The sequence below is a fragment of the Plecotus auritus genome (genome assembly GCF_963455305.1).
Source record: "Plecotus auritus genome assembly, chromosome: 10".
NCBI lineage: Eukaryota > Metazoa > Chordata > Mammalia > Chiroptera > Vespertilionidae > Plecotus > Plecotus auritus.
This window is the reverse complement of record NC_137785.1, coordinates 13,014,695-13,081,998: the sequence shown is the minus strand read 5'-3', so window position 1 is coordinate 13,081,998 and position 67,304 is coordinate 13,014,695. Positions and strand designations below refer to the sequence as shown.

General features: G+C 51.2%; 2 protein-coding genes across 5 annotated transcripts; both read left to right on the top strand.

Moving 5' to 3' along the window:
* Window positions 1-17,503: 17,503 nt before the first annotated feature.
* On the top strand, window positions 17,504-18,526 carry C5AR2 (complement C5a receptor 2; the record flags this gene model as incomplete). Its single annotated transcript, XM_080643999.1, has 1 exon — window positions 17,504-18,526. Exon 1 carries the CDS (start codon window positions 17,510-17,512, stop codon window positions 18,524-18,526), a length of 1,017 nt encoding a protein of 338 aa, XP_080500125.1. The 5' UTR covers window positions 17,504-17,509.
* Window positions 18,527-31,985: 13,459 nt separating this feature from the next.
* Window positions 31,986-66,659, top strand: DHX34 (DExH-box helicase 34). Of its 4 annotated transcripts, none has more exons than XM_080645392.1 (17): window positions 31,986-32,093; window positions 36,686-37,670; window positions 40,463-40,774; window positions 44,211-44,465; window positions 46,622-46,724; window positions 48,086-48,303; window positions 54,039-54,213; window positions 56,184-56,377; window positions 56,964-57,065; window positions 57,753-57,992; window positions 58,121-58,294; window positions 58,642-58,759; window positions 59,976-60,082; window positions 63,453-63,746; window positions 65,431-65,607; window positions 65,801-65,939; window positions 66,379-66,659. In XM_080645392.1, the coding sequence occupies exons 2-17, from the start codon at window positions 36,966-36,968 to the stop codon at window positions 66,504-66,506; spliced, it is 3,441 nt and encodes a 1,146-aa protein (XP_080501518.1). In that variant the 5' UTR covers window positions 31,986-32,093; window positions 36,686-36,965; the 3' UTR covers window positions 66,507-66,659. The 4 variants fall into 4 exon arrangements, 3 of the variants coding, with proteins under 3 accessions (XP_080501518.1, XP_080501517.1, XP_080501519.1); XR_013959236.1 differs by lacking the exon at window positions 31,986-32,093 and adding an exon at window positions 64,840-64,909 and having other exon boundaries at window positions 36,821-37,670; window positions 66,143-66,649; XM_080645391.1 differs by lacking the exons at window positions 31,986-32,093; window positions 66,379-66,659 and adding an exon at window positions 66,143-66,356 and having other exon boundaries at window positions 36,821-37,670.
* Window positions 66,660-67,304: the final 645 nt, after the last annotated feature.

Sequence of the window (67,304 nt, the reverse complement as noted above, 5' to 3'; positions counted from 1 at the left end):
TAATTATTTTGCTTAACTCAAAATATCCAAAATACTTTTAAAAATATGTTTTTATTGATTTCAGAGAGAGGGAGAGATAGAAACATCAATGATGAGAGAGAATCATTGATCAGCTGCCTCCTGCAGGCCCCCTACTGAGGATCCAGCCTGAAACCTGGGCATGTGCCTAGACTGGGAATGGAACCGTGACCTCCTGGTTCATGGGTGGATGCTTAACCACTGAGCCACACTAGCCAGGCCAAAATATTTTTATTTCAACATGTAATCAGTGTAAGAAATTGTTAACGAGATCTTTTACTTTTTTTGCTTTGTTTGTTTTGTTTCTTTTTGGACCAAGTCTTCAAAATCCTGTGTGTGTATGTTATACTCACAGCACGTCTCGGTTCAGACTGGCCCGTTTCAAGTGCCCAGGAGCCCCCAGGACTGGTGGCCACGCGGTTGGATGGCATAGGGATGACTCCCCTTCCCTGTTTGCAAGAGCAGGTGGAGTGCAGGGGACACCCTTCGTCATGAGGCGCTGGCCCGGGATCTTGCGGATTCCATGCAGCCATGTCTGCTTGGGGACAGCCTTTATTTAAAGGTGCCGTCTGAGCCCCTAGGAGGACAGGTGCCCCGCCGGCCTTCCCGAAGAGGCCGTGAGTGGCTTTTGATAGGAAGTGTTGGCTGCTGTGCAGCAAGGTTGTTGAGGGGAAGACCTGAGCCCAGCCATCTGGGTGGGGGGCCCCTGGGCCCCTGAAGGAAGATCCTGGATGTCCCTTCTACCTCGACTGCCAACATCCCTCCTCTGCCCTCCGCCCAGGCTGGCTCCAGGCCTGGCTAGCTCTCTCTCTCTGTCTCTCTATCTCTCTGTCTCCTCCTTCTGTCTCTCTCTCTCTCTCTCTGCGTGGTCCTTCCCTGCTTCCCCTGCCGTTTCTCCCTCTGTCCTCACATGTTGGCCTTCTGGAGTTATCTCTTTTTTTTTTTTAAAGTCTTTGTATTTTTTTTTTTAATATTTTATTGATTTTTTACAGAGAGGAAGGGAGAGGGATAGAGAGTTAGAAACATCGATGAGAGAGAAACATCTATCAGCTGCCTCCTGCACACTCCCCACTGGGGATGTGCCCGCAACCAAGGTACATGCCCTTGACCGGAATCGAACTTGGGACCTTTCAGTCCCAAGGCCGATGCTCTATCCACTGAGCCAAACCGGTTAGGGCTGGAGTTGTCTCTTGAACACGCTTCTCACCTTTTCGATTTCACCATGAACAGCATTCTTCAGGGTGTGGACGCCATACCCACTGACCTCACCCACGCTGACTTGACATCTTCTCCTAAACCTCCCCCTCCCCTTGCATCCCTAGGCCGGACGCCCCCCTTTCCCCACCCCCACACCCTGCCTGGTCTAAGTCCTCCATCCTCTCCCACTGTGTCCCTGCCTCTCCTCCTGCTGCCCGGACTGTGTATAAAAGACCATCTTGGTCCCTATTCTACCTTCCTTCAGGATGCAGCCTCCTCCAGGAAGTCCTCCCTGACTTCTTCCTCTGCCTCCCCACTCTCATGCCCCATCTCTGTTCCTGGCCATCCTCCAGCTTTCCTAGTTGGGGGAGTGAGCTGTAGTGAGATCTAAGTTGCTGTCCCAAGAGCTGTGCCCCACAGCAGTTTTCTAGAAACACTTGGAAGCCAATGGGTGAGATTTAGGTGGCTTCTCGTCAGCCGCTGCCTGGTGCTGACCAGCCCTGCCCAGGAGGGAAGTGGGTTGAAGTAGAGGCAATTGCCAAACTTGGGGTTTAGGAAACTGCTGGCTCAACAAGTTGGAAGAAGAAGTGGTGGGGGAAGGAAGCGGATGAGGGTTTTGGCTGAATCAGCTGTGTTTCCTCCACCAAGACCCTTGCCACCCACCCACCCACGGTTAGGTCTGATCAAATAATGGAATCGATACCCCTTCCCCTGGGAACTGGCCTTTAGGCCGTGTCACAATGCACATTCCACTTGCTGAGACCACATTCCACTTGCTGAGACCATCATGTCTCCCCTCGGGAGTTTCCCAGGATCCGGACCTGCACAGAGAATTCTACGCCCAGAAAAAGCCCGCCCGGAGTCCTTTAAAACCTCCGACTCCCCGTCTTTGGGTGCTGGTGCCATATGGGGGCTCAGCCCATCTGGGTATCCAGATGACCTAATAAATTCATAAATCCTTCACCCCTTTTGGCCTCGTGCATTCTTCCTTCGGCGGCCCTAACGCCCACCTGTCCCCAGGCCTGCTCAGGGCCTTCTTCCTGCCTCTGTGCCACGCCTCGCACCTCCGGGGGCATCACTCCAGATGAGCGCTGTGTGGCAGAATGTCACGTGAGCCACACACACGCTTTCGCATTTTCCAACAGCCAGGCAAGAGACGAGCAACGAGGAACGGAAAAAAGGAGGTAAAATTAATTTTGGCGATATATTTTATTGACTCAAATATCATCTAAATATGGGATCCATCTAAAATAACTTTATTGAGAGACGTCACATTCTCTCTCTCTTTTTGTACCGAGTCTTGGGAATCTGGTGTGTATTTTACATACACAGCGGCTCTCACTGAGATCTAGCACATCTGGAATGCCCAGCACCTCTGGAGCCCTATCCTTCTACGATGCTGAGCTTCTGGTGTGACATTCTAGAATCCTGTGATTCCGATAGCCTCTGACTAACATTGCAGGATCCTTTGGGTCAAATGACCTAGGATTCCGACGTTCTAAGAGTCTGCGATTCTAACACCCTAGCCTTCAGAGACAGAGTCCTTGACCTAGGTGAGGGGTCAGCAAACTCCAGCCAGGAAGCTGTTTGCTTTTATAAATAAAGTTTTATTAGAACACAGCCATGCCCCATTCCCTCTGTGGCTGCTTTATTCTACTGGGAAGATTGAGTAGTTGCGATGGAGACCAGGCGTGACCTCCTGACCAGGAAATACGAAAACATTTACTCTCTGTCCCTTTACTGAAAAAATGGACTGACCCCTGATCTGCATAGTCAAAGGTTCTAAGATGATTCTAAGAAAGATGGTACTTTACAGATATTTACTGAATTGATGTGCTTTATAACTTACACATAGGTTCCATACATTCCTTCCCACGCATCGAACATCACTTAATAATATAAATGTTCAGAAGACACTGGTTTCGCCCTGGCCGGTTTGGCTCAGTGGGTAGAGTGTTGGCCCGTGGACTGAAGGGTCTCAGGTTCGATTCTGGTCAAAGGGCACACACCTCCGTTGCAGGCTCGATTCCAGGCCCTGGTCTGGGCTCATGTGGGAGGCAACCAATCGATGTGTCTCTCACATCGATGTTTCTCTCTCTCGGTCTCTCCTCTCCCTTCCACTCTCTCTAAAAAAAAAAAAAAAATCAATAGAAAATATCCTTGGGTGAGGATTAACAAAAACCAAAAAAAGAGACTGTTTTCTCCATTTTAGCCATTCACCCTTTCAGGCTTCTAGAATTCCATTAAATCGCCGAACTTCATCCTATTTTGGTGAGGGGGTGTAGTTTCATTTATTTATCACTTTAAAACATTGTAAAATAGCCCTGGCTGGGTGGCTTAGTTAGTTGGGTCATCAAAAGGTTGCAGGTTTGATCTCTGGCCCCAGTTGGGGCAAATTCGGGAGGTAGCCAATCCATGTGTCTCTCTCACATTGATACTTTTCTCTCTCTCTCTCTCTCTCTCTCTCTCTCTCTCTCTCTCTCTCTCTCTCCCTCCCTCACTTCCATTCTCTCTAAAAGTCAATGGAAAAAAAATATTCTCAGGCGAGGAGTAACAAAAATAAATAAGTATTTGTAAAACAGGCACAACATAAAATTCGCCAGTAGTGGCAGGTAGTGCATTCACAATGCCGTGTAGCTGTCACCACTATCTAGTTCCAGATCCATATTCCTCACCCCTGAAGGCACCCCCCCCCCCGCGCCCCCAATACCTATCAAGTCGTCAGTCCCCGGCCACCATCAGTCTGCTTTCTGTTGCTACAGATTTGTTGTGGGAATTCAGCCTGTTTTGACTGTCAGACGTGTCAATTTCCTGGGGGTCAATTTCATGACTGCCTAGGTGTTCTCTCAGCCTAAGTTTGCCCCTGTGTCCACGTGTAGAGACCCTGTCCTCGGCCCACAGCACCCCCCAGACACCAGGTAAGGCCCAGCTTCAGGGATCCCAGCATCTGAGAAACGGATGCCCCGAGACTCAATGGCTGAGGAGTTTATTAAGATCCTGTGATCTGAGAAATGTCTTGTAAACTTATCAGATCTAACCAAGTCTGAGCGAATCGAGTTCCCACAGCCCCCACCCGCAGCTCTTTCCTTTGAGAATCTATTTCTGACCAGAGAGGGTTCCCCCAGAAGAGGCCTTCAGAACGTGGGGGGAGGGGGCAGAGGGAGCGTCTGTCTTCTTGGAGGATGGATGTCTGGGGCCCGACGCAGACATCCATCCTCCATGACCCCTCTCAGGGTCACCCCAACCCCAAGAGAGGCCTGGAGACGCCCGAGGTCACATGGCAGCTTCCAGTCTCTTGTGTCAGAGACAACTTCCTCTAACAACAGGATCTTGTTCTCTAAACAGCCATGAAATAAATATATAAACATACGCTCTCCACGTCTGACGCATGTGGATGGGAAAGGAGCCACATAAACCCGACAGGCTCAGGGGAGGCCTGCGTGGCGGCTAGGCGCTCGGAGGCTGAGGGTAACCACGTGGGATGGTCTGAACGTGACTGTTCCTAACTAAAAGCGAGTCCCGGCTGCTGGTCACGCCCAGGGCCCATGGGCTTCCTGACAAAGGTCGCTCTTTACCTTAAGTGAGGCCTTCTATTGTCTTTTTGCATCTAAGATAACATACCTTTTGTGTGTGTGTGTGTGTGTGTGTGTGTGTGTGTGTGTGTGTGTGTGTGTTAGTCCTCGCCGGAGGATATCCTCCCATTAGTTTTTAGGGAGCGTGGAAGAGAGAGGGAAATTCCGAGAGAAACATCATCGATTGGTTGCCTCCTGCACATGCCCAGACCAGGGTCCAGGGAGGAGCCTGCAACCAAGGTACGTGCCCGTGACTGGAGTCGAACCCGAGACCCTTTGGTCCACAGGCTGATGCTCTATCCACTGAGCCAAACCGACTCGGGCTGAGATAACAGACCTTTGAAATGTCAGAGTGATCTCCTTTTCCAAACCCCTCAGGGCGCACCCACCCACCAGGGCAGAGGCCCGAGAACCCTTGGGTAACCTGTGCCCTGAATACCATCTCCATGTGCTGTACATGCCGACGATCTACTGCCCTGGGCCCACCAATGCTAAGAAGCACGTGTCTCCCCGTTTTACTTTTTACCCAATCCCAGAGCTTTCCCTTCTTTGCTTTCTCCCGCCCACGTCATCTACCACCAGTGGGTTTCATGTAACCCTCCTTCTGCCTCCTCCGTGGATTGTAAGGTACAAACGTAAGCTGCAAAGCTGCCACGCTCCGGAGCATTCTTTCAGTTTGTTGAGATTTTGCTCCCAGGCCATTGTCATCATTTTGGCTCAAACTTATACAAATTCTCTACAGGTTTGGATGCTTCTAACAGCGACACAGCACACAAGGAGAGACACGCAAACACACACACACACACACACAAAAACGCTGAACAGCCCTGGCCGGGTGGCTCAGTTGGTTGGAGCATCATCTTGTGCACCAAAAGGTCACGGGTTCGACTCCCAGTCAGGGCACATAGCTAGGCTGTTGGCTCGATCCCCTATCGGGGCTCGTATGGGAGGCAACTGACTGATGTTTCCCTCTCTTTCCCACTTCCTCTCTCTCTCTCTCTCTCTCTCTCTCAAATAAATAAATAAGTTGCTGAACAAACAGTTCCAAAGTTGGAGTGAAAGCCCTTTCCTCTTGCTAAACCTGCCTTCTTCTTTTTTAAAAAAAATATTTTATTGATTTTTTTACAGAGAGGAAGGGAGAGGGATAGAGAGTTAGAAACATTGATGAGAGAGAATCATTGATCGGCTGCCTCCCGCACACCCCTCACTGGGGACCGAGCCCGCAACCCAGGCATGTGCCCTTGACCAGAATCGAACCTAGGACCCTTCAGTCCCCAGGCGACGCTCTATCCACTGAGCTAAACCCGGGGCTTTATCTTCACCCATTTTTTAAAATCAGTTTTAGATTTACAATATGACTCTTCTGATCACTTTTTTAAAAATTGATTTTATTTATTTATTTTTTTAAATATATTTTATTGATTTTTTACAGAGAGGAAGGAAGAGGGATAGTCAGAAACATCGATGAGAGAGAAACATCGACCAGCTGCCTCCCGCACACCCCCTACTGGGGATGTGCCCGCAACCAAGGTACATGCCCTTGACCGGAATGGAACCCGGGACCCTTCAGTCTGCAGGCCGATGCTCTATCCACTGAGCCAAACAGGTTAGGGCTAAACCTGCCTTCTTAAAATGTAAATTTTAAGAATTTATATTCTTTCTGTGGTTATTTTAACAGACATATATGTAGCGTATTCTGTGAACCAGGCACCATTGTGTGTTTTAAATCACTTCACCCGTTTTTTAAAAAATATTTTTTATTGATTTCAGAGAGGGAGAGAGAGATAGAAACATCAATGATGAGAGAGAATCATTGATCGGCTGCCTCCCGCACACCCCTCACTGGGGACCGAGCCCGCAACCCAGGCATGTGCCCTTGACCAGAATCGAACCTAGGACCCTTCAGTCCCCAGGCGACGCTCTATCCACTGAGCTAAACCCGGGGCTTTATCTTCACCCATTTTTTAAAATCAGTTTTAGATTTACAATATGACTCTTCTGATCACTTTTTTTAAAATTGATTTTATTTATTTATTTTTTTAAATATATTTTATTGATTTTTTACAGAGAGGAAGGAAGAGGGATAGTCAGAAACATCGATGAGAGAGAAACATCGACCAGCTGCCTCCCGCACACCTCCTACTGGGGATGTGCCCGCAACCAAGGTACATGCCCTTGACCGGAACCGAACCCGGGACCCCCCAGTCTGCAGGCTAACGCTCTATCCACTGAGCCAAACCGGTTTTGGCTTAAAATTGATTTTAGACAGAGAGGAAGGGAGAGGGGGAGAGAGAGAAACATCGATCGGTTGCCTGCAGCCTGGGCATGACCCTGTCCGAAACCTGAGACCTTCCCGTGTACCGGACAACGCTCCAACCAACTGAGCCATAGGGGCCAGGGCACATTTTTCACTCATTTAATGCTCGGAGCAAAAGGTACACGTTACAGGTGAGGGAGTTGAGGTTCAGGGGGACTGAGGCCCCATAAGTCATCCCCGGTGGACCTGGAATCAGAATCTCATCGTTCTGGCTCTGGAGTCCGTGTTCTCAGCCTCCGTGCTGTGCTGGGAAGGGAACTTGAGAACCACTATGGTCAACATTTTCCCTTTTCAAAGTTGGACAACTGAGGCCCACAGTGGAGATAGTGTCACTGGACAGGGACCAGGCCCGGGGCAGGTCTGCCTCCAGCCGGTCTGTAGTGTGTGGGTCTTGACTTCGTGCAGGAAAGATTTCATAACGTGAGTCCAGGTGGCTGTGAGAGTACGTTCATTAAAGCAGGGACAGCGACACAGGAAGGGCTTAGGGCCGAAGGAGCTACAGGAGATTCTAGGCGGGCGGGCTGCTGTCAGCTCACTGGGAAGTCAGCGAAAAGGGGGCCTGGGGACAGGATAGGGGGTGAGCTACCCATTGCTCCCCTGGTTGCAATCTCGTGGGGACCTTTAGAGTTTTTAGGAGGAAGTAAAAGTTCATGCCGGAGAAGGGGCATGGGCGTGCTCTAGAGAGAGCCACTGCTGGCATCCTCTGTCTTGAGGGTTTTATCTCCCTTCTGCAGGCAAGAATCTTAGGGGAGGGTTTCGGCAGAATATTCATCAGTTTTCCAGGTTGTTGTTTTTTTTGTTTTTTTTTTGAATGTAGGATATTTTCTTTTTAATTTTTTAAAAAATTGTTTGAAGTATTACAAATAGTAGTACATATGTCTCCTTTTTTTTCCCCCATTGACCTCCCCCCAGCCGCCCCTTCCCCCCAGTACATGCCTTTACCTGCCCCCCCCCCGCAGTGTCTTGTATCCATTGGTTATGCTTATATGCATGCGTACAAGTCCTTCGGTTGATCTCTTACAGCCCCCCCGCTCCCCGATCCAGGTTGTTTTTTAAAAAATATATATTTTTATTGATTTTAGAGAGGAAGAGAGAGGGAGAGATAGAAACATCAATGATGAGAGAGAATCATTGATGGGCTGCCTCCTGCACGCCCCCTACTGGGGATCGAGCCAGCAAGCCTGGCCTGTGCCCCGCCCGGGAATTGAACCATGACCTCCAGGTTCATAGGTCGACGCTCAACCGCTGAGTCACGCCGGCCGGGCTCCAGGTGTTTTTAATATGCTGAGGCATCCAAATGAGCGTAGAGTGGGGTTTGGGATTATTCTTTGGTCGGCTTTGCTGTTTTAGTTTTCTCTTGGGTCTGTCTGGCTCTAGTGGGTTTTATGAGCTCCCCTGACTTCATCTGTCCTTGGGTTCAGCGGGCACCAGCGGCATTACCTGGGGGCCTCTGTTCTCTCCCCCCGACCAGGGGGATTAGCTCTGTGTTCTCTGGTTGGGGAGGAGAGATGTAAACCGTTGCTCTCAAGTGTCCTTGGTGAGGGGAGCGAAGTCTCGCGATTCACCAGCTGGCTGCACTTTGTTCTAATGGTTTGGCCCAGGGGTCCTCAAACTACGGCCCGCGGGCCACATGCCGCCCGCCCAGGACATTTATCCGGCCCGCCGGGTGCCGCTGCCTGTCCTGCTTAGCAGCCGACTCGTCCCGGGCCCGCAGTGCACATAGGAATTTGTTCATAGTTTTTTTTTTTTTTTTTAAACTATAGTCCGGCCCTCCAACGGTCTGAGGGACAGTGAACTGGCCCCCTGTTTAAAAAGTTTGAGGACCCCTGGTTGGCCTATGTAGCTGTGCTGTCTGGTTTCCCCATTCCACCCGCCCAGGAGTTTTCCCAGCTTCTCGCTGTCCTGCCTCAGTCAGACTTGTCTGTGTTCTGTCTGCCTCTGGGGCCCCAGGCTCTGTGGTCATCGCTGTGGTCTTTTTGAGGAGGACTCGGCCCTGAGCTGTCTCCCTTGGGACACGAAAGGCAGGAGCAATACTGGCCAGTCCTCAGGGCTCTGCCCGGCAGACCGGAGGGCTGGGCACACCCTTGGAGGCTGGGAGGGGGTGGCAGGCTGTGGGTGCAAGGCCTCCCAGGGCCCTGTGGGGACAGCAAGACACCCCCACCCCCCTGCCCTCCAAGGCCACACCACACGCTGCAGGTCTGGCTTCCAGGAAGCTGGTGACACTGAGACTGCGGGTGGGGACCCGGCCAGCTCTCCACCGACCACGCCATCCTGACCTCATCTGCTGCCCAGTAATTTGGGATGTGAGTCATGGGAAGAATACAGGACAAACACACCTCGGGAGGAGGAAAAGGCCACTCCTGCTTCCCCCGGGGAGGGTGATGGGCGCGGGCCGCGAGGTGGCAGTGCCCAGCAACTGGGCAAACAGGACGAACTTCCAGGGACCCACGAGGTGCCAGACGCTCGGGAGAGACCCCAGACCGCCAGGGTCCCGGCTCAGGGCCCGGATCGTGCTCCCAGGTGGCATTTGGCCAAATCGGGGGCCCTCTTGCAAGAGACGGTAAGGATGGAGGGGAGAGGGATGGAGGAAGGTGATGAGGTGGGGGCGGGGAGGAGGGTTCATAATCTTGGCCCAGGAGTCTCCTTCTTTTCCGAATCTGGGCATCAGAACCCGAATGTGAGGAATGGGCTCTTAATCACCGTCACGTTGGAATCCACATCAGAACCCCAGGCTCTTGGACGGTGCGGGGCAGCCCGACGGAAGGCTGCCCCAAAGATCCAAACATATCACCACCCTCAGGTGTCCAGGAAGCTCTCGAACCTGCACCTTCCCGGAAATCCACCAGATGGTCACGTGGCCCAGGAACAAGCCCTTGAACCCGGCGACTCCACTTCTTAGGCAAGGCCCTCGGATTCCCTTTCCCGTGTAACTTCCGCACCGAGAGGCGCGCACGGGTCCGACAGTGCGGGGTGTCTCCGGGAGCCGAGCACTCAGGTAACTGGCACCCACGGGGCTCAGTCCCAGCGTCCCCGTGGCCCCCCCCCAGTCCCCCCCTCCCCCATAGGATCCTCTGGGCTGGGTTTAACGTTCTGTGAAGGTGTCATCCAGTAGATCCTCCTGGGTGCCTGGCTCTCTCTCCTCACATGGACCCGCCCAGTTCACGCTCTGCTCCTAGGATCTTCCACGGCCTTACCAGCGCGAGGAGGGTATTTGCACGTTTCCCCTCTCGGGCTGCTGCGAACAGGCCCTGCGTGGCTTTTGGTTCAGTCTCCACTGCGCCCCACGGTTTCCCCGAGCAGCGGTCCCAGCCAGACTGGCTGACGCGCGCGCACACACACACACACACACACACACACACACACACACACGGGTGACCCTGTAGCTTCTCTGCGCCTCAGTTTCCCTCTTTATTATTATTACCATTATTTTTTCTTAAAAAATATATTTTAAAAATATATTCTTATTGATTTCAGAGAGGAAGGGAGAGGGAGAGACAGACACATCAATGATGAGAGAGAATCATTGATCAGCTGCTTCTTGTACGCCCCGCCCCCTATTGGGGATCGAGCACGCAACTCGGGCACATGCCCTGGACTGGAATTGAACCTGGGACCCTTCAGTCCGAAGGCTGATGATGCTCTATCCACTGAGCCAAACCAGCTAGGGCTTAAAAAATATTTTTATTGAGTTCAAAGAGGAAGGGAGAGGAAGAGGGAGATGGAAATATCAGTGACGAGAGGGAATCATTGATCCGCTGCCTTCTGCACGCCCCACACTGGGGTGTCGAGCCTGCAACCCGGGCATCGAACCGGGAGTCTATTCCTGACCGGGAATCGAACCGTGACCTCCTGGTTCACAGGTTGATACTCAAACACTGAGCCACGCTGGCCGGGCCCTCTTTATTACTGTATCCGTTAAATATTAATAAGGCACACGCTGTGTGCCTGACGCCTTGCGGGATGCCGGACACGGCAGGGAAGAGCGGACACTCCGGGAAATGGGGATAATGATAATAATCCTGATATTCTGGGAAATGGAGATAATAATAACTTATTTCATAGGGTTACGCCTCGTCTATTATTTGAATGATTATAAAGTTATTATGGTAAATATGTTTTATATGTAGATAGGGACATACAAATAGACTGTATTATATAAAACTAGAGGCCCAGTGCACAAATTTCGTGCACTGGTAGGGTCCCTAGCAGCTGCTGGTAGCTGGCTGCCACCAGCTACCTCCCTGGCCGGCCCTGCCCCCTGGTTGAACTCCTGCACGACCTCCCAGTCCGGGGGACAATTTGCATGCTATGCTTTTATTATACTGTATAGGATAATAATGCTGCTCATGGATTATCATGAAATGTCCTTTAGTATGAGGCTGGCTAAGAAGCATGACACCCCCAGACAGTGGTGTGACTCTGAAGCCATGATGGAGATAGGAGGGTATGTGTGTGCAGATAGGGAAACAGACCAAAGACACATGAAGTGGACAAGATTAAGCGATGACTCAGTGGATGTTGAATGTTTCCATTTCTGTTTAATATATTAAAAGGGAAACAACATACACAGACTGACTTGAGTTGCTTACACGCAGAGAACTTTCCGGATTTTAATCGGTAAGAGCGGGGGAGGGTGGGAGGTCTCAGGACGGGGGAGAGGGTGGGCCTAGATGGCAGATAGCGGTGCCTGCCAGGCGCACACGTCCAAGGCCACCGAGGACCAGGTGCTGCGCTCAGCTCTTCACGCCCGTTAACTTGGTGAGTTCTCACAACACCCGCTAGATGAGGCAGTTGAGGCACAGAGACGTTAAGTGACGTGCCCAAGGCCACACAGCTCGTGAGAGTTTGATTTTTTAATTAAAAAAAAAATCCTCACCCAAGGATATGTTTCTATTGATTTTTAGAGAGAGAGAAGGGGAGGGGAAGAGAGAAACATCCACGTGAGAGAGAAACATTGATTGGTTGCCTCAGAAGAGGGATCGAACCCCAAACCTAAGGATGTGCCCTGACCGGGAATCGAGGTTACAACCCTTTGGGGCACCGGATGCTGCTCCAACCAACTAAGCCATCCAGCCAGGGAGAGTTTAAAAAATTTTTTTAAGAACTTTAAAAAATATATATATATATTTATTGATTTCAGAGAGGAAGGGAGAGGGAAAAAGAGATGGAAGCATCAAGGATAAGAGAGGATCATTGACTGGCTGCCTCCTGCATGCCCCCTATTGGGGATTGAGCCTGCAAACTGGGCATGTGCCCTTGACCGGAATCGAACCCGGGATCCTTCAGTCCACAAGCCGACGCTCTATCCACTGAGCCAAATGGGCTAGGGCGTTACTTTTTAATTAATTAATTGATTGATTGATTTTTAAAGAGAGGAAGGGTCCTGGCCAGTGTTGCTAAATGGTTAGAACGACAGCCCTTGCATTGATGGGTCTTGGTTTCAATGCCAGGTCTAGGGCATGTATCTGGTTGTGGATTTGATCCCTGGCCCCAGTCTGGGCATGTGCTCTCTCATACCGATGTTTCTCTCTTTCTCCCTCTCTCTCTCTCTCTCTCTCTCTCTCTCTCTCTCTCTCTCTCTCTCTCTCCCACCCTGCCTCCCTTCCACTCTCTCCAAAAATCAATGGGAAAATATCCTCAGGTGAGGATGAACATAAATAAATAGAGAGAGAGAGAGAGAGAGAGAGAGAGAGAGAGAGAAACATTGGTTTGTTGTTCCACTTATTTTTTTTTAAAAAATATATGTATATTTTATTGATTTCAGAGAGGAAGGGAGAGGGAGAGAGAGAAACATCAATGATGAGAGAGAATCACTGATCGGCTGCCTCCTGCACGCCCCCCACTGGGGATCTGCAACCTGGGCATGTGCCCTTGAGTGGAATCGAACCCGGGACCTTTCAATCCGCCGGCCGATGCTCTATCCACTGAGCCAAACCATCCAGGGCTGTTCCACTTATTTATGCATTCATTGGTTGTTTCTTATCTGTGCCCTGACTGGGGATCAAACCCGCAACCTTGGTGTATCAGGATGACGCCCTAACCCCCTGAACCCGGCCAGGGCTCCAACGATTTGAGTTTTTATTTTTATTTATTTATTTATTTTAAAATATATATTTTATTGATTTTTTATAGAGAGGAAGGGAGAGGGATAGAGAGTTAGAAACATCGATGAGAGAGAAACATCAATCAGCTGCCTCCTGCACACCTCCTACTGGGTATGTGCCCACAACCAAGGTACATGCCCTTGACTGGAATCGAACCCAGGACCCCTCAGTCCGCAGGCCGACGCTCTAAGGATGTGAGTTTTTAAAGCTCACACAGGTTCACTCTAGTGTTGAAAATAACATGGGAATGGAGTGCCCTACTTCAAACACACACACTTCAAAGGGCTTGGCCTCTCAGCGGCTGCTTAGCTTCTCCTTTACTTTTGCAGGAGGGAGGGGACCAGGGGGCGCGCCCCAACTTCCCCTCTGCCTTTCCTGTTTTGTCAGCCCTGGCAGGAGCTCTGGGCAATACCAGCTGGCCAGCCAGAGAGCCTCAGCGTCAGGCCCCCTGACGGATCCCCCAGCTCCCCCAGCTCTTGCTCTGTGCCATATGCTTTACACACAGTAACTCCCCAGGCCTCCCCAAACCGGTGAGGCAGGTTCACCTGGGTGACTCCCCTTTCTCAGACAAACTGAAACCGAGTCACAGAGTCTGGATCTGCTCGCGGCCACTGGCTGTCCTGCCTTCCAGCTCTCCCGAATCTAAGGTTTTCGGATGATAATATTCTAGGGCCCGGCGTACCAGAGTGGGGCTAACACAGTTTGAAACTCAACTCTGTTTCTTGCTTAGCTGAGCGATCTTAGGTAAGTTACTTAACTTCTCTATGCCTCGGTTTGCTCATCTGCAGAATGGGTATAACGGTGGACCTGAAACCAGAGGGTTGTTATAAGGATTAAACAATATGATGTGTAATGGTGCTCGGAGCAATGCCCAGCACATAACACAAAGTGCTCAGTAGATAATGGCTTCTAAGAACAATATTAATAATCATACCAACAGCAATTATTATTGCTGTGATAGATCATGTTGCTTCTCTGCTCAGTACCGGCCCCACTCACATGGAATAAAAGATAAGGTCCGAAACGCCCCACGTGGGCCCTGATATCTCTCTGTTCTGACTTCCCCGTAATCTCCTCATCTACCACTCGGGCCACACCGATGTTCCTTTTTTTTTTTTTTTTTTTTTTTAAATATATTTTATTGATATTTTACAGAGAGGAAGGAAGAGGGATAGAGAGCTAGAAACATCGATGAGAGAGAAACATCGATCAGCTGCCTCCTGCACACCTCCCACTGGGGATGTGCCTGCAACTAATGTACATGCCCTTGACCGGAATCGAACCCGGGACCCTTCAGTCCGCAGGCCGACGCTCTATCCACTGAGCCAAACCGGTTCTGGCCACCGATGTTCCTTGAACATGGCCATCACGTTCCTATCTCAGGGCCTTTGCACTAGCCGTTTCCTCTGCCTCGAAGTCTCCCCTAAACCCCCACACAGCGCCCTCTCTCACCTCCTTTATGGCTTCGCTCAGACGCCACCTTCTCAGAGAAGCTCTCCCTGATGACTCGTTCAAAATTCCAACATAGGGAATTAAAAATTCCCTGCGTGATTTTTTTTTTTTCTCTCTCGCCATAGCGTTTGTCACCTTCGGAAACACTTAGTATTTTGCTTATTTTTTTCCTGTCTGACTCCTCCCACTAGAGTGGCAGACCCAAGGGAAAAGGGGTTTTTGTCTGTCCCTTGCTGTGCATCCAGTGATGGCAATGGAGAAGGCACTCAGGAGTTGTATTGAATGAATGAATGAATGAATGAGTGAATGAATGAATGAGTTGTAGAGAGTTCAACATTGTTTCCCTGCTTACCTAACACTATCATTACTTTTTAAAATTGCTCCGGTGGGATTCTAGAAACATCTGTTTCTCGACATGCTGCCGGTTACCCAGGTGTGCTCAGGTTGGGAGACCCAGTGTGTGACACTGTGTGAGGTGTGCCTTTGCTGTCTGCATATTTTACTAGGATCTCATTTATGTTAAAAAAAAAAAAAAAGTGTGGGCGGGGGGGGGGGGGGCGCAGGCTGGGTGGCTCAGTTGGTGGGGCATCATCCTGTACACCGAAAGGTTGCAGGTTTGATTCCCAGTCAGGGCACATACCTAGGTTTTGCGTTCGATCCCTGGTCGGGGCACGTGTGGGAGGTAATTGATCGATGTTTCTCTCTCTCTCTCTCTCTCTCTCTCTCTCTCTCTCTCTCTCTCTCTCCCACACTCTCTAAAAATCAATGGAAATAGCCCTGACCGGTTTGGCTCAGTGGATAGAGGGTCAGCCTGCGGACTAAAGGGTCCTGGGTTCGATTCTGGTCAAGGGCATGTACCTTGGTTGCGGGCACATCCCTGGTGGGAGGTGTGCAGGAGGCAGCTGATCAATGTTTCTCTCTCATCGATGTTTCTAACTCTCTTTCTCTCTCCCTTCCTCTCTGTAAAGAAAATCAATAAAATATATTAAAAAAATAAAAATAAAAATAAATCAATGGAAATAATATCCTCAGGTGAAGATTAATAAAAACAAACAAACAGATGGGAAAATTGCTCTAGAGGTACATTTCCATTGCGCCAAGATTTGAAAATACAGATGAAGAGGAACCAAGTCAAATACTTCTGCTCTGAATACATATTAACCTTTCCTGCTCAACTGGTTCCCTCTCAGATTCCAGTATTTTAAATCCCAGAATTCCATGTTGCTGATAGGTGAGTGTTCTAACACGTTAATGCGCTAGAACTTAATTGTCCAAGAAGGTAGCCACTAGCCACGTGTAGCTATTTACATGAATTTAAATGAAGTGAAATTGAAATTTTTTTCTCAGTCACCATGGCCCTATTTCTTTTCTTTTTTAAATATGTTTTTATTGATTTAAGAGAGGGGGAGATATATATATATATAGAGAGAGAGAGAGAGAGAAACATCGATCGGCTGCCCCCTGCAGGCTCCCTACTGGGATTGAGCCCACAACCCAGGCATGTGCCCTGAATGGGAATTGAACTGGCGACCTTTTGGTGCTCAGGACGATGCTCAACCAACTGAGCCACGTTGGTCAGGGCCCCATTCCCAATGCTCAGTGGCCACCTGTGCTGGCGGCTACCACACTGGACAGCACAGACGCAGAACATTTCCGCCAACATTAAGAGCTCCACAATTCCGAGTAACAACTGGCCAGGGTTCCAATAGTGTCGTATTTCAGAATTCCAAGATCTTTTTTTAAATATATTTTTATTGGTTTCAGAGAGGCAGGGAGAGAGAGAGATAGAAACATCAATGATGAGAGGGAGTCATTGATCGGCCACCTCCTGCACGTCCCTTACTACCGTAGGGAACGAGCCTGCAACTCAGGCATGTGCCCTGGACCAGAATCGAACCAGGACCCTTCAGTCCCCAGGCCGATGCTCTATCCACTGAGCTAAACCGGCCAGGGCAGAATTCCAAGATTTTTTTTATCACAATCGTGGTCTAGCATTGTAATATTCCCCGAGTTCCAAGATGCTCCTAAGCAGGGAGTCTAACACTGTCTGGTTTTAGAATTCCAGAATGCTCACCGGCCAGTGCTCTGACCTGGCATTCTACAATTCCAGGATTCTAACGGGCTGGGGTTCCGGGTTGGCATATTCTAGAATTCCAGATGCTAACGAGCTAGTCCACCGGTATTGCTAGAAGCCCAGTATTCAGACACACCGGCTTCCCAGCATTGTCGTATCCTCGTTTCTTTTCTTTTTTTAAAAATCCTTATCCGGGGAATATTTTTCCACTGACTTTTAGAGAGAGTGGAAGAGGGAGGGAAAGACAGAGAGAAACATCGATGTGAGAGAAACACATCGCCCTGACCGGTTTGGCTCAGTGGATAGAGCGTCGGCCTGCGGACTGAAAGGTCCCAGGTTCGATTCCGGTCAAGGGCATGTACCTTGGTTGCGGGCACATCCCCAGTGGGAGGTGTGCAGGAGGCAGCTGATCAGTGTTTCTCTCTCATCAATGTTTCTAACTCTCTATTCCTCTCTGTAAAAAAATCAATAAAATATATTTTTTAAAAAAAAGGAAAAGAGAGAAACACATCGATTGGTTGCCTCCTGCACGCGCCCTGACCGGGACCTGGGCCGGGGAGGAGCCTCCAACCCAGGTACGTGCCCTTGACCGGAATCGAACCTGGGACCCTTCGGTCCACAGGCCAGTGCTCTGCCCACTGAGCCACACCAGCTGGGGCTCACATCCTAGTTCCCAAGATCCTGATGGGCCGGGTTCCCACTCCCGAGGAGTCCAAGGGCGGGAGAGTTTCCGTGACTGAGGTTCGTGGCTTTTGTCGCCTGCCCAGGTGTCTGGATGGAGAACGCTTCCCTCAGCTACGAGTACGGCGACTATGACGCGGAGGTTCCGGATTTCCCGGTGGACTGCGCCGATGGCACCTGCGTCGCCATGGGGCCCCTGCGCGTGGCCCCGCTCCTGCTGTACGCGGTGGTCTTCCTGGTGGGGGTGCCGGGCAACGCCATGGTGGCCTGGGTGAGCCGGAAGGAGGCCCAGCGGCGGGCCGGCGCCACCTGGTTCCTCCACCTGGCCGTGGCCGACCTGCTCTGCTGTTTGTCTCTCCCGATCCTGTCGGTGCCCATTGCGCGGGGAGGCGAGTGGCCCTACGGGGCCGTGGGCTGTCGGGCCCTGCCCTCGGTCATCCTGCTGTCCATGTTCACCAGCGTGCTGCTCCTGGCTGCTCTCAGCGCCGACCTCTGCCTGCTGGCCCTCAGGCCGGCCTGCTGGCCGCTGGATCGGCGGGCGTGCAGGGTGCAGGTGGCCTGCGGGGCAGCCTGGAGCCTGGCCTTGCTGCTGACCCTGCCCTCGGCCATCTACCACCGCCTGCACCGGGAGCACTACCCGGCCCGGCTGGAGTGCGTGGTGGACTTCGGCGGCTCTGCCTTGGCTGAGAACACAGTGGCCGCCTCCCGGTTCATGTTTGGCTTCCTGGGGCCCCTGGTGGTGGTGGCCGGCTGCCACGGGGCCATCCTGTGCCGCGCGGCCCCACGCCGCTGGCCGCTGGGCACGGCCGTGGTGGTGGGCTTTTTTGTCTGCTGGACCCCCTACCACATTCTGGGGCTGGTGCTCGCCGTGGCTGCCCCGCACTCCAGGCTGCTGGCCCGGGCCCTGCGGGCGGAGCCCCTGGTGGTGGGCCTCGCCCTGGCTCACAGCTGCCTCAATCCTGTGCTCTTCCTGTATTTCGGGCGGGCTCACCTCTGCCAGTCACTGCCAGCCACGTGTCGCTGGGCCCTGCAGGGGCCCCAGAGCAAGGATGAAAGTGCGGTCAGCAAGAAATCCACCAGCCATGACCTGGTCTCCGAGATGGAGGTGTAGGCTGGAGGGGAAACCGGTGTGTATGCTCCGATCCCGTTTCACAAAATGGGCTTCAGGCATAGGTAGATTCAGAGGTTCAATGCTATCATCATTTATCCCTTTATTCACTCAGCCAAAGTTTCTTTAAAAAAAACATATATATATATATATCCGAAACCGGTTTGGCTCAGTGGGTAGAGCGTCGGCCTGAGGACTGAAGGATCCCAGGTTTGATTCCAGTCAAGGGCACGTACCTTGGTTGCGGGCACATCCCCAGTAGGTGTGCAGGAGGCAGCTGATCGATGTTTCTCTCTCATCAATGTTTCTAACTATCCCTCTCTCTTCCTCTCTGTAAAAAATCAATAAAATATATATTTTTAAAAAATATATATATATATGTATGTATCTTGCCCTAACTGGTTTGGCTCAGTGGATAGAGCGTCGGCCTGCGGACTGAAGGGTCCCAGGTTCGATCCCGGCCTGTACCTTGATTGCAGGCACATCCCCAGTAGGGGGTGTGCAGGAGGCAGCTGGTCAATGTCTCTCTCTGATCGATGTTTCTAACTCGCTATCCCTCTCTCTTCCTCTCTGTAAAAAAATCAATAAAATATATTTTAAAAAATATATTTTTTATTGATTTCAGAGAGGAAGGGAGAGGGAGCGAGAGGGAGCAACATCAATGAGAGAGAATCATTGATCAGCTGCCTCCACCATCCCCTACTAGGGATCTAGCTTGCAACCCGGGCATGTGCCCTTGACTGGAATTGAACCTGGGACCCTTCAGTCCGCAGGCCAATGCTCTATCTACTGAGCCAAACCGGCTAGGGCTCAACAAACATTTCTTATTCCCCCCACTACGTGCAATGCCCTAGAATAGGCCCTGGGATGTAGCAGTGGCCCAAACAGAGCTGACTTTCTTGCGCAGGAATACCGGCAATAAGCAAAGAAATAAAGAAATATGCAATGTGTCTTTTGGGTAAGGTGATATTTGAACCAAGATCTGAGGAAGGGAGGGAAGAGGCATGCTTAGACGTGGAGAAAAGCATTTCAAGCAGAGGGAACAGCAGGTGCAAAGGCCCTGAGGCCGAGTGTGCTTGGCACACCCCAAGAAGAGTGAGGAGGCCAGTGTGGAGAGCAGAGTGAGCGAGAGGGAGAGTGGGGTGAGACGGAGGGAGAGAGGTGCAGGGGTCCAGGGGGGCGGACTTGGAAAGCCTCCTAGGCCATAGCAACTGTTTGGGGATTCCTGGGAGGGTTCTGAGCTACAGTGACCAGGTAAAATACAAAACACTCAATTAAAGTTGAATTTCAGATCAACAACCACAAAATTTTTTAGCATGAGGTATGGCCCATGCAAAATTTTAAAAAAATAAGTTTTTGTTGATATTTAGAGAGAGAGAGGGGAAGGGAGAGGGAGAGAGAGAGAGAGAGAGAAACATCAATGAGAGATGAACATCATCAATCAACTGCCTCCTGCACGCACCCCCACCTGGGATTGAGCCTACAACCCAGACATGGGCCCTGAATGGGAATCAAACCAGTGACCTTTTGGTTCCTGGGTCCGAGGCTCAATCCCTCTGGCTTACACAATGTTTGACATACTTATACTGAAAACATTACTGTTGTGGGTCAGAAATTCAAATTTAACTGAGCAGTCTGTAATGTTTCTAAATCAGGCAACCCTATTCTGAGCAAAGAAGTGTCTTGATTTGACTTCGGTTTTAATAGGATCCCTCGGCTGCTGGTGGAGTCTGGACGATGGGGGAAGGGAGAGGGAAGTGAGGAGCTCCTGCAAAGGCTGATGTTGCGAGAGGTGAGGGTGACTTCGGTCAGGGTCACAGCAGCACAGGTGGTGAGAGGGTGACAGGTTATGAATCTATTTTGAAGGAAAGGCCATGTCCAAGCTCCATAACTTGGTATTCGAGACCTCTCTCCACCACTGAGCACACTTATATTCTAGGTGCTCAGACCCTGTAGCAAACAGAATGATGGCCCTCGAAGATCTCCACATCCTAATCCCCTGAACGTGTGAATATGGGGCCTCACATGACAAAAGGAACTTTGCAGATTTGATTGCGTTAAGGAGCTTGAGATGGGGGGACGATCCTGGATCATCCAGGTGAGCCCAACGCCATCTTGTATCCTTATAAGAGGGAGGCAGAAGGGTCAGAGTCAGTAGCAGGAGATATTGTTACAGAAGACTGGAAAAAAAACCAAGCCATGCTTAGAGAAAGGGAGTTACATTTTATTAAGGGCAGGGCCAGAGAAAAATGTGCCTTTCAAATTCTGGGCGCCCCCACATGGAGGAAACCTTTTCTATTTATACTTTTCCTAGCTCTTCTGTCTCCCAAATTTGGAATGAGACTTCCGGGCCTTCTGGGAAAGAAGGCCTACGTGCTGGGAAGGGGCCATGAGACCATATCTCAAGGCCTGGCCTGGTGTCAGCACTGTCAACTCTGGGGCATAGTCCACGACCTCTCTGGAATGGGAGCAGTCTTATTTTCCTTATTATTTAAGCAAGCAAGCGTTTACAGAAGCCAAAATAGCAGGGTTAAAATTTCAAGCAGCAGTTTTTATATAAGATGGATGCTTCAATATGACAATGGAAGTAGATGTCAGAGGGATGTGAGGAGGGGGCCACAAGCCAAGGAATGCAGGCTGCCTCAGAAGCTGAAAAAGGCAGGGAAATGGTTGCCCTCCAAAGCCCCCAGAAGGAACACAGACTCGCCAATGCCTTGATTGCAGACTTCTGACCTCCCAAATTGTAACTGAATACATTTGTGTTGTTGTAAGTCACTATGCTTGTGCTAACGTGTTACAGCAGCCACAGCAAACTCATACAGATCCTCTGGGTTGTATTATTTTCCCACCTCTGGGTCTTTTCTCCAGCTGGTGCCACTGCCTGGAAAGCCCCTTGGGTCTCTGCTGCCCAGTCTGGTAACCACGAGCTGTCTGTGGCTAGTCCAATTCAAATTAATTCAATTAATTAAAATTAAAAATTTAGTTCAAGGTTGCATTAGCCACCGTTCAAGTGCTCAGTAGCTACGTGTGGCTGGTGGCGACCAATTTGGGGAGAGCAGGTATAGAATATTTCCTTCATCATAGAATGTTCTATTAGGCAGGGCTGCTCTAGAATCTCACCTGTTCAGATCTTTTATTTTTTTAAAGATTTTTTTTATTGCCCTAACCAGTTTGGCTCAGTGGATAGAGCGTCGGCCTGCAGACTCAAGGGTTCCAGGTTCGATTCCGGTCAAGAGCATGTACCTTGGTTGCGGGCACATCCCCAGTAGGAGGTGTGCAGGAGGCAGCTGATCGATGTTTCTCTCTCATCGATGTTTCTAACTCTCTATCCCTCTCCCTTCCTCTCTGTAAAAAATCAATAAAAATATATTTAAAAATATTTAAAGATTTTTTTAAATTGATTTTTAGAGGAAGAGAGAGGGAGAAAGAGAAAGAAACATCGATGTGAGAGTGAATCATCGACCGGCTGCCTCCTGCACATCCCCTACTAGGGACTGAGCCCACCACCTGGCATGTGCCCTGACCAGGAATCGAACCAACAACCTCTTGGTGCATGGAATGACCCCCAACCAACTGAGCCACACCGGTCAGGGTTGTTCATATCTTTTAAATCACACAGTAGTGGCATCTGTGTGTAGAGTCATTGCTCCAGGACAGCACTTTTCCCACCGTTTTCCTTTCAGGTAATTCTTACAACAACCAAGGAAGGTGAGGGAGATGCTTCATTTTATAAGCTGAGACCCAGGGAGGGGAGGTCATTTGCCCGAGGTCACACAGCAAGGAAATGACAGAGCTGAGATCTGATCCCATGTTTACTTGACTCCAGTGCCCATGCTCTTCTTAATCAGCGAGATTCTCCTTCAACACCTTGTTCAGATGACACTTTCTCCAGCGGGCCCTCCCCGATTCATCCTCCTCCCAGCGAGGAAGGAGTGCTCCTCTCTCTTCCAAGTTTCCGGAACACAAGTCCCCAGCTAAACTGTAAATTCCCCAAGGGTGACATCTGGGCTACTTTAATCTCTTTTTTTTAAAAAATAATTTTTTATTTTTCAATTGCAGTTGACATACATTACTATATTAGTTTCAGGTGTACACCCCAGTGAGACATTATATAACTTAGTAAGTAATCATCCCAATATATCTTGTGCCCATATGACACCATACCTAGTCGTTAGAATATAACTGATTGTATGCCCTATACTGTACTTCACATCCGCGTAACTATTCTGTAACTGTCTATTTGTACTTAAAAACAAATTTTTTTTTATCGTTTAAAGTATTACATGTCTCTTTTTCCCTTCAATTTGTACTTCTTAATCCCTTCACCTTTTCCACCCATCTACCCGACCTCCCTCCTATCTGGTAGCCATCAAAATGTTTTCTATACCTACGAATGTTTCTGTTCTGCTTGTTCGTTTATTTTTGTTTTTTAGATTCAATTTTGATAGTTACATATTTATTGGCATTTTATTGTTCATATGTTTAATTTATTTTTCTTCTTCTTCTTAAAGAAGACCCTTTAACATTTCATGTAATACTGGTTTGGTGGTGATGAATTCCTTCAGCTTTTTCTTGTTTGGAAAGTTCTTTATATGTCCTTCCATTCTAAATGATAGCTTTGTTAGGAAGAGTAATCTTGATTGTAGGTCCTTGTTTTTCATTAATTTGAATATTTTTTTTGCCAGTTCCTTCTGGCCTGCAAAGTTTCTTTGAGAAATCAGCTGACAGTCTTATTTTAAGGAAACTCCCTGCTGCTTTTAAGATTCTTTTTTCTCTTTAATCGCTTACATTTTAATTATAAAGTGGCTTGGTGTGAGCCTCTTTGGGTTCCTCTTTTGGGACTCTGCACTTCTGGGACTTGTATGTCTATTTCCCTGACCATGTTAGGGAAGTTTTCTGTCATTTTTTCAAATAGGCTTTCAATTTCTGGCTCTCTTTCTTCTCCTCCTGGCCCCCTATGATGTGAATGTTACCTCACTTGAAGTTGTCCCAGAGGCTCCTTACACTATTTTCATGTTTTGTTTTTATTCTTTTTTCTTTTTGCTGTCCCGATTGGGTGTTTTTGTTTCCTTGTATTCCAAATCCCTGATTTGATTCTTGGTGTCATCAACTCTACTATTGACTCTTCATAAATTATTCTTCATTTTAGTAAGTGCATCCTTCATTTCTGACTGGTTCTTTTTTTTATGGTTTCCATGTCCTTTTTTATGCTGTTGAGGTTCCATTAAGTTCATGGAGCATCCTTATAACCTGTGTTTTGAACTCTGCATCTAGTAGATTGCTTGTCTCCATTTTGTTGAGCTCTTTTTCTGGAGTTTTGGTTTGTTCCTTCCTTTGGGACACGTTTCTTTGTCTCCCTATTTTGTCAGTCTCCTTGTTTCTATGTATTAGGTAGAGCTGCCATGTCTCCTGGGCTTGGTCGAGTGGTCTAATGTAGTAGGTGTCCTATAAGGTCCAATGACATAACCTCCCTCTTCACCTGAGCTGGAGACTCCAGGTGTGCCACTGAGCGCGCCCCCCGCCCCCCGCCGTGTGGACTGTGTACACCCTCCTCTTGTACTTGAGCCTTGGTTGCTGTTGGCATGCCAATGGGACGGACTTACCCCCAGACTAATCAGCTGCAAGGACTGGCTGCGACCAGACCAACGTAGAGGATCAGCTGGCTGTGCAGGGGCCCATCCCATGGAGTAGGACTTACTTCAGCAGGACTCTGGTGCTCACGGAGTCCACCTCGTGAGTGTCACTTGTGGAGGTGGTGGTGGTTTCTCAAGGTGGTCTGAAGCTGTCCACTGGGTGCGATAGCTCTGGGGCCTCCTGGAGGTGCCGGCCAAGGTCCGTTGCCCCCTGTGTTCTGCTAGGGATCTCCTAGCATGAGCTACAAAGCAATCTGCAGATGGCTACTGCTTATGCGTGGCTTGGAGGTGCTCAGGAGAAGCCAGGCTGTGAACCAAGGCCACTTGTTGCTAGAGCCAGGCCTGGGGCCACATAATGAGAGAAATGGGGCAGACCAAGGCCAGATGCTGCTTGTTTCTCCTACGGAAAAGCCATTGGAAACAGCATGGATGGGCCCACATGTTGGCTAGGGCAGGGTCTCAGGTAGTCAACAGGGTGGGGGGAACAGCATTAGCCAGGTTGATGGAGACTCAGATATGGTGCCTCCTGTCAGCTCTGTAGAGAAAGGGCTCAGCAAAGGAGCCATGACCTCTGCCAGCACTTCTGTCTGGAGAAAGCCCTCGCCCTGATGCCACGCAATTTCAGTTCCTCCTCATGTGTCCCTGGTGCCCTTTGAGCTGCTGCCCCAGTGTTGGAGCTCAGAGAGAGCGAGTCCAAGTAAGTGGGAATGTGGGCGCTTTAAAGAGGAACTGCCTGGGGCTCTGGCAGCCCTCCATCTCACTCATCCACGGTCCCCGCTGGTTTTTACAGCCAGACTTACGGGGATTTCTCTTCCTGGCACTGGAACCCTGGCCTGGGGGAGTGTGGTGGGGAGCGGGGGGACAGGACCCTTCGCTCTTAGGGGGACTGTTACCGGAAAACCCCGGGTTGGGCTTGGGCTGCCTGTTGCTGTGTTCAATAATGAAGGCAGGGTTGAATCATATAAGGTGTTTAGTGAGAAGGTCAGCCAACCAAGAAGACAGGGTGCTTATAAGCATTCATTCCTATCTTACAGCAAGGTGCAGGGGACAGGAATATAAAGGGGAAGGGGCTAGGGCAATGGTCGGCAAACTCATTAGTCAACAGAGCCAAATATCAACAGTACAACGATTGAAATTTCTTTTTTTAAAAAATATATTTTATTGATTTTTTTACAGAGAGGAAGGGAGAGGGAGAGAGTTAGAAACATCGATGAGAGAGAAACATCGATCAGCTGCCTCCTGCACACCCCCTACTGGGGATGTGCCCGCAACCAAGGTACAAGCCCTTGACCGGAATCGAACCTGGGACCCTTCAGTCCGCAGGCCAACGCTCTATCCACTGAGCCAAACCAGCTAGGACTGAAATTTCTTTTGAGAGCCAAATTTTTTAAACTTAAACTTCTTCTAACGCCACTTCTTCAAAATAGACTCGCCCAGGCCATGGTATTTTGTGGAAGAGCCACACTCAAGGGGCCAAAGAGCCGCAGTTTGCCGACCACTGGGATAGGGTGAGACTGGGAATGGAATGCAGCTACGTGCAGCCTTGGAGGTCCGCAGATGTCAGCTATTGTCTTCAGTCATCAGGCGATGAGATGATGTTGATGAGATGATGTTTTGACTCCTGGTGGGTGGGTCTGACCCTGCTTATCGGTTCTGCTTGCTGGATTCACAGCTGAGTCACCTCCTCAATCACTTCCCCCAGGCCTTGAAAAGAAAACTTAAGAAAAACTTAACCTCCTCTTCCCATATAAGAAAATTAACTCCCTATTCACATAAGTATATGTGTTCTAAGATTTAAAATAATATGATTATTTTTCAGATTAATTCAGATGCTCCATCTATCAGAGTATAAGTCCCCATATCAGGACCTCCTGCTTTTTAAAAAATATATTTTTTATTGATTTCAGAGAGAAAGGGAGAGGGAGAGAGAGATAGAAACATCAATGATGAGAGATAATCATTGATTCGATGCCTCCTGCACGCCCCCTAGTGGGAATTGAGCCTGAAACCTAGGTATGTGCCCTTGACTGGAATCGAACCTGGGATCCTTCAATCCACAGGCTGATGCCCTATCCACAGGCTCCATCTGCTTTTTATCTGCTACATGTGGATGTGGGACCAGCCCACATCTCCGTTCTGTATCACATCTCTGTCCCTCCTACGAGTCTTGAGATGGGTTCTTCTAGATATCCTTAGTAGGACTTCCATTCAGCTAGATTTCAGGTGGTTCTGAATGATAGTTGTTCTGTAAGTTAGTTATAATTTTTTTAAAAATATTTTTATCCATTTCAGAGGGGAAGGGAGAGGGAGAGAGAGATAGAAACATCAATGATGAGAGAGCATCATTGATCGGCTGCCTCCTGCACGCCCCATACTGGGGATTGAACCCACAATCCGGGCATTTGCCCTGACTGGGAATTGAACTGTGACCTCCTGGATGATAGGTTGATGCTCCACCACTGAGCAACACTGGCCGGGCTAGTTGTAATTCTGATGTGGTGGTGGGAAAATGCGGGGGCCACGTTTACCTACACTGCCGTTTTGATTGGATGGGCCACATTGATTTCTGTCTCTCCTCCTCCCACCCCAGGCCTTAAAAAGAGCCAACGTCTCTATTTGTTTCTTCCAACTTGATTGTGAGCTCCCTGATGGTGGGGATCTCTATCTTGCTATCTTTTCTTTTTTCTTTATCTAATACAGGGACACGTAGTAGGCCCTCAACAATACCTATTTTACTCTTTGGTATTTGGTTCAGAAGTCTCATACCTAACTTATTAAGACTAAGCCTGCCTCGTAGGATGAATTATGTCCTGGGATAATTTCTATAACTTCATGAAAAGCGTGTGTGTTGGGGGGATCCCATTGTTAATCCATTGGGGTCAGGTGCCGTTTAGGAGAGTCCTTCTTTGACATATTTTATAGAAGGTCTTCGTGTGTGTGTGTGTTTTTTTTTTTTATATATTTTATTGATATTTTACAGAGAGGAAGGGAGAGGAATAGAGAGCTAGAAACATCGATGAGAGAGAAACAGCGATCAGCTGCCTCCTGCACACCTCCCACCGGGGATGTGCCCGCAACCAAGGTACATGCCCTTGACGGGAATAGAACCTGGGACCCTTCAGTCCGCAAGCCGACGCTCTATCCACTGAGCCAAACCGGTTTCGGCGGTCTTCGTATTTTTTGAAATTTATTTTCATTTCTTATTGCATCAGCCTTCCTTTCTGTAGTTAAGGAGAATCGGTTTTATGAAAGTTTTCAAACATTTTTGTGCAACTTTACATAGCAGCCCCTTGATCATTAAAAATAACCTTTCTTTTCTTTTTCTTTGCCAATTGTAAGAGAACGTTTATTTAGGGAGTTACAGAGGTAGGAGGAGAAGTGAGCCAGCTGGGCTGCTCAGGAAACAAGTTACAGGAGCAAAGATGGGCCCTTGGGACTTAGGAGAGAGAGAGGGAACTGCCTGGGGGAGGGGACAGGCGCTGCTTCTCAGAGGGAAAGCACCGAAAATCATCTCTCTTTATTTTTGTGGGGTTTTTTTTGTAACTTCTCCTTTTTTGTTCTTAAGTTTGTTCTTTTGTTTTTATTTATTTATTTTACCAGGAATGTATTGATTTCTTTAAGTTTCTAAAGAACCAGTCTTAATGGTTTTTCTAAGAATTAGTTTCAAGTTTGTTGCTCAATCATAGTCTTGGTAGTCTGTGACTTTCTTCTCGATTTCCCATTTGTTTTTTACTGCCTCCAAAAAATTCTGTAGTTCTCTTTTGCGAATCTTAAGCAGAGTGTTTAGTCAATTTCTTTTCTTTTTTTAAAAAAATGTATTTTTATTGATTTCAGAGAGGACGGAAGAGGGAGAGAGAGAGAGAAACATCCGTGATGAGACAGAATCATTGATCTCATTAATCGGCTGCCTCCTGCAAGTCCCCCACTGGGGATCAAGCCCACAACCTGGGCATGTGCTCTTAACCGGAATCGAACCTGAGACCTTTCAGTTCGCAGGCCGGCGCTCTATCCACTGAGCCAAACCGGCTAAGGCTAGTCAATTTCTTTTCCTTCTTTGGAAATGATGTGCGAATGGACCTCTCTATATTCATAGTATTCCCCAAAGGTTTAGACAATTCAGTTTTTGATCATCACATCTGTCAAAGGTTCAGAAAAAAACAGAAGTGAAACCAATGACCCACGGATGTAGTCATTAATAAACGCTTATTGTTCACACATCAGAAGACAGTTTGCAAGGGAGCCAAAACCTGGAAGGAGGCTTAGATACTAGTACCTATGGTCATAAAGCAGCTTATGTAGTGAAAAGCAATGACTATTTGTTTTTCACAGTGATTGGTCATAATATTAGAATTGCCTTCAATAATAGGGAATTGGTCAGTGGTTACCTCATACTTCCCTTGGGAAATAGTTCAAGTTTTGCTCATGATTTCCGGATGCATAAGCAAGCAATGATCCAGGTCATGTTAGTCTTGCAAAATAAGCTCAATTCAGCTTTGTTTGTATGACAAAACTAGTTATTTCTGCTCAGGGAATTTTCAACCTTCGTCTCTGTTTGCCTGCTTGTTTGTTTTAATCCTCACCCAAGGATATGTGTATTCTTTTAATTGATTTTTTATTTTATTTTTTAAATATATTTTTATTGATTTCGGAGAGGAAGGGAGAAGGAGAGAGAGAAACATCAATGATGAGAGAGAATCATTGATCGGTTGCCTCCTGCATGCCCCCTACTGGGGATCGAGCCCGCAACCTGGGCAAGTGCTCTTGACCAGAATGGAACCTGGGACCTTTCAGTCTGAAGACCGTCGCTCTATCCACTGAGCCAAACCAGCTAGGGCTTAATTGATTTTTAAAAAAATACATTTTTATTGACTTAAGAGAGAGAGAGAGAGGGAGAAAGAGGTAATCATCAATAGGCTGCCTTCTGCACGCCCCCTACTGGGGATCGAGCCTGCAATCAGGGCATGTGCCTTGATGGGGAATTGAACGGGCAAACTTTTGGTTCACAGAACGACAATCAACTGAACCACACCTGCCAGGTCTTTTTTTAAAATTTTTATTTAAAAATTTTTGTTTTAACTTTTATTGATTTCAGAGAGGAAGGGAGAGGGAGAGAGAGATAGAAACATCAATGATAAGAGAGAATCATTGATTGGCTGCCTCCTGCACGCCCCCTACGGGGGATCGAGCCCACAACCTGGGCATGTGCTCTCGACCAGAATCGAACCCAGGACCCTTCAGTCTGCAGGCTGACACTCTATGCACTGGGCCACACCGGCTAGGGCCCTGCCAGGTATTTTTAAACTGATTTCTAGAGAGAGGAAGGGAAGGAGAGGGAGAGAGAAACATTGATGTGAGAGGGAAACACTGATTGGTTGCCTCACATACATACCCCGACTGGGGATCAAACCCAAAACCTTTTGGTGTACAAGATGACGCTCCAACCATCCGAAGCACCCAGCCAGGGCTGTTTGTTTTTCATTTTAATGCATCCAGCTTCCCATGTGACACATCAACATAACTTAAATCTAATATGATAAAAATAGAACTCTATCGCTCCTGCATCTTTCTCATCTCAGTTGATGGCAACTCAGTTTTTCCAGGTGCTCAGGCCAAAACCTTTGGGGTGATCCTTGATGCCTCTCTCTTCTCTCACATTCCATGGCCAGTCTGTCAGCCAATCCCTCCACGCTCTACCTTAAAGTACCTTCAGAACCCGACCACTTACCATGATGTTTTCTGCCGTCACCCTTGTCCAGCCATCACAATCTCTCACCCAATCCGGCAGCCTCCACATGGTCCCCTTTTCTCATCTTGGTTCCCTACAGTCTGTTCCCAACACAGGAGCCAGAGGATTCTGGTAAAATCTAAGTCAGATCACGTCTCATGTTCCTCCTCTGCTCATATTTCTCCCAGGACTTTCACCTCACACATATTGGAAGCCAACGTCCTGGCCGTGGTGTATGATCTATCCTCCTCCTCTCTCCACCTCATTCCCTGCTATCCCCTCACCTTCACTCTAGTCACACAGGCCTGCTTATTGGGCCTTGAACCCAGCACATCTGTTGCCAATTCAGTTTTTGCACTTGTTGTTTCCTCTCCCCAGAATGCTCTCCTGTAGGGGCCCCCATGGTTTACCCACCTCACTTTCTTCAGCTCTCTGCTCAAATGCTACTTTCTAGATATCTCTGACCATGACACTTTAGAGTAGCATCACTCCTCACCCCTTTCCTGCTTTGTTTTGCTCGCTATAGAAGTTAGTACTGCCTGACGGTCTATTTACCTTGATCTCTGTCTGTCTCCCCCAGTTTCCTTCACCACTGCATCCTCAGCGCCTAGATCTGACTCCAGAACTAAAGACTGTCCCTTCTGAACGGCAATATCCTATATAATAAAGAGCTAATATGCTCATTAGACTGCACGGCGGAACGACCTTCCTGAACAACCAGTGGGCGGGGCGGAGAGGCATCCGGGGCTGTGAGGGCCAAGCCCCTTGCACGAATTTTGTGCACCGGGCCTCTAGTTACCCTATAACAAAAATCTAACATTTATCCTTAACCGGTTTGGCTCAGTGGCTAGAGCGTTGGCCTGCGGACTGAAGGGTCCCAGGTTCAATTCTGATCAAGGGCATGTACCTTGGTTGTGGGCACATCCCCAGTAGGGGGTGTGCAGGAGGCAGCTGATGGATGTTTCTCTCTCATTAATATGTCTAACTCTCTATCCCTCTCCCTTCCTCTCTATAAAAAAATCAATAAAATATATATATTTTAAAAAATCTAACATTTAGTGAGCACCTATACACTGAGTGGCCAGATTATTATGATCTCTGAACGCATAATTATCTGGCCACTCAGTGTATATCGTATATAATAAAAGGCTAATATGCAAATTGTCCCCTCGACCAAGAGTTCGACCAGCAGGCAGGCCGGCCAACTGCCCATGTCCCCTCCCCCTGGCCAGGCTGGCCGGACCCCACCCATGCACAAATTCATGCACCAGGCCTCTAATATATATATATATATATATATATATATATATATATATATATATATACACACACACACATACACACACACACACACACACACACACACACACACTCAGTGGCCAGATTATTATGCACTCAGAGATCATAATAATCTGGCCACTCAGTGTATGTACAGTAGTGAAAAAACAGTTTTTGTAGCTCATGTATACTCTTCCATTTACAGGGTGTGGCAAAAGTGGACTTACAGTTGTGAGTATGCAAAACAGAGTTTATTCTTGTATTATTATTTATTAATTATGATATTCTTTTTCATACGAACAACTGTAAGCCTTTTTGTCCCACTCTGTATTTTCCCCAACAATCTTGAAAAGTAGGTGATTATCCTCGTGTTATAAATAGGGAAACTGAGGCTCTGTCTGGCAATGGCCCGCACGTGTAGGATTAAAGAAGACTCACTTTTCTGACCTCATTTAGTTACTCGTTCAACAAACACCAACTAGCTAATCCTTGTGGTGGATGCTGGAAAACATAGGACCCGTCCCCCTCCCCAAGGCAGAAATGGCCCCTGCCTTCAGGGAGCTGGGGAGTTGAGTTGGACTATTAGTGAACTGATAGGGTGAATTATACATAACAGAATTATGCATTAATAATTATTAGTTATAATGAATAAATCTCGGGGTGTTTTAATTGTGTCGGGACTCTGGCTATCTCCCTCCTTGGGTTGAAATCCCAGCCTTCCAGTGATGCAGGAGGCGGGTCTCAGAGCGAGTCTCCACTGCAGTGCTTCCAGTAGCCCCTAGAGGGCGCAGCGCCACCCGCTCGCAGCGAGGCGGGGCGGGAGCGCGCGCAGGCGCAGGCGCAGAGGGGGTTGGCGTGCGCAGGCGCAGGACCAGTTTTGGACGCGTGAGGGGCGCTGAGACCGGAAGTTCAAGTTTTCGCGGCGGTCTTTGAGGTGAGGGGGCGGGGCGGCTGCGCGGGGCGTTGGTGGCGGCGCCGGGTCGCCGGGAGTTTGGGAGCGAACTGAGGGGTCGGGGAGGTCCCGAGATGAGGAAATGTAATGGAGGAGGCCGAGGGACCGGGAGAAGCGGATGGAGATGGAGCCTGAGCGTCCCCGAGAGAACCTGGGAGACTGAGAGGCCCTAGACGGAAAGAAATAGAGGCACGAAAAGCTGGGAGAAACGGAGAGACCGAGAGACGGGGAGGTTGAGGGAGGAGGGGAGCTGAAAACTAGAGAGATGGAGGGCAGGAGCTGATGGGCTCCGCCGAGAGGCTCACGGAGACTCGGAGGGAAATGGGATCGCAGCGGGAACCCGGGAGATGGCGGGAAAGGTCAAGGGGGAAACTAGCGAACAGAAATAGACAGAAGAGGAGGACAATTTCAATGGAGGAACGAGAGACTCAGTCGTGGAGAGAGGCCAATAGATATAGAAAGATGGGGACAGAGAAATAGGAAGAACCTGACAAAAGTTGACATGAGCGGGATTGAAGGAGAGAAAGCAAGGGATGAGAATGGAGCGAGATGGATGGGAAATGGGAGATAAAGGCAGGCACATGGAGTAATCCTGAGTTTAGAGAAATGAGAGATGAGAGACAGTAAAATAGTGATAATAGCACCTTTTTAAGGTGGTGAGGAAAGTGTATGTCTATATATGTGTGTGTGCTTATTAATATCTAGGGGGTCCCCAAAAATGTATACACTCACTTTGAATAATTATCAAGGCAGTGTTTATTAAAATACATTTCATTTTCAAGATTGAGCCGTCAGTTGTTGAAGAGTGTTTACATTTTTGGGGGACTCCCTGTAAATGAGTGACTTAGAATCGTACCTGGTACATGAGTAAGCCCTAAGTGTTAGCTGTTACTACATCGTCAGTTGTGAGACAAAATTTTAGATGGAGAAATGGAGAGAGACGAAGAGATAGTCATGATGGAGGAAGAGCGTGATGGAGAGTGAGAACTGGAGAGAGGCAAGAATAGTCCAAAAGATTCAAACGAAATGAGAAAGTCAAATGGAATACTGAAGATGAATAGAGAGGTTGTCAAATGGAGAAAGAAACGATTAGACTGAAAAATAGAAACAGTGGGAGAGAATCAGATGAATGAAGGTGAGATAAGGGACTAGAGGCTAAGAAAGGGAAGAGATTTGTTTGGTGAGCAAGATGCATTGAAAAAGACGAGACCCCGAGACCTGGGGATGGAGTACCAGGGAGAAGAGAAACAGGGAAGCAAAGAAAACCTCTAAAAGCCATGAGCCTAGGAGAGAAACCGAGAGAGGGTCAGAGACACAGTGATGGAGGAACTGGTAGTAGACCCAGAAAATCTGAAAGGCAGCTTAAAAGGGGAGACTCCTTGAGAATAGTCCGTTTCATTCTGAGAACCGCTGGCCAAGTATCGCAATACCTTTAAGGCCCTTTCCTCTTCCTTCTTCCTAGAATAGGAGTTCCCTCGAAGCCGCTCTGGCATCACCTAGTCCAAATCTATAATAATCTACACTAATAAAAGAGAAACATGCAATTTGACCATACCTCTGCTATGTCCACAAGCCACGCCCACCAGCCAATCAGGAGCAAGTATGCAAATTAACCCAAGCAGGAGGCTTGGGTTTCCTGGCAATGGAGGAAGCCAACAGGCAGTGGGACATCCCTGGAGGGGTCCCAGATTGGAAAGGGTGCAGGCTGGGCTGAGGGACACCCACCTGCCCCCGTGCATGAATTTCGTGCACTGGGCCTCTAGTAAAATCATAATATGCTAATTAGACCGATGTCCTTCTGGAAGAAGCCGGGGCTTCGAGGGAAGCCGGGTCCCAGGTGCCAGTGGGAAGCCGGTGCTGGCAGCCAGGGGAGGAAAGGCCTACTCTTGCAGAATTTCGTGTTTAATAAGAAGTGATGCTGCTTCTGTGGGAAACAGCTCTGCCATTCACATGTTCCTCAGTGGAAGTCCGTATCTGGCTCTAATAACTCCCAGGTTGGCCTGAGCTTCCCGACACCGCAGAGATGGAATTTCTGTGCTCCATTCCATGGTGGCCCTTGAGTGGCTGAAGGCAGAGTAGGTGAAAGCATCACTAAATACCATTATGAAGGCGAGTTGTGGTCTTTTGAGTGTAATTTTTTCCAGGTTAATGCCCCTGGTTCTTCTCCCTGTTTTCTGTATGTTAGTCATTTTGGGGGGAAAAGCACTGGACTTGAATACTGGTTACGATTTAGCTTCTCTGGCCCAGGCTAGGGCCTAAAACACATTGCCGTGGCTTGAGATGGGTATTGTGCCCGTTTTATAGATGAAGAAAACATCCTTGGAGAAGTTAATTTGGCAAGGATCGCACATCTTGTAAATGATGAAGCTGAGATTCAAACCCGGATCTGCCTGACTCCAGAGCCTTTATTGTCAAAGGCTCCGAACCCTTTTATGATCATAAACCCCTTTAAGAATGAGTGATGGATTTCCCTCCAGTGAATCACACACACAAGGGTATATTTTTTATTAGCTAGGCCTTTTGTACTGAGTCAGAAACCCAGTTGTAAGCAAAAAGTTTCTTTTTTAAAAATTTTTATTGTTGAAAGTATTACATATGCCCCCCCTTCCTCCCCCATCCCCCACCATTGACCTCTTCTGGCCCACCCCCACCGCCCTGAAGACTTTCTTGCGTAGCTCCAAAGTGAGGGTTGGAGGAAACTAAGCCTCAAGCCCTAAGTGAGGGTGCCAGGCTTCTCCCCAGCTCCTTTCACTTCTCTCCCTGTGGCAGCTGAATTGCATGCCTGTGGGTGCCTCATTGCGCCCCCATGCAGGCTTTTCTAGGATAAATATCTAGGAAAGACGTATGTTCAAGAGCTATTACAAACCTCCCCGTTTATATCATCCTTGCCTAGCCACAGTAGATAGAATGGCCAGCTTTTCACCCTGGCCAGTGTGGCTATATAGTTAAAGCGTCAGCCCGCACATGGAAGTGCCGTGAGTCTGATTCCTGGTCAAAGGCACGCACCTGGGTTGCAGTTTCGATCCTGGCCCCAGCTGGGGCATGAGCAGGAAGCTACTGAGCAGGAAGCTACTGTTCGATATGTCTTTCTCACATCAATGTTTCTCTCTCCCACTCCCTCCCTCCCTCCCTCTCTCCAAAAAAAATCAGTGGAAAAAATATCCTCCAGTGAGGATTAACAACAACAAAAAAAAGAGAGCTTTTCTTTCCTAGTAACATCATAAATTACAGAGAAAGGCTCTGATTGGCCCTCCTTGGGTCATGTATCCACCTCTCAAACCTATCACTAGTTAAAGGGGTGGAGGGTACCGTGATAGGCCAGGCCTTTGTCAATTGCCCGACCAATATGAGTTCTCTGACTTAAAGGCCATCAGAACCATGTGGAACCCAGGAAGGGCAGCTCTCCAAAGGCAGGTGTGTACTGTTAATCAGAAAAAGAAGGAAGGGCTGTGCCAGGCAAGCAAAAACAATCCTATATAATAAAAACCTAGGTGGTGCGGTGCCCTCGTGCGACATCATCACAAGATGGCCGGCAGGGGAGGGCAGTTGGGGGCGATCAGGCTGGCAGGGGAGCAGTTAGGGGGCAATAAGGCTGGCAGGGGAGCAGTTAGGGGGCAATCAGGCTGGCAGGCAGAAGCGGTTAGGGGTAATCAGGCAGGTAGGCAGGCGAGTGGTTAGGAGCCAGCAGTCCTGGATTGTGAGAGGGATGTCCGACTGCTGATCCTATAGGGATCGGGCCTAAACCAACAGTTGGACATCCCCCAAGGGGGTCCCAGATTGGAGAGGGTGCAGGCCAGGCTGAGGGACACCCCTCCTGTGCATGAATTTCATGCACCGGCCCTCTAGTCTATATATATAAAAGCCTAAGCGACCATTAGGACCAAACAACCAGAACAACCAGAACAACCAGTCGCTATGATGCGCCCTGACCACCAGGGGGCAGACGCTCAACACAGGAGCTGCCCCCTGATGGTCAGTCCGCTCCCACAGGGAGAGCGTCACTAAGCCAGAAGCCGGGCTCACAGCTGTCTCTCCCAACTCTGTGGCAGCGCTACCAAGCAGCGGCACCAGGTGCAATGGGCCGGGATGAGTGCAAGCAGTGCGGTGCCTGGCACCAGCTCAGGCTCCTCCCTGGCTGCCTGCCGCTTGGCACACTGCTACATCCCCGGAGGGGTCCCAGATTGCCAGAGGGCGCAGGCCAGGCTGAGGACACCCCCCTACTCCCCCCCTCCTGCACCAGGCCTCTAGTACATATATAAAGCAACAGTTGCAAAACTGTGCACTTAATTTCAAAGGCCTCCCGGGTGTCAAGCTCAGTAGACCAAAGGTTAGGAACCCTTGCCTTAGTCTTCATTGCACCACACCTCTCACGGCTTTATCACAACCCCTGGATTGTGATAAATCACTGGATTGTCAGAGTTTGGTGACACGTCTGTCTCTTGCATGTGACCATGTGGGGCTCAGGGTGGTCTTACTCATTACTGTCCCTTTTGTGAGGCCAGTGCTTGCATCCAGCAGGCCTTCAATAAATGTTTCTAAAAATGAACATCTGTTCTCTTCCCCCAAACATTCAGGGCGTAAAACTCAGGATGATCTTGTGTCCATCCCAGAGATTGCTGCAGGAGTCATGAGGTGCCCTGTGTGTCACCAGCTTGACCCCCTTCGGCCACTTGCTCTGCCATCGCCTGCAGTGGGCCTGGACCATCCATGAGGAGGAAACTTAGCTCTTTGAAGAGAAAGGGGTTCCTTATTGCAGGCACTGGCCTCTGCAGGAATGGGGCATGGGTGAGAATGTTTGGTCCAGGTGATCAGAACTGAGGCCAGTTTTGTGACAGCATTGTGGTTGGGTCCAGCATGCCTCCTCCCAGAACAAGGGAGGACAGGGACCATCGGGACCGGCACCGGGCTCCCCGTGAGGAGGAGGCCCCAGAGAAGTGGGACTGGAATTGTCCAGAGACCCGGCATCTGTTCGAGGATGCCTTCTTCCGAGACGAAGATTACATCCGCCAGGGTTCCGAGGAGTGCCAGAAGTTCTGGACCTTCTTTGAACGCTTACAGAGGTTCCAGCATCTCAAGACCACCAGGAAGGAGGACAAAGACCCCGGGCATCCCAAGCACAGCATCCCAGCGCTGGCCGACCTACCTGGTGCTTACGACCCACGTTACCGCATCAACCTTTCGGTCCTCGGCCCTGACATTCGGGGCTCTCGGAGGCTGGGCAGGCACCTGCCCCCGGAGAGAGTGTCCGAGTTCCGCCAAGCCCTGTTGCACTACCTGGACTTTGTCCAGAAGCAGGCGTTTGGGAGGCTGGCCAAGCTGCAGCGTGAGCGGGCGGCGCTTCCCATCGCCCAGTACGGGCGCCGCATCCTGAAGACCCTGAAGGAACATCAGGTGGTGGTGGTGGCAGGTGACACAGGCTGTGGCAAGTCCACGCAGGTGCCCCAGTACCTGCTGGCCGCTGGCTTCAGTCACGTGGCATGCACCCAGCCCCGGAGAATCGCCTGCATCTCGCTGGCCAAGCGTGTTGGCTTTGAGAGCCTCAGTCAGTATGGCTCACAGGTGAGTGGGGCCTCACGGGATCCCACTTTCTCCCGTGTGACATTGGGGGAATACTGGCAGTGTCAATTACGGTTACAGAAGCACTTACCCTTTTACCTAGCAGTGATTCTTCTAGAAATCTATCTACAGATTGGCCTGGATGTAGTCCAGACAGTAAAGGTGCTGACATTACCCAGTACAGGCAGACCTTGTTTTATTGTGCTTCACAGATGTTGCTTTTAGTTGTTTAATCCTCACATAATATTTTTCCCATTGATTTTTCAAAGAGAGTGGAAGGGGGAGGGGTGGGGAAGAAACATTGATGAGAGAAAGACAGATGGACTAGTTGCCTCCCGTACTTGCCCCGTTCAGGAGGTGGGGAGTGAACCTGGAACCGAGCTACGTGCCCTTGACTGGGAATCGAACCCGCGACCCTTCGTTGCTTGGGCCAATGCTCTAACCACTTAGCAACACAGGCCAGGGTAGATGTTACATTTTTGACAAATTGAAGGCAAGTCCCTCCTCCAGCAAAAAGATTACAGTTCGCTTTATTGCAGTTTTCACTTTATTGTGGTGGCCTGGAACTGAACCGGCAATATCTCTGAGGTATGCCCCTATAGCACTTTAACAGTAAAAAAATTAGAAATGTCCTAAAAATTCATTGATCTTCTTTCTAAGTAGCCTTAAAAAAAAGAATGAGGACACTTCCTTACTAGTGATTTCTAGGGTTCTAGTCCTGGCTCTAACACTTAAAAATGGCTGTTGTTAGAATATACTCAATTCAGTAGAATGCGTGTGTCATAAGTATATAGCTCTGAGAATTTTCACAAGTTGAATATATATGTGTAACTAGCACCCAGATTTTTAAAAATCAAACCAGCACCCCAGAAACCATCTTGTTTCCCCTTCTTGTTACTACCTTGAGGCGCCCCAGGTCCTCACTCTTCTTAGTGATAAATGATCATCTTAGTGCGAGGTTATCACGCCTGAGTTGGTGATAGACGGTCACAGATCTCTGCCTCCACCTTTTTCAGGGAATGAAAAAGTGTGTTCTCCTTGGGTCCTGGCCGCTGTAGCTCAGTGTAGTTCTGTGAGACTCAGCCTTGGTTTTTGCACGCAGGTGCGTGCTGCGCAGTCCGTGATGGCCCGTCTCCCGTTGTGCAGGCTTCGTGTGTATTTGCTCCTTCAGCTGTCGAGGGGAATTTGGACGGTCTTCAGTTTTAGGGTCTTGTGAATGGTGCTGCTTTAAGCATTTTATAACATGTCTTTTGGTCACTCTTGGTGACTATTTTGGGGGTATATATCTAGGAGTGGGGTATTTTCAGCTTTTGCGGGATTCTGCCAAACCATTTTGTAACGCTGTCGTACCAATTTACACTCCTACCAGCAGTACATTCCACGTCATCACCAGCACTTGGCTACAGTAAGACTTTTCATTTTAGCTTTTCTGGTGGCTGTGTAAGTGGTAGCACATTTTATTTTTATTACAAAATTTTTTTAAGCATTTTTATTGATTTCAGAGGGAAGGGAGAGGGAGATAAGAACATCAATGATGAGATAGAATCATTGATCGGCTGCCTTCTGCATACCCCACACTGGGGATCGAGCCCACAACCCAGGCATGTGCCCTTGACCAGAATTGAACCGGGACCCTTCATTCAGTCCGCAGGCCGACGCTCTATCCACTGAGCCAAACTGGCGAGGCTGGTATCACATTTTAATTTGCATAGTGGGTTTTAATTTGCATTTCCCTGATGACTAAGGACATTGAGCACCTTTTCATGTATTTATTGGCCATTTGGAGAGTCCGTTTTGTGAAGTGTCTGTCCAAGCCTTTCTCCCATTTGTCTTCCGTGTTGCCTGTTTTTTTGTTCTTGATTTATAGGTCTTTATCAGTTCTGGATAAGAATCCTTGGTAGGATTTTTGTGTTGCAAATCTTGTCTCCTACTTTGTGAGTTGCCTTTTTTTTTCTGAATGGTGTCCTATGATGACGGTGTCTTTTCATTTAAATATAATCCAGTCTGTCATTTTCTTTTTGTGGCTGGCACTCTTTGGGCTCTGTTTAAGAGATTTTTTGCCTACTTTAAGGACATGAAAATATCCTATTTTTTTTTCTAATAACTTTTACCTTTAAAAATATAATTCACCTGAAACTGATGTGTGTGTGTGTGTGTGTATGTGTGTGATGTGAGGTACCTTTCAGCTGTGTTTCCCTAGATGAGTGACCTCAGTTTCCCCATCTGTGAAGTGAGGATAAGAAGAATTCTTACACCCTGCGGTGGTCATGAGAATGAAATGAGTCGATAGACATAAAGCATTTATAATAGATGGTGGCACATAGAAAGGCTAATTATTGGTATTATACTAATTAGTGTCATACCCCAGGCTCTGTACCAGATGTTTCAGTGCATTAGCACATATAATTCTCATAGGAGGGAGTGGGAGGAGAAAGGGGTCCTAATATATGGTGACAGGAGAAGATTTGACTTTGGAGGTGGGCACATGGTGCAATACACAGATCTTGTAACATAGAAACCCACACCTGAAACCTATATGTTCATGTTGACCAGTGTCACCCCAATACATTTAACTTAAAAAAAATTCTCACAGGAGAAAACCTAAGTCTCTGAGGGATAGAACTGCTTGCCCAAAGTCAACCACCCAAAGTGGCAGAGGTGGGATTCAAACCCAAGTCTGTTGGACTCCAGAGTCCGATGTGGGGGCACTTGCTCAGATTTCACTTAGGGTGGGTGAGGGGCTGGTGCCCAGGCCCAGGGTCCTCTCCCGACCACCCTCCTCCCCCCGCCCCCAGGTTGGCTACCAGATCCGCTTTGAGAGCACGCGGTCGGCGGCTACCAAGATTGTGTTCCTGACAGTGGGGCTGCTCCTGAGGCAAATCCAGCGGGAGCCCAGCCTGCCCCAGTACCAGGTCCTGATCGTGGATGAAGTCCACGAGCGGCACCTCCACAACGACTTCCTCCTGGGCGTCCTTCGGCGCCTGCTGCCCAAGCGGCCTGACCTCAAGGTCATCCTTATGTCAGCCACCATCAACATCTCGCTCTTCTCCAGCTACTTCGGCAGTGCCCCTGTGGTGCAGGTGCCCGGGAGGCTCTTTCCCATCACGGTCAGTGCTCTCCCTCCCCCCGACATCCTCCTCCCTCCCACCTGGTCTCTGGCCACACCTGGACATGTCTCTTCTCTGTCTGCTGCTCTGCTTCCCTTCCCTCAATTAAGCATATTGTCTCTCTCTCTTTCTCTCTCTCTCTCTCTCTCTCTCTCTCTCTCTCTCTCTCTCTCTCTTTCTTCCTCTATCTCTGTCTCTTTTAAAGCTGCCATATCTGAGCATTTTCATGTGCTGGGAAGAGTGCTGAGTGCTTATTAGAGGAGACCCAAAAATATAAAGGCTCAAATAATATAGAAGTTGGTTTTTCTTATATAACAGTCCGGCTGGTCCAGGCTGATGGGCAACTCAGTTCCATGTGGTCATTCAGGGACCCAGGCTCTTACTTTCTCATTGCTCTGCCATCTCATGGGGCGGGTTTCTCAGACCCAGTATCGGCATGCTGGATAATTATTAGCTGTGGGGCTGCCCTGTGTGTTGTGGCATCATTAGCAGTGTTCTTGGCTTCTACCCAATAGATGCCAATGGCATCCTCCTCTCCCAATTGTGATAACCAAATATGTTTCCAGATGTTACCAACTATCCCCTGGGGGTTAAGCACCACACCTGGTAAAAGTCCTAGGGCAGTGGTCGGCAAACTCATTAATCAACAGAGCCAAATATCAACAGTACAACAGTAGAAATTTCTTTTGAGAGCCAAATTTTTTAAACTTAAACTTCTTCTAACACCACTTCTTCAAAATAGCTTCGCCCAGGCCGTGGTATTTTGTGGAAGAGCCACACTCAAGGGGCCAAAGAGCCGCATGTGGCTCGCGAGCCGCAGTTTGCCGACCACTGTCCTAGAGAGTATCCCCGTCTGTCTGATCAGAGTTTGTAGGAAGAGGAAAGGAGTGAAAGTCCAGGAAAATCCAGTGTGTCTGAAAGTTGGACGTGACCTGGTAGTTACTTCCATTCTAATCTCTGAACTATACCTAGCTGCAAGGGAGGCTGGAAAATGTCATCTCTCTCTCTCTCTTTCTCTCTTGTGTTCCAGGGAAGACAAGAGCAGACTTTCTGGGAACCACCATGGGTTTCCTATACCAATCTCATCCCATTCTCACAGCAATCCTGGGGGTAGGCCTGGCTCCACCCTGGTTCATTCACCATCCACCTGAGATGTAACTATTGGTGAAGCTGAAACCAAGAGGCAAACCTTTTTTTCAGGTCCTCTTAAAATTGCTGTGCTCAAGCTAGCCAGAGATTCTTTTATTTTTTAAATATATTTTTATCAACGTATTTTTATTTCAGAGAGGAAGGAAGAGGGAGAGAGAGATAGAAACATCAATGATAAGAGAGAATCATTGATCGGTTGCCTCCTGCATGCCCCCTACTGGGGATCGAGCCTGCAACCCAGGCATGTGCCCTGACTGGAATTGAACCTGGGACCCTTCAGTCCGCAGGCCAATACTCTATCCACTGAGCCAAACCAGCTAGGGCCAGAGATTCCTTTTATCATCCCAGCTCTTCAGTCCTGAGCTCTCAGCAGCTTCTATCTTGAACTTTCCCTGTTTCTCAACCTATTTGCTATGGCTTGCATACAGTTTTTGTCCATAATGTTAATGATGGTAATCACAGCTAACATTTATTGAGTATACAGTATACTACATGCTCTCCAGTTAACACACAAGAACGCATGTGAGTCCCTTGCTGCACCCTCGCTAGTTCTGTGCCAGGGATTACTGCCACGAAGGTAAAAGTGAAGCTCAGAGGTGTGAAGTCACTGGTTCCCGGGACGACTCAGAGTGGCAGAGCCAGGACTTGAATCCTGCTCATGGACAGACAGGCCTGTGCCAGAAAGCTTCTGTTTGCTCTTCCAGATCTCCTTTCCCCTCTCCCACCTTCCTGTCTTCCCTGGGAGGCAGACCTGTATGTAGCACTAATGGCCCCTCTCGCTCTGGCTTCCTCCTGGCTAGTGGGGAAAGCAGAGTCAGCTCCCTCCCTCAAGGTCTCTGGTAGGCTGTTTCCTCCCCTAAGTCACAGCTCCTTTAAAGGTGGCTCCCTGCACACAGCTCTGTCCTTCCTGGGTTTTTTGTTGTTGTTAATCCTCACCCGAGGATATTTTCCCCATTGATTTTTAGAGTGGAAGGGAGAGAGGGAGGGAGGAAGGGAAGAAGTGGAGGAGGGAGAGGGAGAGAGAAATACCGATGTGAGAGAAGCACATGGATTGGTTGCCTCCTGCAGGCACCCAGACTGGGGCGGGGGATTGAACCTGCAACCCAGGGACTTACCCTTGACCAGAAATTGAACCTGAGACTTAGAGGCACGGGCGGATGCTCTAACCACTTAGCAACACCAGCCAGGGCTGTCCTTCATGGTTTTGACCAGCCACTCCTTCCTCTGTACCTTTGGGCTGAGAATTGGTAACAGCTCTGAAGTTCTTAGCACCAGGAAACTGCCTTGCCCCTGTGGTTTCCGGTTCTAAATGTCCATCAGTCTGTCTTCTAGGCCAAGCGTGTCAAACTCAAAGGCTAACATGGGCCAAATGAACAAGGTGTAAGTGTATGTGGGCCGCAAAAAACAAAAGCTTTAATTTTCATAGAAACGTAGGTTTATTTCAATAGAGACATGTAGAATACAAAGAACTGAAATAATTGAGTAATCGTTAACATAAAATAATGATCATTTTAATAAAAATTAATATTTTTCTTGAACATTAACTTACCAGACACTGAAGAACTGCACAAATTAATAAGCGTCACGCAAACAAACCTATTTTTCTTGTTCTCCGAAAGCGAAATATTTCCTGTTGCGCACACGAAACAAGTCAGTCCAAGAGTAATGACGTGGCAGTGGGCTGCTAAAATATTTGCTGCTGGTATTAGTGGAGAGAAATGGTGTGCCTGCGCGTAAGGCGCGTAAGGGAAATGAATGCAACATGATTATAGTAATCAGTCATTAGCGAACATTGTAGTTCGTCATTAATAATTATGTATAACAGGATATTGCAAAAAATTAAGTTACGAAATTTTTATTAAAACGTTTCTCACATACCATTATATTGCCTGGGCTGCAAAAATTTTCGTTGTGGGCCGTGAGTTTGACATGCTTGTTCTGGGCAGCCGTAAGAAAAGAGTGAGGGCGCCTTCTGAGAAGGGATTTCTAGGGTTTTCATCCTGGCTGCGCCCCTTAAAATTTGTTGTTGAAGTTATACTCCAAACGCAAAGGAATGTACATATCATGTGTATAGTTCAATTACTTTTCACCAACTAAATACCTGTACGCAGCCAGCACCCAGATTAAGAGACATCAGACCTTGCCGGCACCCAGGAGCCTTCCAGTTACCTTCATACTTTGTGCTTTACTGCGTCCTCCTCAGGCTGCCCAGCGAGTGTGGTCTCCCCCACCTTGCTCTGAGCTGGAGTGACAGCGTGCGCTCATGCCTGGGGCTGTCTCCTCGCAGGTTGTGTACCAGCCGATTGAGGCAGAGCCATCAGTGTCCAAGTCGGAGAAACTGGACCCGCGGCCTTACCTGAGGGTACTGGAGGCCATTGACAACAAGTACCCACCCGAGGAGCGGGGCGACCTCCTGGTCTTCCTCAGCGGCATGGCGGAGATCAGCGCTGTGCTCGAGGCCGCCCAGACCTATGCCAGCCACACCCAGCGCTGGGTGGTGCTGCCGCTGCACAGCGCCCTCTCTGTGGCCGACCAGGACAAGGTATGGCGTCAGCCAGGCAGGGTGGGGGCCTGGCTGTGTGTGCCAGGGGAGGGGGGGGGTGTGACTGCACCAATGCAGGGCTGCGGGCTGCAGAGGGCTGCTCCCATTATTTGGGGGGGGGGGGGTGGGGAGGGTGTGCCAGGGTGAGCCTCCTGATAAAATAGGAGGCATTGGAGCTTAGCTGTGGGGGGCAAGGAGGGTTTGGAGTAGGAGACGAAGGAGGCAGGCAGTCCAGGCAGCGGCACCAGCTTGAGCAAATGTATGGACGCGGGAAACTGTGAGTTGGGTGTGAGGAAAGGTGAAGAGACCACCAGGCTGGAAAGGAAGGGTGCCAGGAGAGCACTTGGGGTCACTGTATTAGTTAAAATTTCCCCCAAACTTAGCAGCTTAGAGCGATAAACTTTCATGATCTCACGTAGTTTCTGTAGATCAGGGGTTGGGAAGTGGCTTAGCTAGAGGGTTTCTGGCTCAGGGTCTCCCATGAGGTTGTAGTCGGCTGGGGCTACACTCACTTGAAGGCTTGACTGGGGCCAGAGGGTGCTCACTCACCTGGCTGGCTGTTGGCTGAGGGCCTCTCTAGGGGGCTGCTTCCGTGTCCCTGCAACATGGTGGCTGGTTCTCCCCAAGAGACCTAAACAGAAGCCACAACGTCTCCTATGACCTAGCCTTGGCAGTCACAGGCCATCGTTCTGCAGTGTCCTGTTAGTTAAGTTGTGTGTGTTCACTGGGGAGGTGCTGGATGAGGATGGGAGTCCCAGGAGGTGAGATTCCTGGGGCCACCCTGGAGGCTGACTATGTAATCTCATTGGTCCAGTCATTGCTTATTGATTGAAGACACAACCCCTGAGCATCTCATAGATGCCTCCCCTGATGCTGAGGGGCCTCTTTGAGACACAGTGGGAGCCAACATATGGCCCTTCCCCTTACGTGGCTGTTGGTCTGCTGGGGGAGATGGACAAGTAATCGATAATTTTACAGATGGTAGAGGAACGCTCCTGAACTCTGAGAGCAGAGCCTTGGTGGATTCAGGAAAGGCTTCCTGGAGGAAGGGGCTTTCAGAACAGACCCGAGAAAGCCACAGCCTAAGAAGGGGGCCGGGAGAAGCGTCCAGCTGACGTGTGTGGAGCATCGGCTGCGAGTGGCAGGAGTTCTGGGCTCTGTACGCTTGTCTCATTTAGTCCTCACTGCAGCCTGTCTGCCAGTCCTGTTGTTATTCCCACTTAACGATGCAGAAACCGAGGTAACCTGTGCAAAGTCACATACGAGGCAGAGCCAGGCTGTGCATCTTGGTAATTTGGCACCAGAGCCCATGCTCTTAAGAGGTTGGCAAACTTGTTGTAGAGGGCCAGGGAGTCCATATTTTTGGGTTCTCAGTCACAGCCAATCTGTTACAGCGGGAAGAGCAGCTGTAGATGGGCCAGGTGAGGCTGTGCCATTAAACTTGATTCACAGACACAGGTGGCAGGCCGGATTTGGTCTCCAGGCCATAGTTGCTGACCCCCACTGTAAGCCACTATGCTTGACTGTCTCTGGGGTCCTAGAGAAGGGCTTGTGCAAAGGTCTGGGGTGAGAAAAAGACGGGGCAGCTGGGAAGCTACAGGGCTGGGGTCCAGACTGAAGGGAAAGTCCAGGTAGATGGGACCGGAGAGCTACGCAGGGTTCAACCACCAGGGTCCTTGAGGACCCAGTGTGGTGCCTGGGTTTTGTCCCAGGAGCACTGGGGAACCATGGGAAGGTTCTAAGCAAGGTGGGGCCAGTGCCAGTGTGTGCTTCAGCAGATCCCTCCGCTGCGTGTGAAGGATGGACTGGAGGGAATAAGTCTGGAGGTCGGAGACCAAAGAGGAAGCTGGAGCAGCATCTGGGTGGGCAAGGAGGGGCCTGGACCAGGGCAGGGGCCGTGGGTGCTGGGGAACGGAAATGTTGAAGATGTCCAGGTGTGTGTGGAACGGGGAGGGAAGGGAGGACCCAGGACAGCCCAGGCTCCTGGTCCAGAATGATGAGCCATCTTAGAAGTGGAGACTTGAGGAGGAGAGGGTTTGGTGGAAGGCACTGAGGCCAGGTTAGACATTTGGGTGTGAGACACCCCGGGGTGTCCAGGAGGCCCCTTACAGTAAGGGCCGAGTTAGCCCCTGCTGTCACCTAATTACCGTCCCCAGGTATTTGACGTGGCCCCCCCTGGAGTCCGGAAATGCATTCTCTCCACCAACATCGCCGAGACCTCAGTCACCATTGATGGGATCCGCTTTGTAGTCGATTCTGGTAAGGGCTGCCCCCAGCGACCCAGGGGCGGAGAGGGGAGTGAGTGTGGGATTGGGAGATGTGCCGGTGTAGCGAGAGACCGCCAGACCAAAGCGTGGAGGGCTGTGGAGCAGTGGCAACATCTTAATCTTTCTCGGACATTCCAAGCTTGCTCCCGCCACAGGGCCTTGCACTTACTATGGTCTCTGCTGAGAACTGTCTTTTTTTAAATACCCACAGGGCTCCCTCCTTCCCATGCCAGGGCCTGCGTCAATGTCTCCCCTTAGAGGCCCAGCTTGTCCACTTTACCTGGGTGATCTCCCCCCTCTCCCTCGTCCTTGCTTTCCTTGTGGGCCTTTATTTTTCTCCCTGGCGTGGGCATCACATTTTACATCTGTTGATCTGCTTCTTGTCTGCCTTCCCAGTTGGACTTCTCTGGAAAGTCAGCAGCGCATAGTGGCAGGGGACCCTGCTGGCTGTGTGACCAGGGTCGTGTCACTGACACTGTGTGTTCTTTGTGAAATGGCTGTGATGACAGTGCCTCCCTCAGGTGGTAAGGATTAAGTGAGTGGATACTTGGCACCTGGCACAGAGGGAACACCCAGCAAATGTCAGCAGTTGCCTTATAGTGTTGAATCTGGGATGCCAGTGATAAAACATTCCATGAGTTTATGTACCATTAAGATTCTTTTATTTTTTAATATATTTTATAGATTTTTTACAGAGAGGAAGGGAGAGGGATAGAGAGTTAGAAACATCGATGAGAGAGAAACATCGATCAGCTGCCTCCTGCACACCCCCTACTGGGGACATGCCCGCAACCAAGGTACATGCCCTTGACCGGAATCGAACCTGAGACCTTTCAGTCCGCAGGCTGGTGCTCTATCCACTGAGCCAAACCCGTTAGGGCTCCATTAAGATTCTTAAATGCTGTCCATTAAACATAGACATGCCATTGGTTTTAAAATGCATCAGAGACAGTGCAATATGAACAAAGGTTGGCCTTAGAATTGATGAAACACGGTGTCTGTTCAACGCCGTGAGACCAGGGACTTCGTTTGGTTCACAGCTGTATCCCTACTGCCAAGTACGGTGCCCAGCACCTGGTAGGTTCTTCATAGCATTTGTCAGCTGTCCAAGCCTCTGAATAAACAAAGTCTTGAAAAAATAAATGAAAAGATGTGTGAATGAGGAAATGAAAGATTACATTAACCAAATGTCAGAGTTGGGCCCAGAATGAGCTGTGTGTCAGTGTTCATGGCACAGAGGAGTAAGTGAGGGCGTTGTGGATGAAGGGCTGGGGAGAGGACCAGGTGTATGCAGGCCCCATGTGGCTGCTGCACGCAGATGCCCATCCCTCCCTGCGCCCCCTCTCCCCCAAGGGAAGGTGAAGGAGATGAGCTACGACCCCCAGGCCAAACTGCAGCGGCTGCAGGAGTTCTGGATCAGCCAGGCCAGTGCCGAGCAGCGGAAGGGCCGGGCGGGCCGCACAGGCCCCGGCGTCTGCTTCCGCCTGTATGCTGAATCCGACTACGATGCCTTTGCCCCCTATGCTGTGCCGGAGATTCGGAGGGTCGCCCTGGACGCGCTGGTACTGCAGGTGAGGCAGGGCAGGGAGGGGACGGGATCCTGAGTACTGTGCCGGGGAGGAACTGGGACCAATCCCAGTGCTCAGGGCCAAGGAGAGCTGGGCTGGCCAGGCCACGGAGGGGCACTGGTTCCTTTCAAACGTCAGATCCCATGTTGAGGAGGGAGTTGTTCCCCAAAGCCACGGGGTCACGGGGTCTTGTGACTCACTCAGTTCTTTCAGCTGTAACAGAAAACCCACCAAGAGCTGGCTTTTAGCCCTAGCCAGTTCGGGTCAGTGGGTAAAGCATTGGCCCACAGACTGAAGAGTCCCAGGTTCGATTCCAGTCAAGGGCATGTACCTGGGTTGCAGGCTCGATCCCCAGCCCTGGTCAGGGAGTGTGCTGGAGGCAACCAATTAATGGGTCTCTCTCACATCGATGTTTCTCTTTCTCTCCCTCCTCCTCCCTTCCATTCTCTCTAAAAATCAATGGTTTCCTTGGATGAGGATTATCAACAACAAAAAAGAAGTGGCTTTTACCTGGGCCAGTGTGGCTTAGTGGTTGAGCGTTGGCCCATGAACCAGGAGGTCAAAGTTCAATTCCTGGTCAGGGCACATGCCCAGGTTGCGAGCTCAGTCCCCAGTGGGGGGTGTGCAGGAGGTGACTGAGCGATGTTTCTTTCTCATCGATGTTTCTATTTCTCTATCCCTCTCCCTCTCTCTAAAATCAATATATATATATATTCTTAAAAATGGCTTTTAAAACCAGGGTTTCTCGATACATGTGATGTCATGGCTCATATGTCAGTCATTAGTTTCGTTTAGATTAGACCAGTGGTTGGCAAACTCATTAGTCAACAGAGCGGCAAACTGCGGCTCACGAGCCGCAGTTTGCTGACCACTGGATTAGACAAATAGACCCACTCCCATAACGGCCAACACAACAGAACTTGGTTGGCAGCAGTTTCCTATATTCAGGGACCCAGGCCCCTTCCCTCTCATGGCTCCGTCATCTCCCTGGGGCTCCTCATCTGTCAGCCATCCAGTGGGGAAGGAGTATGGGATGGGATTGGGGGCTTTAAGGGTCAGGTCTGCAAGTGGAGTACTTCCCTTCCACTGCCCCTGGCCAGAGCTGGGTCCCAGCCACACCTCACTGCAGGGGAGGCTGGGAAATGTAGTCTCTGTGCTCAGGAAGAAGAAGCAGAGGAAAGTGGGAGCAGCAGATGCGTCTGCTCCAGGCCCTTATGTGTTCGTATGAGTGGCACCAACCAGCCCCTTCCTACAGGTGACGCACGCTGATAGTTTCTGTTTGATTTAATATTTTTAAAATGCTGGTTGTGACCCCCTGCATGGAGTTCTGAACCTATATAGCCCGTTGTTGGAAAAACACTGGCTTAAACAAGGAAAAAGTATCGTTTCATATGCCACAAAGCACGAGACAGGGAGGTTCCAGGCTTGGTTATTTAAATGGATCCGTGATGTCATAAAGGACCAGGCATTTTCTGTCTTAGTAACATCAGTTTATCAGCAGTTCTAGTAATAATGATAATGATGATGATGATGATGATGAAAAAACGCCTACCTAGTGCTTACAGTGGGCGAGGCCCTATCCTAAGTGCTTTATGTATGTAACCTCACAAAAACTCTAGGGGGTCAGTAATCCTATTCTGATGTATGTTGCACAGAGAGGTTAAGTAACTTGACCCAGGTCACACAGCTGACAAGTGGCAGAGCCCAGGTTCCATTTGAGGCTGTCAGGCTCCAAGCCTGCCTCTTGAATGCCACCTGGCTCTGGCAGTCGTGGGCATCACCTCCTCCTTTACCATCTAGAGACAGAAGCAGCCAACTGTCCCTGTTTGTGGGTCTAATTTTTTTTTTAATCCTCACCCAAGGAGTGAGGATATTTTTCCCATTGATTTTTAGAGAGAGTGGAAGGGAGGTGGAAAGGCGGGGAGGGAGAGAGATATTGATATGACAAAGACATCTATTGGTTCCCTCCCACATGTGTCCTGACCAGGGGCGGGGATCAGACTTGCAAACCAGGTACATGCCCTTGACTAGGAATCCAACTTGTGACCCTCCAGTGCACAGGCTGATGCTCTAACCACTGGTCCATACCGGCAGGGCTGTGGGTCTAATTTTTAAGGCCATAGGAACCTTTCCCAGAAGCCTTCTGGCCAACTTCCCAGTCTGTCTTATTGGCAGAACTGGGTCACGTGTGTCCACTCTATGATCTGTAATTGTCCAGGGGTCTGGCATTGCCAGACTGGATCAGAGCACTGATTCTTAGCCCCAGCTACACACTGGAATCACCTGGAGAGCTTAAAAAAAAATCCATACCCTGCCCCCTACCCAGAGCTTTTAACTTAAAGATCTTTTTTTTTTTTAATAAATCTTTATTCAGATTATTACAATTATTTCTCCTTTTTCCCCCATAGCTCCCCTCCACCCATTTCCCACCCCACCTTCTGCCCTTACCTCCCCCCCACTGTCCTCATCCATAGGTGTATGATTTTTGTCCATTCTCTTCATGAACCCCCCATACCCCTTTCCCCCTGAGAATTATCAGTCCACTCCCTTTCTATGCCCCTGATTCTATTATATTCACCAGATTATTCTGTTCCTCAGGTTTTTAATTCACTTGATTTTTAGGTTCGCTTGTTGATAGATATGTATTTGTTGTTCATAATTTTTCTCTTTACTTTTTTCTTCTTCCTCTTCTTTAAGAATACCTTTCAGCATTTCATATAATACTGGTTTGGTGGTGATGAACTCCTTCAGCTTTTTCTTATCTGTGAAGCTCTTTATCTGCCCTTCAATTCTGAATGATAGCTTTGCTGGGTAGAGTAATCTTGGTTGTAGGTTCTTGCTATTCATCACATTGAAAATTTCTTGCCACTCCCGTCTGGCCTGCATAGTTTCTGTTGAGAAGTCAGCTGACAGTCGTATGGGTGCTCCCTTGTAGGTAATTAACTGTTTTTCTCTTGCTGCTTTTAATATTCTCTCTTTGTCTTTTGCTCTTGGCATTTTAATTATGATGTGTCTTGGTGTGGTCCTCTTTGGATTCCTTTTGTTTGGGGTTCTGTGGGCTTCCTGGACTTGTAAGTCTATTTCTTTCACCAGGTGGGGGAAGTTTTCGGTCATTATTTCTTCAAATAGGTTTTCAGTATCTTGCTCTCTCTCTTCTTCTGGCACCCCCATAATTCTGATGTTGGTACGCTTGAAGTTGTCCCAGAGTCTTCTTACATTATCTTCAACTTTTTGGATTTTTTTTTTTGCTTTTTGCTTTTTCGTTTGAGTGTTTTTTGCTTCTTTGTATTTCAATTCTTTGACTTGATTCTTGTGTTCCTCTATTCTGTTTCTGGGTCTCTGTATAATATTTTTTATTTCAGTCAGTGTATGTTTAATTTCTAGTTGGTCCTTTTTCATATCTTCGAGGGTCTCGTTATATTTATCGGCCTTTTCTGGGATATTCTTAAAAAGTCTTATAACCGTGGTTTTGAATTCTATATCCAGTCGTTTGTTTTCCTCCATTTCTTTCGTTTGTGATCTGATTCTTTGACCCCGCATTTTCACTGATTCCCTGAGTTGGTAAGGTAGATATTTGTGCTAGGTTTCCAATATGGCCCAGTGGGTCTGCTTCCCCAGTTAACCTGAGGTGGACACTCTTGGTGCACCCCTTTGTGGACTGTGTGTACAGCCTTGTTGTAATTAAGTCTTTATTGTTGTTGGTATCACTGGGAAGAATTGACCTCCGGGCCAGTTGGCTATAAGGATCAGCTGTGTCTATGCTGGGAGAAGTTCGGTGCTGGAGACAGCCTTATAGGATTAGACTTGCCAAATTGCAATAGCCTCTGTGCTCAGCTTGGATGGGGTGGAGCCTCAGTCTTGGCTTCCTGTCAGCCTTGCCCTTGCGCGCATGTGCGCTTTCAGTCCTCCACCTTCCCCAGCTCGAGTCTCCGCCTGAGAGTCCAGACTCCCCCCACAAGAGCGTGGGTCCCCAGGGGCTCGCCTGGAACTGGGGTTCACTGCAGTCAGAACTGGGGCTCAGAGCAGTCAGAATCCTCTGACTCCCTTCCACTAGGGAAAGCCTGTGGCAACTTCCGCAGCCTTTGTGCGCACTGGCACGCGCGCGCGTGCGCACTTTCAGTCCTCCGCCTTCCCCGGCTCCTGAGTCTCCGCCCAAGAGTCCAGACTCCCCCCACAAGAGCGTGGGTCCCCAGGGGCTCGCCTGGAACTGGGGTTCAGTGCAGTCAGAACTGGGGCTCAGTGCAGTCAGGATCCTCTGACTCCCTTCCACTAGGGAAAGCCTGTGGCAACCTCCGCAGCCTTTGTGCGCACTGGCCCACGTGTGCCTTCAGACTTCTGCCTTTCCCAGCTCGAGTCTCCGCCCGAGAGTCCAGACTCCCCCCGTAAGAGCGTGGGTCCCCAGGGGTTCGCCCGGAACTGGGGTTCAGTGCAGTCAGAACTGGGGTTCAGTGCGGTCGGAGGCTTTCTTCCCCCTTCCGCCAGAGAAAGTCAGCCAGGCTCTCAGCCGCCCTTCCTCTCTGCGCGCACAAAGCCCCTTTGCCGTACCTCCAATTCTCTGTGAGCTTTTCTCTTTGCTTCTAGTTGTAGAATTTTCACTCAGCCAGCTTTCCTGTGGTTCTGGATGGTGTCCGTTCTGTCTTTTAGTTGTAGTTTTGAAATTGTTGTGCGAGGCAGCAGTTTAGGTGTTTACCTATGCTGCCATCTTGGTTTCCCCTCTAACTTAAAGATCTTTTAATGGGTACTGGGTGATCTCCCAGACAACATCAGGGTTTGGTGAACAGAGAGGAAGGTGGAACAGCTGGTTCCGGGGTGGACGGCCAGGTGAGCAGGTCACTCCCCGGAAGACGGGCTGGGCCCCCAGGCTCTCTGAGCTTTCCTCTGGCTCTCTCATAGGCACACGCCTCGCCATGCCAGGCCTGGTGGTGTGTGTGTTCCACTTCACTGTCCCCACCACCCACTGCCCCTCTGGCCTCTGAGTTAATGGGCATTCTTTGATCAAAAGTGAGAGAAACTCAACTCAAACTCTTGTAAGTAGGAAAGGGGATTTTATGGATATGTGTATCCATTGTGGGGGGAGGCCGTGGGCAAACTACGGCCCGTGGGCCGGATCCGGCCCGTTCGGCTGTTCTATCCAGCCCGCGGAGCTGAAAGAGCGGAGGGTTCTCTTGCCCTCCCCTCCGCTCCTTTACTTTGAATTTATATTAGTTCACACAAACACTCTATCCATGCTTTTGTTCTGGCCCTCTGGTCCAGTTTAAGAACGCATTGTGGCCCTCGAGTCAAAAAGTTTGCCCACCCCTGAGTTAGGAGCAATTAAAGATTTCTCCATCTGTGGTGGATCAGGTAATTTCCAAGCAATGAAAGAATAACCACAGCGTCTCTGAGCTTCTATCCTGGCCCCTCACAACCAGAGGATGCTGGGATTTCTCTCTACCAGTTCCAGTTTACAAAGTCCCAGGGAAGGATTCTGATTGGCCCAGCTCGGGTCATGTGCTCATTCCTTAGTCAATTGCTATGACCAGGGGCTGAGAAACCTCAGTTACTCGCTCCCTGTCCAGGGTTTGGGAGAGGAGGGGCTGGCCCGACAGACAGACAATGGCCCTCCTCAGCTGCCTCTGTACAGTGGGCTTTAACATTGGGGGCATTAAGGTATCACAAGTTTGTGATCCCTGAGGCCTCTGAGCGCTCCCCAGTGGCTCATGTGTCCCCCATTCCTGGGGCTTTGGTTCTCATTCTAGATGAAGAGCATGAGCGTGGGAGATCCCCGAACCTTCCCCTTCATCGAGCCCCCACCACCAGCCAGCCTGGAAACGGCCATCCTCTACCTCCGGGACCAGGGGGCTCTGGACAGCTCAGAGGCCCTCACCCCTATCGGGTCCCTGCTGGCCCAGCTGCCTGTGGACGTCGTGATTGGTGAGGACCCTCCTTGGGGTGACCACACAGGGCACTGGGTGGATTGGGCCACTGCTCGCAAGCCTGCTCCTTCTCCAGGCCCTGCTCATTCGTTCACGAGTCCCCTGTGCGGGCACTGTGCTAGCACCAGGGATACCGCAGTGAACAGACAGGGCTCTCTGCAGTCTGTCCCCAGCTCTGCCCTGGGCTGCCCTTTGCGGTGAGTGGTCAAGGTTTCAAAACCTCTTCCTCTTACTCATTCTTGCGCCATCCCTGCCCCTCCTGAGGAGCTGGCTGACGCCAGCATGTTCATTCTGCCTGATTCTCCTGACTCAAGACATTCTGTCTCCGCCGACGGTCCACAGCCCACAGAATAGTCCCAGCAGAGCGCCACCACCGTGGCACCATTTCCCAAGCACAACGCTCAACAGTCAGCCGCTGAGGCTGCGACTGGTTCTTTCTGTTTGCTCTAGAGCAGGGGTGGGGACCCTTTTTCTGCCAGGGGCCATGTGGATATTTATAACATCATTTGCGGGCCATACAGGATTATCAACTTAAAATCAGCTGCTGTATGTGGTCAAACCTTTAATTAACTCATCCCTAATGCCTTGGCAGGGCCAGACCACATGATTTCAGGGCCTCATACGGCCCTCGGCCCTCGGGGCAGACCTTCCCACCCCTGCCCTAGAGGGAAACAGGGCTAGAGCAGGAGGGCAGGCCCGAGAAGAAAAGGGACATTCCACATCCCGTGAGCACTTCCTGTGTGCCAGTGATGGGCTTTGTGGACCGCACATAGAGAGGGTAGCGCCCCCGGCACCCTGTTGTGCAGATGAGGAAACAGGCCTGGTGGGGGTGGGGCATAGACCTGTGCCCAAGGGAAGGGGACAAGCCAGTGACCGAGCCTGGGTTTGATGGGCACATCATCTCCCATGGGACAGGAGTGAGTGACACTCACTTCCCACGAGGAAATGAGGCTCGGAGAAAGACTGTCACTGGCTCTCCAGGTCCTCAGTGGGCAGAGCTGGGGGCACTCCACGGCCAGGCTGGCACGTGGGTTCCCAGGCCCTGCCGGGCGAGAGACACAGATGACACAGTGCTGGGCTGTGACGGCTCAGTCACGGGCCGGGCACTGCGAGCCCTTGCAGGTGACACAGCAGGTGGATGGTGCTGTCAGCCCCTTTCACAGATGGGGAAACGGAGGCAGGAGGGATGGAGGGACTTGCCCAGGTGATGGACGGAGCTAGGGGCCCCGGGACAGGCTTGTTTTCCTGCCCGCCTCTATCTTAGGAGGCTAGGTGTGTAACAGGAACTTTCTGGAAAGGCAGCCAGGGGACCTGTGGGACCAAGTCAGATGCGTGACGTCCAGGCACGGACTGTAGGGCAGGCTGGAGCAGCCTGAGCATCAGAAACGCCATGGGGATACTGTTCCTGCTGCTTTCTTCCTTCTCTGTCCTTCCCTATCCCCCCTCCGCCCCACCCCCTCCCCCGGCTCCTGCTTCCTCCCTGTCTCACCCTTTATCCTCCTCTCCCTTTATCCTCCTCTCCCTTTATCCTCCTCTCCCTTTATCCTCCTCTCCATCTTCCCCGCCTCTACCTTGAATGAAATAAAGATGGCAGGAGAGATTCACAAAAGTCAGCAGCGCCTGCTGGGCGCCAGGCAGACCAGGGCACAGCTGGCGTGCGGTCACATTCTGGGGAGGACAGTGCCGCAGGTCAGAATGAGTGCCGGGAAGAAACGGAAGCCAGGCCCATGGGGAGGGGTGCTGGGGGGCCGGGAGGAAAGAAAGAAGCAGGAGCCGCTGTGTAGCCAGTGCCCACATGTCCGAGGAGGCGGGGACTGTGCTTGTCTCCAACTACAGATGGGAAAACTGAGGCCTCGCCCAGGGTCATGTGACTGAAAGCACAGTGTGTCCATCTGGCTCCCGAGGCCCTTTGTGAGCCGGAGGGAGGGAGGGAGGATGGGGGAGGCTCAGCTCGCTGCCCGCCCCCAGGGAAGATGCTGATCCTGGGCTCCATGTTCCACCTGGCGGAGCCCGTGCTCACCATCGCGGCCGCCCTCAGCGTCCAGTCGCCCTTCACCCGCAGCGCCCAGAACAACCCGGAAGGTGCGGCAGCACGGCGGCCCCTGGAGAGTGACCTGGGTGACCCCTTCACGCTCTTCAATGTCTTCAACACCTGGGTGCAGGTGGGGCCGGTGGGGACACCCCTGTCTGGCTGTCAGGCACAGAGTCAGGGCCTCCCTGCGGCTGTGGCTCCTCCTCATGCCCCACCCGCAGCCTATGGACTCCACCATTTTTGCACCAGCACGTGCAGCGCTCAGGCCCAAGGGGAACCTGGGCTTCTCAAGTGCCCATTAAAACCAGACTCCTAGGGTAGCACCTGTTTATCCCAAAACACGCTCCCTGAGCCTGCCCCCTGGGCCTGGCCCTGCCCTCCTGGGGCTCACAGTCCAGTGCAGGAGGTCAGACCTGTCCTAGACAGTGACCACCCAGACTAGGCTGCAGTGGGGAGCGCAAGGGGCTGAGAGAGCCTGGAGCGGGTGTCTGATCCAGTGTGGTCTGGGAGGGCTTCCTGGAGGAAGGGGCAGTGGGGCTGAGACCTGGAAGAAGGGAGAAAGCAGGTGTCATGGAGGGCCGACAGGTCTCCACTTGCCTTGCATCTCCCAGTGGCTGGTGTTCAGGCCCATACTGGGGTGGTCTGGGTAGGAGGTCAGCCCCCTGCCCCTCCCTCAGCTGGTCAGGCCCCAACACCTGGCATCTACCCCCACCCAGGTGAAATCTGAACGGAGCAGAAACTCCCGTAAGTGGTGCCGCCGCCGGGGCATAGAGGAGCATCGGCTGTATGAGATGGCCAACCTGCGGCGCCAGTTCAAGGTGAGGCCCAGGACCAGGGGTGGGGGCTAGCCCCGCTGAGGCAGACCGGGAGGCCAGGGTGGGGGCGAGACAGAGGGAGGGCACCTGAGTGCACTCTGGAATGCAGCCTCTTTCCTTCTCTAACACAGAGGTCAGGGTCCCACCCTGCGCCCTCCTCCCTAGCCAGCTGCTGATGGGGGCGGAAATCCAGGAGGCTGCTGGGGTGGCGCACAGGGTTCGCGGGCATGTGCTGCACCCTCATGGGCCAGGGGTCGGAGCTGGCTGTGCACTTGCTCCTCGGGCTGAGTGCTGGGAGCAAGCGCAGCGGCACCCGATCTGGAGCCAGACATCCCAGCTGCAAATCCCAGCTCTGCCGTTTGCCAGCAGTGTGACCCTGGGCAAGTTCCTGGGCCTCGGCCCTGCTTCTGAAGCCAGGGAAGTAGCCAACAGCAGCGACAGTGCTCTTTCTTGGAGCAGTCATCTACGCCCGCGCTGTGCAAAGGTGGTTCTTACCCGGCACATTTCCGCCCCAGCAGCTCTAGCGGGAGGTACTGGGAGCATTCCCGTTTTCCATTTGAGGGAAATTGTGGCTCAGAAGGCTGACATTGCTCGCTGGCGAGTGGCAGGCCCCATTCTTGAATGTGTCTGGGTCCAGAGCCTGCCCACTTGGCCTGCCCTGTGTCCCTCACTGGGCCCATCTGTCCCCAGGAGCTGTTGGAGGACCACGGGCTGCTGGCCGGGGCCCAGGCGCCGAAGCCGGGGGACAGCTACAGCCGGCTGCAGCAGCGCCGCGAGCGCCGGGAGCTGTACCAGCTGAAGCGCCAGCACGAGGAGGGTGGGGGGCGCAGGCGCAAGGTCCTGCGGCTGCAGGAGGAGGAGGATGGCTGCTCCAGCGACGAGGACCGGGGCAAAGCCTCGCAGGCGGCCAGCGACAACGTGGATATCCAGGTGGGGCACCATGGGGCTGTCCTGGGGGCCTGAGGGGACAGGGTGTGGCCCCGGCAGTCTGCAGAACCCCTGGGGTCCACGTGTCCCAGTACAAACCCCATGGGACCCCCCTCCCGATGTTCCCACAGGATGTGAAGTTTAAGCTGCGGCACAACCTGGAGCAGCTGCAGGCAGCCGCCAGCTCGGCCCAGGCCCTGACCCGGGACCAGATGGCCCTGCTCACGCTGGTGCTGGCCCGGGGCCTCTACCCGCAGCTCGCCATCCCGGACCCATTCAACAGCGGCCGCAAGGACTCGGACCAGGTGGGCCTCACTCAGCACACCTTCCCAGCGCCTGCTCTGAGCTGGGACGTGGCCTTGACCGAAGCAGCCCTGGCCCTGCCTGTGTGGGGCTCACAGTCCGGTGGGGGCGGCACATGGTTCTCCGACAGCTGACCCAGAGTGGTGGTGCTGGGGTGGGGAGCCCGGGGCTGGAGGAGCACAGGGGCCCTGACCAGCCTGGGAGGGGCCAGGCAGGCCTTCCTAAAGGGGGCTTCTGAGCTGAGATGGGAGGGGGGGACCTGGCCAAGAGGGTGGAGGAAAAGCGTTGCAGGCAGGGCAGTGGGAAGAGGGAGGGCCTCTGTCACCTGGCGCCTCCCTTTGGCTTCCAGATTTTCCACACCCAGGCCAAGCAGGGCACCGTGCTGCACCCCACGTGCGTCTTCGCCAGCAGCCCCGAGGTGCTGCACACACAGGAGCCGGAGGCCAGGGGCGGTGAAGGGAGCCGAGGTACTGTGAGCCGAGTGGGGAGCGAACCCCTCTACACCTCCCCACACTTGGCCTTCGCTGGGGCTGCTGAGGTGGGGCATGCAGGCCGGGAGGTCCCAAGAGCCAGACCTGGCTGGGGGGCTGTGGCGAGTTTACCTGCTTGGCGTGGGCGGACCTCAGCAGGGTGGTACCAGGGGCTGAGTGTCCAGCCTGTCCCGAGATCTGCCCTTCAGGCTGTGCACTCCTGGCGTGGTGCTGCCCTAGGGCTCTCCCGGCCCCTGTGGACATGGAGGGCAGAGTTCAGGCGTGGATCCAGCCTACCTTCTAGTGGAATCCAAGCCTGAAAAGCCGCCTCCCTGAGCGGCCAGGCGGGTCCCAGCCCGGGGTGTCCCTCGGGAGGGTGCCGCTCAGCCCTCCCGTGAGGCTTCCCGCCTGCAACCTGCCGCTCGTGCGCTCTGAGCGCTGGGGCGCAGCTCATTTTCTCCTTGTTTGTCAGCAAAGGGACACTGTCCTAAAATGGTAAATATTACCTCAAAAAGATAAGGTTTGTCATTTCAAACAAAGATGGAACTGGAAACTTTTCTAATTTTTAACTGCTGTAAATTCCTAGTTAGTGTACCCTTTTCCTATTACATTCTTTCATTTTTATTTATTAATTTTTTTATTGATTTTAGAGAAAGGAGAGAAAAACAGTGATTTGTTCCACTTATTTGTGCAGTCATTGCTGCCTCTCGTATGTGCCCGGTCAGGGATCGGACCCACAGCCTCGGGGTTTCGGGACAACACTGTAACCCCCTGAGCCACCCGGACAAGTTTCCCTTCTTTTGTTTTAATTCTGAAAATTTCTGTACTATGTCACCCACGTAGACAAACCTCACTAGCTGTCAGCGTTTGCCACCCTTACTTCTGACCGTTTAGTTTTTCTTCCTTTTTGCTGGAGACATTTCAGTCATCAGATCACTTAGTATGATGACTGTTTTTAGCATCATCACAATGCTGTTCTCACTCCTAACAAAACTGACAATATTTCTCAATGTCACCGAATAGCCAAACCCACATTCGTTATGACAAAGTATTTAAAACTAAGTCACAGATACTTTCTCGTTACACACGCGTGAGCATCTTCCTATGGTGGTTAGATGGCTGGGGGACAGGCAGCCGGGGGATGGGCGCGTGTCAGGGATGAGTGGACAGCGGTGGGCAGGGTGGGCCTGAGCTGTCCTCCTGATCCTTGCAGATGACAAGGACAAGATGAGCAGCAAGCACCAGCTCCTCACCTTCGTCTCCCTGCTGGAGACCAACAAACCGTACCTGGTGAACTGTGTCCGCATCCCTGCTCTCCAGGTGGGTCCCCGGGGTGGCGACTGCGTCACAGGGTTTGGGCCTGAGGAGTCGCCTTCCCGGCTGGCTGCAGGCATCGGCCGCAGGCTGTTGGTCGGCTGCTGTCTTTCATTTGTGCGTTCTTGTAGCAGCGCCTGCTGTGTACCAGGAGCTATTGAAGGTGCTGGGAACAGCAGTGAACTAAGCAAGACCCGGTCCCTGCTCTCCTGGAGCTGGCGTCCAGCAGGGGAGGGCGGAAAATAGCAGTGAACAAAGGACAGCACTAAATGAGTGTTCTAGGAAATTAAAAGGAATTGGGCCAGGAGGTTGGGGCGGGGGGGGCGGGTTTGAGGCTGAGGGTACGGGACAGGTTCCAGTAGGAAATAAGACAGTCTGGACGGGCCTCACTGAGAAGGCACGATGGAGCGAGGACCTGAAGGGAGGGCGGGAGAGAGGGAAGAAGCCACAGGGAGTCCTGGGAGAAGCCTCTAAGCAGCAGGTGCAAAGGCCTTGAGGCACATGCAGGCTTGGCTTGCACAGGGAACAGCTGGAGCGTCAGTCAGTGAGTAGAAGAATTGCCGGAGATGAGGTCAGAGAGACAAGGTCAGAGAAAGAGAAGGTCAGGGAGGCGGGTGAGACTGAAGCCCCGCCTCCCTCCCTGCAAGGGTTCGGAGCAGTGCTGGGACAGGGGCTGACACGTTGGAAGCAGAAGCAGGGAGCCCAGCAGGGAGGCAGGAGGGGACGGTGGCTAGATAAGGGTGGAAGCCAAAGACGGCTCAGGTTGCAGATGTACTTGGTTTTGGGCCTGTAGCCAGCGAGCCCGTGCAGCTGCCACACCTGGGATCACTGCACGGCAGCTTGCGGTTCTAGGACTGGTGTGTTCCCACTGCAGAGGGGAAGCGGGGGCCCTGGGGGTGCGGAGGGGCTGCCATTTGCCTAGGCCAGTGGTCGGCGGCTCGCGAGCCGCGGTTTGCCGTTCTGTTGACTAATGAGTTTGCCAACCACTGACCTAGACTTGATTCCAATAATTACAGGCTGTTGTTGTTCCTTGTGATTAAGCCCCTATCCCAGTGGTCGGCAAACTCATTAGTCAATAGAGCGGCAAACCGCGTGTCGCGAGCTGCATGTGGCTCGAGAGCCACAGTTTGCCGACCACTGGCCTAAGCCATACAGTGAGCCAGGGCCACACGTCGCAGGTGTCCCATTACCAGGCCCCCCTCACTTTGTCCCCAGGGAATGTCCAGGGAAGAGAGAAACCCTTCAGGTTCCCCAAACTCAGTAGATTTTGCTGCTACTGTGATTTATTTTGTTGTTAATCCTCACCTGAGGGTATTTTTTTCATTGCTTTTTCAGAGCGAGTGAAAGGGAGAAAGGGAGGGGGAGAGAGAGAGAAACATCAGTGTGAGAGAGACACATCAACTGGTTGCCTCCTACGTGCACCCAGACCAGGGGCGGGGAGTGAACCCATAACCCAGGTACTTGCCCTTGACCGAGAATTGAACCCGTGACCCTTCAGTGTGTTGGCCAGTGCCTAGCCACTGAGAGACACGGGCCAGAGCATTGCTGTGGTTGCATTGCGCTCTAAGCTGCTCAGTTGTACTCATTCATTCAGTGAGCACCCACCTCGCACCAGGCGTTAATTACTTGTCTAGGTGCTGGGGGGTGTTTGTGATCCAAAGTGACACAGCTCCCTGTGTTCGTGGGGCTCACACGCAAGTGGGGGAGGCAGACGGTGAATAGAAACAGAAATAAAGGTCAAGGATGAGCCAGATGCTCGTGTCAGTGCTGGGGAGAACGGAGTGGGGCCAGGGCAGAGCGATGGCCATCAGCGGACCTCGGGGGAACACAGGATTTGCCGGTGGAGACGCCTGGAGTTCAGCCTCCCCTCTGTCCCCTGCACAGGTGGTTCATGGTGGCGGGTTTTAGACACACACAAAGGTAGACAGAATGCATGTTGAACCCTCCTGGCCATCTCCCAGCCCCAAAACATCCACTCCCCCCGCCCATCCTAGGAATTTCCCCAACACTATGATTCTCACACCGAAGAGCTGAAAGAAGAGTATGGGGAGCACTCATACCCTCATTTCCAAGATCCTTCAAAGGACGTTGGTCTTTTTTTATTTTTTTGTAATCCTCACCTGAGGATATTTTCCCATTGATTTTTAGGGAGAGTGGAAGAGAGAGGGAAAGACAGAGAAACATCGGTGTGAGAGAAACACATCGATTGGTTGCCTCCTGCACGAACCCCGACCAGGGCCCGGGCCAGGGAGGAACCTGCAACTAAAGTTCGTGCCCTTGACCAGAATCGAACCTGGGACCCTTTGGTCTGCAGGCCGACGCTCTATCCCTGAGCCAAGCCGGCCAGGGCCAAAGGGCATTGGTCTTTTGCTTGATGACACACCGGTCCTCACCCATTTCAGTAGGTGAGTTTTCAATTTCTTGCTGCATTTCAAAGTAAGTTGCCAGCATCAGTGCCCTTCAACCCTTCACCGGCATCAGTGCCCTTCAACCCTTCACTGGCATCAGTGCCCTTCAACCCTTCACTGGCATCAGTGCCCTTCAACACTTCAGCGTGCACCCCATTAATTAGCATCTACTATTTGTATATTTGAGGGAAAAACGTGTATAGAGTGTTAGGGACATCATTTGAGGAGGGCTGACATGCATGTAACCCCACCTGTGAAGATGTGGACGTCCCCTCAGCTGTCTGCCCCACCTCGGGTAATGACTACCCTCCTTCTTAGAACACACTCTCTGTCTCTGCTCTTTATTCGCCTGTCTCTCCAAGTGGCATGTCAGCTCCATGGGGGCAGGGACTTGATCTTGTTCACAGTCGTATCTTTAGCACCTGGAAGCGTGCCTGGCACAGAGTAGGCATGTGGTAAATGTTTGTTGATGGATGGATGGACAGGTAAATGGCTGGACAGGTGGATGGGTGGGGGAACTGATGGGTACATTGGATGGACAGATAGATGGATGGACAGGTAGGTGGGTGGACAGGTAGGTGGGTGGGGGAATAAATGGATACATTGGCTAGACAGGTGGATAGAAGGACAGGTAGATGGATGAACAGGTGGATAGAAGGACAGGTGGATGGACATATGGACAGAAGGACAGGTAGATAGATGGACAGGTGATTAGAAGGACAGGTAGATGGATGGACCGGTGATTAGAAGGACAGGTAGGTGGATGGACAGGTGATTAGAGGGACAGGTAGATGGATGGACAGGTGGATAGAAGGACAGGTAGATGGATGGACAGGTGGATAGGTGGACAGGTAGAGGGATGGACGGATACATGGATGGACAGGTGGATGGATGAATGAATGGCTGGGCCAGAACCCAGCGTCGGGGGCCCCTCACCCACTGCCTGTTTTCTGCCTCGTCTCTTCCAGTCCCTGCTGCTGTTCAGTCGGTCCCTGGACACCAATGGTGACTGCTCCCGCCTGGTGGCTGATGGCTGGCTGGAGCTCCAGCTTGCCGACAGTGAAAGTGCAGTCCGGCTCCTGGCGGCCTCCCTGCGGCTCCGTGCCCGCTGGGAAAGTGCCCTGGACCGGCAGCTGGCCCATCAGGCCCGTCGGGGGCAGCCGGCGAAAGAAGAGGAGGAGGAGGAGGAGGAGGCGGCTCCGGTCAACCGCCAGGAGGTGCTGGCCCTGAGCAGAGAGCTGCTGCAGTTCACAGCAGCCAAGGTACCCACCGCGACCCTTGGCTGGGGTTGGGGGTGCGTCTACCACAGCTTCCAGTTCACCTGATGTGCGCACAGGGAGGTGATGACAAGCCCCAGGTCACACCTGGTGAGGGTTGGAGCCAGGATCTGACCCCGTGCCTGGCTCCAGAGACCGCACTCCTAGCCGTAGCCGATTGGGCGCATGCTTATGGAGCAGCTCCTGTGTGCGCAGTGCAGCTGCCCCGGTTACAGGTAGGACTTGTGGGGTGTAAGGGGGGCTGTGAGGTACCTACTAATGGAGAGCAGACAGATTTGGAGAGCAGATTCGACATCAGTCCCCCTCTTAAGTGGGAGTCGAGAATTGATTCTGATTTTACTACGTGTGGCAGGGGTAGGGGAGAAGGGTGTAACCCAGGATGCCTTCCTGGAGGAGTGGAGGGACCCAGTGAACCAGGGAAAGAGGAACAGGCTGACGTGCTGGGGGGAGGAGGGCCAGGGCCGCCAGACTTAAAGGCCAGCTTTGTGGTCCCACGAGTGGAGGGAGCAGGGGAGGGGCCTGGGACGTCAGGACTGCTGCAGACAAGGCTCTGGTCATGAGTGTCTGAAACCTATTGTGATTGGCTTAGCAATTGGCCCCCATGACTGGAAAGCCCAGGGGTGGACTTCAGGCACAGCTGGATCCTGGTGCTCTGATAAGGTCTCCCAGAATCCATCAGTGTTTTCTTTCCTTTTTTCAACTTTCCCAAAACTTTATTAAAGAAAAAGCAGTGATGGTAACTCTCTAACACATAGTCAGTTTTCTGGGATTCTTCCCTTGAAAATGTGCTGTTTGCTTTCTAAGCACAGACCAGGACATGAATGGTTCCCAACTATACTAAGTGGGCGAGAGGCTGACATCCTAAAACGTTCATCTTCCAGCCTGCCCAGCCTGTGGGCGGTCTCCGGATCGGCAGTAACTGCCCGAGCAGCTGCTGCGCTCACTCCTGTGCGTCTGGGGCTCTCCGGCGTGTCCATGTGCAGCAGGCGCTGACGGGAACAGCCTCAGGAGCGGCATCGCCTGTGCTTGTCTAGAGCCACCGGCACTCCCTCTCTCGCTTGATTTTGTCCTGTGTCAGGCGCTCCTGGACCAAATGTGAATTGCCTTAAACGTGGCCAGGTAACCGTCAGGAGGTGGCACTGAAGGAGGTGAGCCACAGCCCTTCACCAACCTTAACGTCAGGGTCATTACATCCAAAATGACTGATGCCTCTGCATTTTTAGCTGCACTGTCAGCAGTTCCTGTGTTATCAGACACCGAGTCTTGTACTTTTCAGCATTATCTCCACACTCAAGTCTAACGGCTGAACCGGGAAGCCAGTCAATTGCTTCTTGTCTTAATCTTGACAGGAAGCTAACCTCTGGGAGATACTTTTCAAAGAACTTGGGCCAGTCACTGCTGTGCATGTGTCTTAATCCCCCGTCTTCGGTCTTGGCGTGTCTGACTTGCTGGGCTTCCAGCCAAACAGTAACGTTCCTGAACTCTGTTTCGTCTTTGCAGTGAAGCCGGCAGGGCCGGGGACATGGAGGTCTGGCGCTTGCATGGAACACGGTCCGGCTTCCTGCTCTGGCCCCCAGGCTTCGGCTGCAGGAAGCGAGGCGAGGAGTGGCTGCCGGCGAAGGTGCCGGTGACGCAGCGCTAGGCCCACTCTCTCCTATCTCTCCCGCAGGTCCCCTACACCCTCCGGAGGCTCACGGGGCTTGAAGCCCAGAACCTCTACGTGGGACCCCAGACCATCACCACTGCCCCCAGTCTCCCCGGCCTCTTTGGCAGCTCTACCCTGTCCCCCCACCCCACCAAAGGGGGCTACGCAGTCACTGACTTCCTCACCTACAACTGCCTCACGGTGAGCATGGGCCCCCCTTGGCCCCTCACCCTCCTGCCCCTGAACATGGGATTTTAGGGAGCCTCCATCCACATTTCAGTCTAGTCCAGGGGTAGTTTCAGAATGGGGCCTGCCACCCGGGGGGTTCTCAGAAGGGAACTAGACTGGCTGTTGGGGGGCAGGGGCAAAGCCCTGACACAGCGTACCCCTGCAGAGTGACACAGATCTGTACAGCGACTGTCTCCGCACCTTCTGGACCTGCCCCCACTGCGGCTTGCACATGCCTCTCACGCCCCTGGAGCACATCGCCCACGAGAACACCTGCCCCGAGGCCCCGCCGGCTGGCCCCCCAGGTAAGGCCGTGGCCATGGGGGGCGGGGCATCTGTCCGTCCCAGGGTGGTTTCCTGTGTATCTGAGCCTTCTCTGGACACAGGACATCCTCAACCCTCTGGTTTTTGTCAGAGACCCCGGAGCCCGGGTTGGGGAGGGCCTGGAGGGCTGCCACTTACTCATTTCTCTCTGTGGCTGTGTCTCTTGTTCTTTTCTGTCCCACAGCTGTCGCTACCACAGCTGCATCCACTGTTGTTAGCCAGGGATGCTGCAGCGGGCAGACCCAACACAGTGCTGCAGTGCACAGACCACCCCAGGGCGCTCTCAGTCTGTGCACATGTATTAATCAAGGAAGGCTTCCTGGAGGAGGCAGAACTAGATTCCCCTCGGGTGCCCGGGGTTTGGGTGGGTGAGAGCTTGCAGTGGAGTACCCCCTCAGCCTCCCTTCTCCTCTCTCTTAGGGGATGAAGCCCCCGAGCCCCAGCAGAAGACGTCTGCTCTGCAGAGGCCTTACCACTGCGAAGCCTGTCAGAAAGACTTTATGTTCACGCCCACGGAGGTGCTGCGGCACCGCAGGCAGCATGTGTGAGCCCGGCCGGGCGGGGAGCCCAGGGCAGGGCTGCGGACTCCACCCAAACCCCCATTCTGCGCTCAGAACTACAGTCTGGATGCCCCTCCTCCCACCCCCCCCACACACACAGTGGGGAGGGGTATGAATAAAGTCTGACATTCTGAGCCCGACCTTTAAGCCTACTCCTGTCACCCAGCAGGTGCAGCGCCCCCTGCGGGTCCTCCCGTAGTCTTGCTCTCATGCTGGCCCTGGAGTCCTGGGATAGATATGGCCGAGCAGGGACTCCAGGTCCCGGGACAGGATCTCGGTGTCCCTGGCCCTGCTGTCGCCTGAGTCTGTGCTCAGGGCCTCTGCTCCCCCTTGAACTGGGAGACGCTGCACAGGCCCATCCACTTCGAGGTGCTGTGCACTTCGAGAGCTGGCCGGGAGGGGGTGTCCGTGCTCACGTGGGACTGCAGGCTGCACTGACAGGGTCCCTGGGCCGTCACCTCTGGATTCCCAGCCATGCCGCCCGGTCCCTGAGGTGCCTCCTGCCTTGGCCGAGGGCCTCCCTGCCGTCGATGTCGCCCCATCCCTGCGGCCCCGCCTGGTAGCCGCTGCTCCCCCCTCCTCGCCTCCCTACCTGGATGTGGCCGGCCCTCCCCTGCCCTGGCCTCTCTCTGTCCACACTCACCTCCCAGTGAGCTCATCCAGTCCCTGGGCCTGACACGTCCTGGACCCCGGCTCCCATGTCCTGCTGCCTCTTTGGCATGGACACTTGCAGCCTAACAGGCATCTCAGGTGTAACCCAGCCCACGCCGATTCAGGAGTCCCTGG

Excerpts from the sequence above, each read along its gene's own strand:
- DHX34 (XM_080645391.1), top strand. The coding sequence starts at position 36,966 with ATGCCTCCTCCCAGAACAAGGGAGGACAGGGACCATCGGGACCGGCAC. Across the intron at positions 44,466-46,621 it reads CTGTGGCCGACCAGGACAAG|GTATTTGACGTGGCCCCCCC; the intron begins GTATGGCGTCAG and ends TACCGTCCCCAG. Across the intron at positions 48,304-54,038 it reads TGGACGCGCTGGTACTGCAG|ATGAAGAGCATGAGCGTGGG; the intron begins GTGAGGCAGGGC and ends TTCTCATTCTAG.